This window comes from Amblyomma mixtum, chromosome 10, assembly GCF_055824585.1.
Source record: "Amblyomma mixtum isolate Tamu chromosome 10, ASM5582458v1, whole genome shotgun sequence".
NCBI lineage: Eukaryota > Metazoa > Arthropoda > Arachnida > Ixodida > Ixodidae > Amblyomma > Amblyomma mixtum.
This window is the reverse complement of record NC_143021.1, coordinates 25,723,954-25,796,042: the sequence shown is the minus strand read 5'-3', so window position 1 is coordinate 25,796,042 and position 72,089 is coordinate 25,723,954. Positions and strand designations below refer to the sequence as shown.

General features: G+C 46.2%; 1 protein-coding gene across 1 annotated transcript; it reads right to left on the bottom strand.

Annotated features, from left to right (window-relative positions):
• Window positions 1–40,623: 40,623 nt before the first annotated feature.
• On the bottom strand, window positions 40,624–68,945 carry LOC149325419 (calcium-activated chloride channel regulator 1-like). The gene is made up of 6 exons (XM_089564276.1): window positions 68,932–68,945; window positions 64,900–65,053; window positions 61,223–61,571; window positions 53,828–53,934; window positions 48,123–48,244; window positions 40,624–40,756 (listed from the first exon to the last, which is right to left on the bottom strand). The coding sequence occupies exons 1-6, from the start codon at window positions 68,943–68,945 to the stop codon at window positions 40,624–40,626; spliced, it is 879 nt and encodes a 292-aa protein (XP_089420402.1).
• Between the last annotated feature and the right edge of the window lie 3,144 nt (window positions 68,946–72,089).

Below are 72,089 nucleotides of genomic sequence, written 5' to 3'. Positions count from 1 at the left end.
AGATTTAGTCCAAGTGGAATATATTTGAAGCGTTTTATTCCTGCCTTTGTCCTTTGATACAGGGCCCTCCTGTATAATACGGGCCTAGCCTGTAGAATACAGGACTGTCCTGTAATCCGGTATGAATTTTAAACCGGAACCGCATACCGGGTTATTGTACAGGATTTACGATACCGGAATACCGGAGTATCCTATACAAAACAGGAGAGTCCTGTATTATACAGGACTGTCCTGTTTATACAGAATATTCCGGTAATCCGGTATCGCAAATCCTGTACAATAACCCGGTATTTGGTTCCGGTTTAAAATTCATACCGGATTTTTCAGTAGGGCACCCATAGACATCTGCTGAGAGATAATGCAGGTGTAAAAACAATTTGCATCATTTGATGTCCAGTTCTTCATTGGATAGCCAGTTATAGTATAAAAATCATTATACAATGTTTAAATGCAAAATGTCGATGAATAAGGCTATAATTCCTCGGGTAAGAAAGAACAACGAAAAAAAGGAGTTTTCAAGAAAACCTAGAAAGCTGGTTAAAAACAACTACAAACGTCAAAAGCCAATCTGAGGGACGTGTAAAATCAACCAAATTTTAGCTCAGCACCTCAGTCATATGGTTTATGTTTGCTCATGTGACACTGCACTAATTTTTCTTGCGTTTTTTGCGGCATCAGTAGACCAAAAGGAAGATTTCCCGACATACTGTTGGTCATCTGCCAGGAAAGATTTCTGTGTATCCGTAGGCGGTTTAACCTCCGTGTGTTTGGTCAAATGTTTAGGGGAATCCCCCAAGGTGGAGTAGATTTCTAATAAGGGAGTAATTACTCATTGGCATCCACCCAAGCGCAGCCATACGGCTACAAAGGAAAGCTATACAGCTTTCTCAGAAACTTCGTAGTTAAAGAAAAATTCGTCCTGGTCCGGGGTTCGAACCCGGAACCACCGCCACACCGGAGCAGTCGCTCTACCAATTGAGCTAACCGGGACGGCAAGCTTATGGTAGGGCGAGAGCGAATTGATCAGTAACTCGAAGTGGGAAGAGTGTTGGTCAAATGTTTAGGGGAATCCCCCAAGGTGGAGTAGATTTCTAATAAGGGAGTAATTACTCATTGGCATCCACCCAAGCGCAGCCATACGGCTACAAAGGAAAGCTATACAGCTTTCTCAGAAACTTCGTAGTTAAAGAAAAATTCGTCCTGGTCCGGGGTTCGAACCCGGAACCACCGCCACACCGGAGCAGTCGCTCTACCAATTGAGCTAACCGGGACGGCAAGCTTATGGTAGGGCGAGAGCGAATTGATCAGTAACTCGAAGTGGGAAGAGTGTTGGTCAAATGTTTAGGGGAATCCCCCAAGGTGGAGTAGATTTCTAATAAGGGAGTAATTACTCATTGGCATCCACCCAAGCGCAGCCATACGGCTACAAAGGAAAGCTATACAGCTTTCTCAGAAACTTCGTAGTTAAAGAAAAATTCGTCCTGGTCCGGGGTTCGAACCCGTGTGTTTGAGAACGTCTCCGTACCTCTAAGATTATTGTTGTAGTGACACGTGCAACGATACAAACCTACAAACCAAAATTTTCTTGCTGGTATTCTGACATATCCAATAGCTTGGTTTATAGAGGCTTAACGTCCCAAAGCAACCCAGGTTATGAGGGACGCCGTAGTGGAGGGCTCCGGAAATTGGCTTCCAAATATATGGCAAGGCTTTTGCGAGCGTTTATGTATCAATAAAAAAAAAAAAAGACATGGATGGTAAGAAACAGTTGTTATCAGTCTAAAATGTAAAATGAACGAAGAAAATACTTAATCATAAAAATTTAATATTTAATTCAGTCGAATTGATTGAAGTTTGGTATCGCGAGATGCGCAGGGTGTACAAATTTGGCTTTATCGTTTTAAAGATGCAAACTAGAGACAACTTTCTTGCAACTCATTCAAAAGTGTATCGCCGTGTTGACGAAACAAAATTTGAATATATTTTATGGAAAATATTGTTTTTAGGCCTGTTTTAAAAAGTGGCCCCATACCTTGAACTCAAAATATTGCTAGTGGTGCTTGCTGACAGATTATTTTTGATTGCCACTCCACAACCCGCGAACATTTCGGTAGACACCGATGACATCGTGCATAGAGCGACCATGTTCAAAAATATGCTGTTTCTTCGCACAATATATAGCGAATAAAGTATAATGTCTAAAGAAGCTACCCTTTCTTTCTCCTAATGCCACTTGCTGTTAATAACGGCACCAAAGAAATAAAATTTTCGAAATTAATGCAAATCTGTGCGGCAGGAAACGCTATAAATTACAGGTTGGGAAAGATTTGACCAGATAATCCGTTCGCGAAGAGATAGAATGGATGTATAGAGAAAAGACTTCAGCTACAGCGTCGGGAACATTTTTTCCTGGATTAATTTTAAAAAAACTAGCTAATACCCCTGTTAGACGGGAGTTTCGAATGCCTTCCGGACGAATATAATTCGACTCGACGGCCGAACATACGCTGCTACACAAAATTTTTCAGCGGCATTCGGTGGAGATGACATTCGAATCGACGGAACTCGGAGGAAACATTCAAGATTTTGGAATGTCCGCCAATAGACGTCGCCGGTGTCATCGCTCCGCCGTCGAATTTCGTTGGAGGCGAAATTCTAGAGGCCCGTCTACTCCGAGATGTCAGTGCACGGTAAAGAACCCCAGGTAGTCGAAATTTCCGTAGACCTTCACTAAGGCGTCCCTCATAGTCTGAGTCACTTTGGGAAATGAGTTCCTTATAAACCAAACCAAACGTGTAAATCCTCTGCAAAATAAGGCCCGTTCACTCGTTTCTCAAATTAACCCGGTTCGTCACCATCCGCGGTCAGACTACGCCAGCCAAGTTTCTATTCTCCGCTCCCACTTCAAAGTGCCAGCCCTTGGCTAAGCTTAACTTATGATAAAATCCGATCTGCTGCCCTGAAGGACTATCGGCCCTCTCTTGACCGCCTTGTATCCCCTGCTTATCTTCTTCACCATATCTTGATTCCAGATTAAATAGCATTAACCTACTCTTTGCTCTTCCTTTCTCTGTGCGCTTCCGCTATCAATTTTTCCTCACAGCTCACCCTGTCTTCCGCAGCATAATTTCAAACCTCTTCGTTAGCTTTTAAGGTTGTGCCACCTAAGTGAGTCTTCACGGAACAAAACTACTACACTTCCCTTTTAAGAGATTCTGGCAAGCTGCCGTTCATCACCTGAGAATGCCTGTGAAATGCACTCCACCCCATTCTATACTAGCTCTTAAAGGTGCAGTGAAGAGGAATCTGAACTCGTCTTTTTGCCGCGGGAACTCGATCTACACGCTCCCAGCATTCTTAGAAACTTCGACTTATTGCCCTGTGTGGCCGATTTCCCTAATTAAATCGAATTAACGTCCGGGTCCCGCTTTTTTTTTAATTCTCCCCGTACGGTGTGCGGAGTCGACCAGCGCATAAAGTGCCTTTCAGCCAGCTCCGTGGAGGCTTTATTTTTGCTTTATGTTGTTTTTTAGGTTTCCATGAATAAATAGTTTCATTCGCCGAAAATAGAGCCGCAAAATAAGGCTGCAGGAATAAAGATAAGCGCGGACTATTTGCTACTACGGATTAGTACGTATTACAGCGCCGATGGCAGAGCGGCAAGCCTCCATGGAGCTGGCTGAAAGGCACTCCACGCGTTGACCAGTTCCGAGTACCGTACCGGGACAATTAAAAAAAAAAAGCGGGAGCCGGATGTTAATTCGATTTAAATAGGGAAATCGGCCACACAGGGCAGTAAATTGAAGTTTCTAAGAATGCTTAGAACATGTATTGATTTCCCGCAGCAAAAGACGAGTTCAGATTCCTCTTCACTGCACCTTTAAGGTCTCGTGGTCTGGATCTGCATTACGTTTCTACCCTAAGACACTCTATTCCCGTAGCATCTACACTTTTTCACTGTCTATCGGAAGCTATTGTTCCTTTCAAAAGGGATTAATCAGATAGCATTAGGGCTCCTGCTCAGGAGAAAAGCCGGCGTACATCCGTCACTGTCAAGAAAAAGCATGTGGCATACCTGCACACAGCTGCCTCTGCCCACCATGGCAGGTGGCAATAAATTTATTCAAATAAATTCAGTGCAGTCGCAACCGGCCCGGCATGGCACTGAGCATGAGCTAATAGATAAAGAACTATCTTCGCAGAAATCACCCTTGTGGTTGCTCCGGCGAAACAACCACAAGCCCCACTGGTTGTTGCATTTGAAACAGCCGCCTACTCGTGTAGTGGGGCTTCGTTGATCCTCTGCACTACGCCAGTGGTGGTGTGCGGGTTTTGTGTGATCTATGAATGAAAGAAACGAGTGCTTGCGCGGGAGGGATTTCTCATGCTATTACACTGCACTCATTGTCAAAGTTTTTGAACATTATATTAGTCTTCTGGTACCAATTTTAGCCCTGCTTTGAGAATTGCTATGCCGTTCGCTGTACAACACCTAGGCACCCCAAAATGGCATTGTTAAAATGAGAACAAAGCATAGGACTGAGAAACTGCGCACATGCAAAACTATGACGTCAAATATCAGTTATGAACGGGAAAGGAAAAAGCTTTAGCTTCTGCTTTTTCCACGCGGCCAGAAAATAGAAAGTCCCGGTGGGAGGCTGAGGCCTTTCTCCGCAGCTCCGAAATATTTTACGAAAGAGTTCCAACAGTTGGCTATTTCTGTCCCAAATTATGTCAAACCGTCTGTTTTAGTGCGGAATTTTGATTCAGGAGATCCTAAACCCCAAATAAAGGCAACCAGAACCTAACGTTAGAAATTGCCTCGTACGCGTCATTTTCTTTCAAGCGGAACCCACTGTACGTGATAAATTGTAAAAAAGAAATTAAGATGAGAATCGGACCTTGTCTTCCGTGAGATCGACTATTACGGTGAAAGAGATGTTGTGTATGCGATAAAAGGGTCCAGTGAGATCGTTTCCGAAATTCTGCTCGTTCCAAGTGGCTAGGCCTCGACGGGCTCCTCTTCTATTCGTTCCATGGACTGGCAGTAGTATGGCCATCGACGTGTCCTGTGTCCGTAATTCTGGAGCACCTGCAAGAAGCATAATTTAATAGCGCTTATTGATTATCAAAAACGATGCAGGGTACCCGCATGACATATTAACCGCTTAACGGTACAATTCAAAAGTAACAGAAAATATTACGTCCACATATAGCTCCAAATATTCCCACACTAAAATGCTGATATGAAATATTCGTTACTGCCTTTAAAACTTGGGTAGTTTCTTAATGGAGAATTTAAAAATGAGCATGCCCTAGTTATGTGAAACAATACCTTGAGGACCTCCAACCAGTCCCAAATACCAGGAACAGACAACAATTTTTAATCAAAGAAATGTTTTCGAATCTGTCCTGTAAAAATGTCTAGAAATAAGCGCTCATGAGTTGTGGAATGAGGCTAGAAGTTACGCATTCACGCCTGATTCGGATTGGCACAACTACCTCAAAGCGTCGAAACAGTTTTCTCTTGGACAATGTGCTCTACTGAAAACGTACTGACGTCAGGCTTTATATGCAATTTTCTCGAATTAATTTACACACGTCGTGCGAACGATCGGTCAAAATATTACGGCAGGGGTCCGAAAAGGTTTGAAATATTTACCAAAATGTTAAATAATTCAGCGGCTCGTTACGAGAGCGATATGCAGTCCTTGACAGTTCCAAATACAGTTACTGAGAAAAAGGAAATGGGAAATATTTTCATTTTGGTAACATAATTGGTCGCGTTTATCAATGGGCAATTAGTGGTGCAACCACTGTTTATCTGGAAGATGACTGGCGTTAAAGTAAAAAAAGAAACAACCGCATTTGGCATGCCGTTCTATAGGGTGTGATCTGAACCGACGAGTTCCGCATGACTCGTCGCGCACGACATGAGCAGGACGTGGTTAGGACTGCACCAGCTGCTCGGAGTTGCACCAGCTGCTCGGAGTATCGAGTTGCTTTTTGTCCTGCTTTCTAATGAATGAATTTTTTAGGTAACATAGGTTACACAGAAAATTTCTCATTGGTCAACCATACAAATGACGTGAAAGAAAAGAAAAACAAACACCCTCCTCTTCTAAAAAATGACGTCCTACAGGACGCTGCGTCGCGAACAACTAGCGAAACGTCCTGCGGTCAGCACAGAGCAAGCACGAGCGTTGGACCATTCAGCGCTTCTTTCTTCATCGCCAGTCGCTGAAGGTTCCGGAGACGTAGGCTTGTCTCACATCTTCCCCCGGGCGAAAAGGCGCCATCCTGGCGACCTAGGGTGATCGGATGACGACGGGGTCGTAGTATGATTTGAGGCGCTCCGTGTGTAGAAATTCATGGACTCGGCCACGGTGATGAGTGGACAGCGTAAGGGTTTCGATGAGGAAATTGACCGGGGATGTCTGGTTAAGAATGCGGCAGGGAGAATGGCACTTTCACAGATGTTTGGATGAGAGGCCGGAACATGAGAAAGGTGCCCAAAGCCATGCCAAAGAGTCAGTAAGGGAAATTGGGAGAAGTGGCAGAGTGAACGTGGGTACTTTTCTGCCGGTGATGGGCGTGAGAAGTGAAGGACCGGGCAAGCTGGAAGCATTCGTCGCAATAAGGTGCGGCTTGGGAAAGAGTCGTGAATTCAGAATCATCAGGTTGGCATGGCATGCCCATAGTCCATGAAGGCTCACCGCCGTACAGGAGAAAGTATGGAGACAATTCGGTGGTGGCTTGAGTAACAGAGCTATATGCATAGGTGACGAAATCTAGAACGTGGTCTCAGTTGCAGTGATTGGAAGCAGCACACATAGCCAGCATGTCGCTGAGGGTGCAGCAAAAACGGTCAACTATGTCATTTGTCCGCAGAAGGTCGGCGGATGTGGTGCGGATAGTGATGTTGCATTCCTGAAAGACAGCTTCTACAACTTCAGAGAGGAAGGCGGGACCTCTATAACTCTTCATCTCTTTGGGAGCACCATGGCGAAGAATGATACGACGGAGGATGAAGGAAGCAATGTCGTGGGCTGTAGCAGACGGGAAAGGTGACGCCTCGGCGTAACGCGTAAGATGATCGATGGCAGCGATGATACAGCGATTGCGGATTGATGTGCCTGGAAGAGAGCAGTACAGCTGAACGCCAACACGCTCGAAGGACTGGGCAGGGCAGGGGGCGCAGAGGAGCAGCAAGTCGGCGAGGCGGGTTTTATAAGCGCTGATATTCGGGACAGAAACGGACGAAATGACGAGTATAACGGTATATCCCGCGCCAGTAATACCGATGTCGTATGCGGATGAAGGTCTTCAAATGGCCGGTGTGGGCGCAAGGGAACATCTCGGTAGTAGGAGGAAATTACGGAGAGCGCATGGTATAGAGTCTGAAGCAGCCATTTGTGACCATCCAGGAGGTTGTTCTGACTGTAAAGAAGCTCGGCTTCGATACGAAATGGTTAGACTGGGAACGAAGAGCTCATGAAGGAGGTCGTGACGATCGGCCAGATAAGAAATTTTAAAGGGAAGGGAGCCAAGGGTCTGCGTTGCTCGGAAGTCATATTAATGGGCTCAAACGAGGAAGAATGCAGACCGGATATACAAGGCGCTGCCTCACACGGCAGAAGGATATATGAGATGGCATCAGCATCTGCTTGTTAAAGGCCGGACGATAGACAACAATAATGTACTCTTGGAGTCGCAGAGCTCAATGCGCTAGTTGACCGAAAAGTGAGCGTGGTGACCGGTGACAACTTCAAAAGGGAGGCCGTACGGGCGAAATTTCACGTTTGCCCAAATGATGGCTAAACACTCCTTCTCGGTGACGGTATATTTGGCTTCAGCCTTTCTTACTGTCGGCTTACTCGTGAAAGCCAGACTGCGCTGAGAGAGTAGTGCACCGGGGCGACACCGCTGGCATGGGTGTGGATTCACGTGGGATAACGAGAGCCGAAATGACGACAAATTGGCGGGGTCGTGAGAAGGCGGCGAATGGTCGTGAAGGCTTCACCACAGGCAGCCCACAAGGCCGAAAAGTCGTGGCTGGAGACAAGCTTGGTCAATGAGTCGATGACAGTGCCAAAATTGTGAAAAAAGCTGCGGAAGCAAAGGAACTTTCACTACCGATGTAACGGGCCGACGGAAAGAGTCATGGCCGCGAGTGTGACCGCTTGAAGGCTTTCGCCCTAAAAGATGACAACGTCGTCCAGGTAACAAAGGCATGTGTGCCAACTGAGCTCTCTGAGTAGGTTATTCGTCATGCGCTCGAATGTGACGATTGTATTTCAGAGGCCGAAGGGCATAACAGTAAATTTATAGAGTCCGTCGGGTGTGACGAAAGTGATGTGATCGGCCTCTGCCAACGGCGCCTGCCAGTAACCGGAGTCCATGGAAGAAAACAACTCGACTCCCTGCTGGCAGTCGAGGGCGCCGTCGATAGGAGACAGAGGGTAAATTTCCTTGCGCGAAATCTCGTTCAGACGGCAGCAGTCTACGCAGTACCGTATGGAACCGCCTGGTTTCTTGAACAGGACCAGCGGAGATGCCAACGGGCTGTGTGACGGCTGAGTCACGTGGCGCTGATAAATTTCGGTCACCTGTTTCTCAATGATGCGACGCTCAGCGGCTGACACACGGTACGGACGTTGGCGCAAAGGGGCATGGGTGGCAGTGTCAATACAGTGGGTAACGGTGGTTGCGCTGCCCAAACAAGGTTGCTGGTATTTAAACGAAGCTTCAAAACGCTGTAGGATGACGACAAGTTGGGCTCGTTGTGTAGGCGTTAGAGCAGCGTCTACGGATCGGTGAAATATATCGAGAGAAAACGCATTGGCGACGGGAACAGGCGCAAAAGCGCTTACATTAAGGCCGGCGGTGCTTTCGACGGGGGGAGGGGGGGGGGGTATGATGCGGCTGTATCGAGCAAGGCGCCACTGTCTATCGATTGGTAAAGTGGTAGGGCAGAGAACAAGTTGGACACATCATTAACGTTTAAGCTAAGAAAAATTGCCATTATGGAATGGGGCAGCAAAACGGATTTCTGCTGAGTGCATCGTAAAGAGGGCGTGTAAATTACATCGGCGTCGGAAAAAGCAGCAAAATAAACAGGCACCAGCAGTGATGAGAAAGGCAGAACACATATGTGCTTCTGAGACGACCACAGTAGCGGTAGCAGCACCGAGTATGTAAAAGGGAGCGTCACTGAAGGACGATAACTCAAGCTAGCACGGACGCAGTTAACAAAGGCGTGATGAGAGGAGAAGTCCCAGCCAAGGATGACGTCGTGATAAGAGCGGATGAGGACGATGAACTGTATTAAGGGGAAAGCCTTTAATGGCTCATACTCATGGCCCTGGCTCTGTCTGTCTGTCGCATCTGAAGTGAGAGTCATTACTAGTCACAAGTCCTGGCTAACTTGTCATTACCCAGAAAAAAACCTAAAATCTTGTGCACGGCGAGAATCGAACCACCACCCTTCCATCCCATAGCCGAGCGTGCTAACCACTGTGCTACGCCGACTCCCTGCCAACGTATATGCAGTTCTCCTTGTCTGACGTAAGGACGCTGGAGATCGTTGCGCGAAAGGCTTTGGCCTCATGGCACTTTGATCACCAAAGCGCCTGCTCAAAATTTTTGTGTATGCAACGTTCTCGCTAAGAAGGCGGGCGGTGGAGGCTGGAGTGTTCTCACCGCTGACGGTGCGGAGAGAAACGGCAGGAAGAGGCATTGTCGCCTTTTTCAGTCTGCGACAAAGCGTGTGACTGGGAAAGGAAACGGCTGCGCCAGTGTCAACAAGTGCTTTGACTGCGACTCCCTAACTAACGCGGCAATAATATTGTCGAGCAGGCAAGCAGCCGGGTTTTGAGTAAGTTCCTGGCGGCGCAGTTGTTCTCCGGAACTGCGGCCGTTAGTTTTCCGCGAGGACTGCGGGCTGGCGGCAGAGAATTGGAGAACGTGAACGACGGCCTAGAGACATCGAGCAGTGGGAGCGGATTTCACAACGAGGAGAAGAGGAATCCGGAGGCGGCCCATGTGACGAAGGCGAGGCGGAAGGACAGCGAGGCGAGGAGGACGGCGGAAGGTCACACTTCAGCTCACGCCTATTATCATTAAAATGGCAATCTGCATGTGTTACCTGGATGATGTCATCATTTTCGGCAAGACCTTCCAAGAGCCCAATGAAATACTCAATATTGTTCTCGAATGCATCGGATCGGGACGGGACAGTAGCCACCACTGCGACGCAGAGCCAAGTTGCCCGCGACTCAGGTGGCGTTGCAAATGGATCGGCTGTCTCGCGTGCTCAGGGTGATGACAGGCTGCAGCCGTGATCAGGGGCTGGCAAGCGGACAATTATTTCGGGTCGCAGGTCGCTGGCCTTTCAACAGGTGGTGAAGCGGCTTGTAGACATGGGCAGCAGGTGAGGGCCGCGATCGCGCCACATTATCAGCGCACGTTAGACGAGCTGCGATCAGAGGCTGCGATCGCAGAAGACAGCTTGAAGACCGTGAGAAGACAGCCTTCGTAACCCCAGATGGTTTGCACGAATTTATTGTGATGCCATTTTATTATGCAACGCCTCCGCAACGTTCGAGCGATTTATGGACACGATCCTTCGTGGCTTAAAATGGGAAATCTGCATGTGTTACCTGGATGATGTCATCATTTTCGGCAAGACCTTCCAAGAGCACAATGAAAGAGTCCATATTGTTCTCGAATGCTTCTGATGGGCGGGACTCAATTTGAAATCAAAGTGCCATTTTGGGATCGGCAAACTCTAGTTCTTAGCTTCCTCGTCAACCAGGATGGTATCAGGCCGGATCCGCAGAAGATCCCTGCAGTACGAGATTTCGAACCTCCACGCACCCTGAAAAGCCTTCGGTGCTTCCTCGGACTCTCTTCATATTTTTTTCGCTTCATTGCTGGCTTTGCGCAGATTGCCCACCCCCTCAGTTCCATTCTGCTTAAGGATTCGGAGTTTGTGTGGACCCCCGAGTGCGATTCCTTCTTTCATCAGTTGAAATCTTCTCTCACGTCAGCACCCGTCCTGCGGCACTTCGACCCTTCTGCTCGGACGGAGATGCACAGTGACGCCAGTGGCGTCGGTCTTGGGGCGGTGCTTGTCCAGCTGTCCGGTGGGCCTGAGGACGTTATTGTCTATGCCAGCCGCACGTTAACGAAATGTGAGCTCAACTACACTGTCCCCGAATTGGAGTACCTCGCCGTTGAGTTCACTGTGCACAAGTTCAGACCGCATCTATATGGACGCCACTTCACTATTGTCACGGACCATCATTCTCTATGCTGGCTCATCGGACGTCGCGACCCATCTGGTCGTCTGGCGCGCTGGGCATTGCGCCTACAAGAATATAACTTTGCTCTTTCCTACAAAAGTGGGCGCTGTCACAGTGATGCAGACTGCTTGTCACGGCACCCATTGCCAACCTGGGCCAATGATGACGGTTTCTAAGCATGTTTAGCCTCGTGCGAGCCGACTTTCCCCAGTATGGCGACCTTTAGCCGATATCAACGTAGCGACCACTCACTGCAGCCCTTCATAGGAGCGGCAGAAGGACGGCTATATTCGACTCCATTTATTATCAAAGAAGGTATTTTGTTCAAGAACTACTACTCCGTCGACGGTGCTGCCCTGCTTTTGGTCGTCCCGATAAGTCTCCGCGCGCAAGTTTTGCACGCTATGCACGATGACATAACATCTGGCCATCTACGCTTCTCTCGTACCCTCCATCGAATTGGCCAGCGTTTTTTTTGCCGCAAGTTTATAAGACCACCAAGCAGTACGTTGCGACAAGTGAATAATGCCAATGCCTTAATGCACGAACCACCACGACAGCCGGCCCTTTGCATCTCGTCAAAACACCCACTTCCTCTTTCGAAAAGATTGGAATTTACCTGCTTGGTCCTTTACCATAGTGTTTAGAGGGACGCCGTTGGGTGATTGTATGCGTTGACTATCTCACCCGATACGCCGAAACCGCTGCTCTCGCTACCGCTAAGGCTGATGGTGTTTCATCGTTTCTTCTCCACTCTGCTATTCTTCGCCACGGTGCACCCTGGGTTATAATAAGTGATCATGGACGGCAACTTACTGCTGATGTCGTGGAAGAAATGCTCCGGCTTTGTGGATCAGACTACCGGCACTCTACACCGTACCACCCGCAGACCACCGCTCTTACCGAACGCACCAACCGCAATGTTGTCCCTGTACGTCTCGTCTGACCATCGCAACTGGGACGCCGTGTTGCCATATGTGACGTACGCTTATAGCACGGCCAATCATGAGGTCACCGGGTATTCTCCCTTCTATTTGCTGTATGCCGGAACTTCAGGCGTTTTCCTCAATACCATCTTCCCGTTTTCCCTAATCGACAACGCCTCCGTTGCCCAGATACTCTGCCGTGCCGAAGAAGCCCGTCATATAGCCCGTTTACGTACACTGGCCTCTCAACGCCGCTCAAAAGAGTGCTACGACCTACATCATCGTGCAGTCACTTACTCTCCTGGAGACTTTGTCTGGCTTTGGATGCCAACCCGCAGGCGAGGATTATATCAGAAGTTTCTGTGTAAGTACGATGGTCCTTTCGTCGTGTTGGACCGATTGAATGACGGGAATTATGTCATCGCCAAGGTGACGACAGATAAACGCCGTTCCCGCAAAACAGAAGTCGTTCATGTGGCCCGCTTGAAGGGCTGCCAGCGTCCATCTGCCTCACTTTACCGAGGACGAGTGAGCGAGTGAGTGAAAAATGTTATTAAGCTCAAGATTTGCTTTTCTTCTGCGGCTGTCAGATGGCTTCGTCCATCTGCTTGTACAAAAGTCGGCTGCCCTTAGTCCAGGGCTCCGCTGGAAGCTGCTGCCAGTTGTGCTCGCCGAATCAGACCTTCTTGGTCGACTCGGCGATCGCTGGAGACCACTCCCTCCCATGTCTCCGCACTCCGGTGTGTTATAACGGGTGCCACGCTTATCCTCTGGCATGCCCACGTTATGTGGTACAGCGTGGGTGGTTCTTGGCACTAAGGGCATTTGTCAGTGTATTGTGCGGGATATATTTTGTTGAGTACCTGTAGGTTCGGGTACGAGCCCGTTTGTAGCTGCCTCTACGCGACAGTCTTCTCTGCTAAGGGAGTTGTGTGGTGGTTGATACCGCTTTCCGCAGCCCTTGTAATAGTTTAGTATCGCCGAATAATCTTGGGGTACAGGTTCGCTCCCCTCGAGGTCGCCTACTTTGGGTGCTCGGTAATAAGTGTGCCTTCGAGCCATCCTGTCCGCCTCTTGGTTCCCTGTTACTCCCGCGTGTCCCGGCGTCCATACTATCGTATGCCTGATTGGTTCTTCGTTTGGCTGTCGTTGTGCTGTGTGGCCCCCAGAGCGGAGTATGCGGAGCGCTCTGTGTCCTATTCTACCGCGTAGGTAGTTGCGGCATGCTGTTTGTGAGTCTGTAAGAATTTTTAGAGACCGTTTAGATCAATAGCCCTCCGCTGCCGCTATAGCCACGGCCGCTTCTTCAGCCTCGACTATCGTACTGTCTTCTAGTGATGCGCTGGTGATCTCGCGTAGGGTCGAGTCAATCACTGGTGTTACCGTATTGCTGCTGTGCTGCCCCGCTGTTCCGGTGTATGTGGCTGCGTCCACGTGTACCGTCGTTTCTTGGGGTGCTCCCAGAGAGGCAAGGGCTGAATACCCGAGGACAAGAATCGTCTGCCCCGGGGAAATTGTTACGCCGCGTAGCGGCTTAGTGAGGAGTTGGAAGATTCGTAGGGAGGCGCGCGCAGACTGATCTGGGCTCTGAGCCGTTTGCAGCTAGCTGCGTTCCGTCCAGCCTTCACCTGCATAAAACCCATTTCATCCGCTACAATATTGTTGATCTTGTCAGCCTCGCTTATGTAAGGGTTTGTACGCTTGCAGAGACCGCCGACATCCTTGATGTAGCTGGTGCAGCTTTCGCCGGTGCGTTGCGCCCGACTTTGCACATGTTTCTCGGCGCGAAGCTTACGCAGAGCGGGAGGGCCAAAGATCTCGTTCAGGCTGGTTTTGAGAGCCGCCCAGCTTGAGATGTCAGCCTCAAGAGATGATCAGAGACGACAGATCGGCAACTTCGCTCAAATAAAATATAACATTGGTGTGCCTTAGGCTGTGCTCTACCTCATACGAACTTAACCGTTGATATTCATATGAGGCCAACCAGTCCTCCACATGCGTGTTATCTGTGCCGGTGAAGGTGACAGAGTCGCTCTGTCATGCTGCGACCGTGAAATGACAGCGAGGGAAGCGGTAATGCAGGATGGGCTACGGTCTCAGGCATCGCGGAGGCGGTAGGAAATTCTGGGCTCCGGTGCTCGAGGGGAAGAGGATCGATGGCACCTGTACCACTTCTAATAAAGGATGTCCTAGAGGGCGTTGCGTCGCGAACAACTGGCAGAATGTCCTGTGATCATCCCAGAGCACGCACGAGCGACGGAGCGTTCATCGCTTGTCGTCGTCGTCTTCCTTGAGCGCCCGCCACTGAAGGTTCCGGAGCTGAAGGCTTGTGTTGCACTATGCTTTCCTCGGTTTCTGTGACTGTTGAATGTTGTCATATATCAACCGGGCAGTGAATTATGTATTGCTAAGGGAGAGATTGCCTATTGTGCACCGAGGACGCGAAACGCGCAGGAAAGACGACAAAAAGGAGTCCACACCAGTGAGAGTTCTGTATCACTGCCCACAGCCAAACGAGGCTCAGCTATGCATAATGGCGCTGTCTAAAACAAGATTACTTACGGGACTGGTGCGCAACTGGCGGCCTCTGCAGACTTGCTTTCGGTTTTTCAGCGTGCGTTGACAGGATGGTTTCGAGTTTTGACCGGCCTATTTTTTTTTTTAAACGAGTTTTTTTTTTCATACTTTAGTTGATACCAGTTTGAGAGGGCGGAACGTTATGCCCTGCTACGCTAGGTAACATTCCTGGTACGGGACATCATTGGTCGAAACTGCCACTCGCGCTCGATCGCCAAAGGCTTTTTGGTCCTCAGCCCAGAGCAGTTGATCAGGGTCGCCGCCCAGTCCTCTCGGATGAGATTCGGAGCAGGGGGCAGGTTAGGGCTTATTTGACATGCCCACATCATGTGAAAGCTGACAGCAACTTTCACTGAGTGTTTTCATCGCTCGCTCTAGTTATGATCAAAATATTTTTTAATTCGTCGGCCTAACAACATGCTATTCTGCAGACGCCTCTGAGTTTGCTCACCTGCTTTTCCCAGACCCCGTCCTGGAGGGGGGATGCCAGCAATGGCTGTCGCGGTAGTAATCCTGAATTTCTCGGAACCTCAGAAGAGGCTTACTGCGTTCGCCCAAAGGTTCTTTCCTCAAAGGTGAAGGTTCCAGGAAAGTAGGCGCTCGGGGCTGCTGCCACGGCAGCTTCATTACCTCGGAGTCCCTGATGGCCAGGAGTGAAAACTATGCGTTTTGGGGTGGGATATAATTCATGGACACAGTGTCTCAACAGTCGACTGGCAAGGGTAACCCGCTAGGTAACCATCACGGCCCTGTCCAGATTCTGTAAGGATAAATTTTGAGTTCGAGTCAGCTACGGCAAGAACAATGGCTACCTCCTCTGTCTGTGTAACATTAGGGGCCCGAAAGGAAAGTCTGTCAACCTGCTTCTCCTGGTGTATGACTACTGCTGTGCAGAACCCCCTGGGCGAAGGGCCAGCGACAAAAACGTGGCAGGCTTGTCGTTATAAGCCGTGTTGCTTATCGAACACCCGAGCGCGCGCGCCGATCGTCTTCCTTCGTGTATGTCTTTAAACATGCTTCGGTGGAGCGGAGGAACCTAGAGCTTGCTGCGCTAGATTCGGGATCCTCGCTGTTATCGTGGGGGGTCACTCATGCTGTATGCGCAAGTGGTTCAGCAGGCGGTGCCCAGGGGCAGTCTGTGCGAACCGCGTGTATTGATTAATTAAATGGGCCTCTTCGAGCTCCTCAAAGGAATTCACTACCCCCGTGATAGCGAGCCTTTGGTTAGATGCAGTGATCGGGAGGTCCAAAGGCCGCTTTGGAGCTGATTTTTTTTTTTTTCAGTTGAAACGAAACTCAAGGCCGGGATAAACACGCCTTTCAAACGTGTTGTTGCTCTGGAAAGTCCAATATATATTTCTTTTGTCACAAGAAGACCGAATTGAGAATGTCCCTGAAGCATTAGTTTTCTTTAAATTAATAAAAAAAAACTGAGTGCCACCTTTTGCACTTATTATCTTCTGTTTATTCAGTTTGCCGCGTTATTACTGGTAGGTGCCTGGAGTGAAATCTGAACCCCATGGTTAGCAAGTTAAATGCATAGCGGCTTCAGTCTTAGCGAAGGGTTCCCCAATGTTAAATAGGCTCAAAGACAAGTCGAAGAACAATGATATAAACGTAAATATGCGGTAACGGGATGTTGTAGGCTAAATGAGCGTTGGCAGTATCACATTTCGCTTTTGAATCGCTCGCCTTCCCAATGCACCTTTGAATTTGATTTCGTCACCGATTTTTCGTTCAGGTGCTACTTGAGCTTGTGGTGGGGAGCGGCTTCTGTAGGATGGGAGCTGGTGGTTACGCTGGGTGAGGTGTGTAGGAGGCATATAACTTGGGAGTATGTTTTTGCAGGCTAGTTGGTTCCTAAGCATTCTGGGTTTTTTTGCGCAAAAGACACGACACAAAATTCACTCGTGCGATGATGGGATCTGTGCTGATCTGATATATATGTATGCGAAGTCTCTTCTTTCCCTCTTCGTGTTTGATAAGAGCAGCTGCTGTATTTAAGCAAATGTTCCGTCAATAAACACCTGAGTTGTTAGTAAGCGCTTGTCCTGTCTACCTCGTTTCTTTTGTGTCGTGTCTTTTGGGCAAAAAAACCCAGAATGTAGGAGGGAACCGCATTTTTACTGGCGTCTGCCCTTAGCTGCTTCCACCGCAGGGTGTTTCCAATGGAGGCTGACGGCTTCATACACACATAGAGAAAACGGAATTTTGTCCTAAGAGCACTATACTGCGAACGCAGTAAAACGCAGCCTACGAAAGTGAATTAGAAGTTATGATACTGGTATAGCTCTCGTTATTGTCAGCTTGCCGCACAGCACCCTGCTTATAGGATTGAAATGATCAGCAAACCTCAGGAGAGGATACACGGATATGTCTTGTACCACTTGCGTCTTCTGTACATCAAATTGTTAAAATTTTATTAAATGCATAAACCAGTATGAACTACTTGTAAACGAGAAATCTTTTCACCCGTTTCATCACACATGTTTCCAGACGTAATGTTCAAATCAGTTAGAAGCATGAGGGGGAGGAATTGTGGGTGATTCATATCAGCTTCCATAGCGCGCAAATTTGAACTCGAGGTCCAATAGCGTGAATGGACAAATTGTACAGCATGATACGGCAGGCCTATAAGGCTGCGTTAGGACTCCCACTAAATGCCTCAACCGAAAGGCTTATGAGGTTAGCAATACATAACACCTACAATGAACTGAAAGAAGCCCATTTAATGGCTCAAACAGCGAGATTAGCCAATTCCAGATCTGGTAGGAGTATTGTTGCCACGCTCGGAATTAACTTTCAACCCACGAATAAAGATGCTAAAGTAGACTTACCCCGAGACTATAGGATGGCCCTACTAATCAAACCACTCCCCAAAAACATGCACCCCTTACACCATGAGGGTAGAAGACGAGCACGAGCCAAAGCCTTACATAAGAAATACAGACAGTGCGCTGGAACACTTTATGTAGATGCGGCAGAATACAAACATACCAATGACTTTGCAATTGTGGCTGTTAACGAGAATGGTGACCACATCGCCTCGGCAACAATCAAAACGAAATCCTCTGAAACGGCAGAAGAGGCGGCTATAGCCCTCGCCCTAGCGCATACCCAAGCGAGCATCATCCTGAGCGGTTCCAAAATGGGTATCAATAAATTCGCAAAAGGGCGAATTACAAACACCTCCCTTAGAATCCTTAAAGTAACCAAATTCTCACCAAATTATTCCGAATTGATATGGGTCCCAGCCCATTCGGGGAATCCGGGGAACCAGGCAGCCCACAATAAAGCCCGAGGTTTCGTCGACCGGGCAGTGGATGAGTCTGGCTCCCTGAATGTCACGAATGAGTCCATGATCACATATCATGATCTCACCAATCATTTTAAGCTAGAGAGGAGAATTTTCCCCCCTCCGGACAAAAGCCTCACTAAAGAACAAGAGGTAAGGTTGCGCCATCTACAGACGAGATCGATACGCACCCCATCACTCTCGCGCACATTTATCCAGATCTTTACATACCAAATTGTAAACACTGTGCCCAAGGAGCTACCTATGATGACATCCTGTGGGACTGCAAAATAGAGCCACCTCCGGGTGATCTAGTTACTACTCCTTCTCTCGAGCGGTGGGAGACCGGGCTGGCTAGCTCTAACCCCAGAACGCAAGTTTTGGCGGTGGAGTGGGATGACAAAGTCGTCGAGGGCTGCGTACTCTCGACCACTTAACGCGACCTCTTACCAAGCTCTTTCCGGCGAATAATATGTTTTACAATCAATGAACACCTGCTATGTTGCGCGTGGAACGCCATGTTCAATCGACTTTCGCTGAGAGCTTTCCGCGGGAACAAAAATGATAGAACGAAGATTGAAATACCGAGGACAGTTAAGACCGTGCGAATACGAAGAGAACATCAGGCAAAAAACGAATAGAGCACCAGAGGCACAGTATAAAAATCGCTTTCTTCGGGCTAATGCCTTCATCCTCTTCACGCAGTGTTACATTTTCTTCAAATGAACCACCTAACTCGCAAAATTGTTCAACTAGACGTACCGATTGGATCGGCGACAACTTGCTTCAGCTCGGTTGACCGAATGTAGAAGACGCTCTTGTCGGTATTATTGGCAGTAACGACCACATCGTATTGCCCTATTCCTATCAGTTTTGAGAAGGTAACTGAGTAGGAACCGTCATTTGCAGACTGGTCACCACCTGGTTCACAAAAAAAAACAGATTTCACGAGTTAGCGTGGAGGGGAGGACATGAAATTCTTTTCTGACTCTCTCCAATACAAATATTTTAATCGCTGATTCGAGATCGCCTTGTAAAACTGCTGTAATAACTGTACACAAAAGGCGAACAATCCCTGGTCTGCTGAACAACGTTAAACGCGACACCAAAGTTCATCGCGCGGGCACCTGTGGTGAGGGGAAATTTTAAAGGACCTCCCTTCGCACCATCGAATTTTTTTTTCCTAGGTGTTACTGTGGCTACCTGCTAAACGAATCAAAATGTTGCTCATGAACGAATTAAATAAACTCGGCACATATTCCTAGTAACAGAAAAAAGCAGAACATTACGAAACCCTCAATCCCCAACTCTTAAAGCATCTGGATTGAAACTTCGCATGCAGTGAAAACAAAAGAACATTTCCTCGTTTCTGTACTAGGCTCCTTTGTTTTCATGTGCAGCCCAATGCATTCAAGCTTCATTGCATATTTGCAGCATTAAAGGGAGACTTAAATACTCTATTTACGAATGCACACTTCTAAAGGAATCATTAGTTCGGATATCAGTAAGTATGTTTTTTTTTATTTCCGCTAGTGTGGCGTAGTTTGAACCAATCGCTAGGATGTGTATTGTGTTCGCATTTCACTTTTTTATATACATTCCTCCAAGTTCAACAGTTATATATGTAAGCAGAGTTAAGTGGACTTGGGTAGGTCGTAAAGTCTCACCGACACCATTGTCGTAGAGCTGGACGTCGACCGTCGTCCCAGTCCCAGGCTGTTTCACTGTGGCTTTTACAGACGCGCCCACAACTATGCACGGAGCCTTCTGCACAAGGCCCACTATCTGCACTCCACCAATCGCGCTGACGTGCGACGGAGCGCTGGCCACAACCTCTAACGTTCCGTGACACGGGAACGTCCCTTGCTGGAGATTGGCAACGTCGACTACGTTGCGGTCGGCCGCGCGACTTTGCTGCAGAACGCCTTCGTCGGCCCCGGACGCGTTCGAGCCACTGGCAGCCGCTGAGTCCTGCATGATTAGATATCCAGACTTTCTTCCAGAGATCTGTATATATATCGCCTATCATGCGCATCAGGCAGGCCGATTAGGCCCAGACGCCTACCATGTCATGGCGGAGCGGAACAAAACCTCGAAAGATTTCACGATCAAACTGGTCATATTCCAGAAAAATTCAGGGGGGCACTTTGTTTAGCTAAAGTGCGGTGAGGCTAAAGCATTAAGCGCGTGGTTGGTGCTTGTGTCACTGAAGCGTTGTAAAGATGTTAGGCTTCGCCTCTAGGAGTGAAACGCGACAGCATCTTGAAACGCTGCCAGGGAGTCCATAGAACGCCATCGCCCATTCGGTTCTACGCCTTGCTTGTCGGTAAATTCGTTTTTGAGTGAAGGAAATGTATCTGTCTCGCATATCTGGATGGACACCTAAACCTCGCCGAAACGGGAAGGGAGGAAGATGGGAGTGAACTAAGACCGCGTATTCACAAGACGCACCTTTGTTCATTCCAAACCATCGAGCTGGCATGGTGGAGTGGTTAGCATGCTCGTCTCGCACTCCGGATACCGAGGTTCGATTCCCGTACTCGACCAATTTTGTACTCAGTTTTATTTATTTATCTGGCCTGACTAGAAGGGTTACTCAGGCTGATTGGGTAATTCAGCTATTAACTAAACTTAGTCCCACTTACTTGGAGCATCACTATACCATCCCTTTAAATGGTTGCATAGTTGCTAGCCAAAGTAACATTGGCCCCGTTTGAAATTCGCGCACTGTGGCGTCACGACTGTTTCGACCAATTGAAAAGCGTTGCAGTTCTGTCAACTCCTGCTTACAACGATGATGCATTGAAGGTTTCCGCCTTAAAACATTGTTATGTTATCGGTTTCATCGGTTGGTATATTCCCAGTTATCGTAACAACCAATCGCAGATCAGGACCTATGTGCCCGCTCCGTAGCCGGCCCTATAAATTCGGTAGAGAGCTCTGGCACTGAATGTGCGCTTGGAACCCTGGTGCGTAGGAAGCCGTGCGCGCTACACACTGCTGATAAAATAAGTGCTGGGCGATCTAAAAAAGGTGGTGCTGCGGTTAGCAGCGATGCGAGGTGTAGGCAAGAACTCGTAATGCCTACAATGCTTTCCCACCTATTAGCCAGACGGAATTACCAGGCGTAGCGCTGCGTAGGATCCCGGTTGTCAACTGGTCACAGCACGCGGCTACGGCAGGCGCTTACGTTTATTGATGAATAAAGCCGAACATGCGCAATGTACATAAATAAAGTAATCGTGCATAGCTCTCAACCTCCGAGCCAGTACAGCATGCGGGATTGCTAGTGGATGCAAACAAGACAATGTCATGGACGACGTGAAGCAGTTTCTGGACATGACGAACTTTTGGATGTGCTTCCTGTTTTATCCGAGCCATTTGACAAAGCGACAACCCCGCAGATTACGCAGCTGAAAAAAGACTTACTAGGAAAGGTAAATTTGGCTAGAGAGGAGTTCTACAGCTTGAATCTTGAAGAATTTATTTCTAGCGATCCTAAAACGTTTTGGCTGCACCTATGCCAGAGAAAACAACAGATACAAAGCATTAACGTCAACGGAATTGAAATAAAGGATGCGCACTGCATTGCTGAATACTTCAATGTATATTTTCAAAGTGTGTTTACAGAACGTGATCAGTGTGAACTTTCCAGTACAAGTAGCCCATCGGTAGATCATATTTTAATCAGTCGCGAAGGTGTCCTGGCATTGCTTCTAAATATAAATATTAAGTAGTTAGCTAGGCCCGATAACATTCCTAATGCTTTCTTGAGGCGATATTCGGAACAATTATCTGAATTCATTTCTAATCTTTTTCAGTTATCCTTAAAATTAGGCGCAATACCATCAGTCTGGAGTAAAGCACGTGTTGTGCCGGTACACAACAACGGAGACCGCCAAACTGTTTCAAATTACAGTCCTATATCTATTGCTAGCACGTGTTGTAAGCTATTGGAACATATTGTCGTTGGTTTCATACAAGAGTTTTTGAAAGATCATAGCATACTATCACCTTTTCAGCATGGTTTCAGGAAAGGACTCTCCACTGTAACTCAACTTGTAACAATCGTACATGAGCTATCCCGCATACTTGATTTATCTGGACAAATAGATGTGCTCTTTCTGGACTTCAGCAAAGCTTTTGATAAAGTTCCGCATGCAAAGCTATTACATAAATTAGATAAAATTGTACTCCAATTTGGTATCATACAGTGGATATGTGCTTATCTCAAAAACACAGAACAGTTTGTTGATATTAGAAATTGTACTTCCAGTGCTCGTCAGGTCACCTCAGGAGTCCGTCAGGGCAGTGTGCTAGGACCATTGTTATTTTTAATTTATGTTAACTACTTGATTGATGTTATTGCTGATAATGTGTCCATTCGGTTATACGCGGATGATTGTGTTATCTTCAAGGAAATTGTGTCCCATGATGATCATTATGTGTTGCAAAGATGCCTTGAAGAAATTACTAACTGGTGTTCCAATGGGGGATGGAGCTCAATGCGGAAAAAACTACTTTTACGCGTAACAAGAAAAAAATATGCTAGCATTTTTCCGTACGAACTTGGAAATGAAACTGTCCTCGAAGTCGACAAATACAAATACCTTGGCGTTACCCTTAACAATAAGCTTACATGGTGTACTCATATCTCGGATGTTTGCTCAGCTGCGCTAAAAAAATTGTGGTTCATAAAGAGAAAGTTTAAAAACGCGCCTGTAAGGACTAAAATGTTAGCCTACAATGCAATAGTGAGACCGAAGTTAGAATATGCTTCCGAACTCTGGGACCCGCATACCATGAAACACACAAAAGAACTTGAGGGAGTACAGAGAAAAGCAGTGAGATTTATATACGGGAAATATGCCAGGAAGATTCGCCGTCCTCAATAATGTTACAGTATAGAATACAGACATTCGAAATACGCAGTAAAATTAATCGTCTTGTACTACTACATAACACTCTTTCCGGAAAAAATAATATGACGCTACCAGCTTCCGTATGTCGGCCTTCTACGAGGAGAACACGACACAGTCATAAGTATTTCCTTGCACCGATCTTCGCGAAAACAAACGCTTATAAGTAGTTTTTTCCCTCGAACGGTGAACTATTGGAATTTTTGAGTCTAACGATTTCATGGCTGCATTGCAAAATCATTTTTGTGTAAGTTAGCGATGTTGACGTTCTCATTTGTGCCTCTTTTTGTGCATTATGTTCATTTCATGTTGCATTGTATACGATTTTCTGTGCTTTCTTGTTTGTGATATGCCCCTCCTGCTTGGGTCAAAGTATTGGCCTGCAGTATTACTAAATAAATAATTTAACTCCGGAGAGCGTATAAAATTTCTGGACACTAGCTACAAACAGTTACTTTGAAGAAGGCAAATCCGACCCGTCGGTGTTTGCAAACTTTATCGAGGTCGCTGCCAACTTTGTTTACTTCGTTTGATGCAACACATATTTCGGAAAGGAGTCCAGGTCTCGCTTTCTGCTCCCTCGGTTTTTGGTTAGCTGCTGAAGCACACACCTATATCTTTTTCTCGATCTTCAGGGAATAAATGACGTTCGCACTGAAGTACTCCTCCTTTCTTCAAAATGTGTGTTCAAGTGCGCGTCGTATTCAGCTTGACCAGAGTGGCCTTTGGTGTGGTATTTTATTCGCTCAGAAGCCTCTGAACGACCTCCAATGAGAAAGTTCACATAATCTGGTAGATAACACTGCACGAAATTGCAGAGATCCTAAGGACGTTTAATAGCTCTCTAGGACCCGTGATGGAAGAGGCACTTGATGCAGCTCGCGAAGGGGAAAAAGAAAAAAAAAAGGTGGAGGGGACACTTAGGCTCCGGTTTAAGGCAATGACGGAATAGCGTAATGGATTAATTTCCCTATATGCAGAACGTCGTTCTCTACTTTAGGTTCATAGATCCATGGCAGTTCTCATAAGACCTTCTATGACCAAAGTTGCTTTTCCCGAGCGACCACTCATTAATTTAACTGCCACCTGCCACGGTGGGCCGTTTGCTCACTATCCGGTGGAGAGGTCGTGATGATGCCATAAGATCACGTCACCTACGTGGTTCGTTCGCCTCCTGGGTTGCTCTCCGGGGACCACCTGCCTTTTGTGCCGCTCACTTTTGCGCGATGAGATGCTCGGCTTGTAGGGAGGGTGAATGGGATATGAAAAAGGCCTCAGTGCGTTCAAGATAACACACAAATGGAATATCGCGTCTGAACTTCTCATATTCAGAACGCGGCAACACGTGAACGAGCTGCTGGCCTTCATTCTAGAACTATTCATTACGCTGCTGAAGAGCAACGAGTGTATAAAAACTTGGAAATGAAGTGATCAGGCTTTCATGCAGAAATTGAATGCGAGCCGCGATGCGCAAAAATGACGCCGCTTTCTTTCAAGCGGCTTGACGAGCAACCTACCGCATCACAACTTGTCGGCATGTCGCACATTATATTCAGAATCACGCATGCCCGGCAACCCTATGCGAGCGCTCCTCACTTTTGCGTGCACAACGAAAGTAACTGCTGAAGCAGGCGCCGCTATGTCTGGGTGACAATGTTTCTTTATGACGCCTGCGTTTCTGCTGCGGAACAGGAACAATATGAGGGTTGGGAAGAACAGCGCTGATATCGGCGCAGTAGGCCGGACTATTCCATGGAGCGAACATAGCCCGGCGACTGCTCTCTATCTGCCACTGGAACATCCAACACGTGATACCGACAGGCGTTTCCAGTAGCCTTGCTCCGAAAAAAATCTTAAAAATTCGGGGCCGCACTTTGCTGACCTAAAGTGCGGTGAGGTGAAAGCCTTTAGCGCAGTGTTGCTGCTTGTGTCACTGATGTGTTGTTAAAATGTTAAGCTTCACCTCTAAGAGTGAAACGCGACAGCGTCTTGCAACGTTGCCAGGGAGTCCACAGAACGCCATCGCCCGTTCGGTTCTACGCCTTGCTCGTCGGTAAATTGTTTTTTGAGGAAAGGAAATGTATCCGTCTCGCATATCTCGGTGGACACCTCAACCTCGCCGTAAGGAAGGGAGGAAGCTAGGAGTGAACGAGAACACCGTATTCACTAGACGCGCCTTTGTTCATTCCAAACTATTGTGCTGGCATGGCGGAGTGGTTAGCATGCTCGACTCGCACTCCGGAGGTCGGGGTGCGATTCCCGAACTCGACCAATATCCTACTCGTTTTTATTTATTTATCTGGTCTGATTAGAAAGGTTAATTTGGCTAATCGGGTGATTAAGCAATTAACTAAACTCCCCACTTACATGAAGCATCACTTTACGTTCCTTTTAACAGGTTGCATGGTTACAGCCAAAGTACAATTGGCCGCGTTTGAAATTCGCGCACTGCCACGTCACGACCGTTTCGACCAACTGAAAAGCGTGACATTTCTGTCGACAACTTCTGCGTACAACGATGAGCCATTAAAGGCTTCCGCCTTAATATTAGACTCCGAAATGCTTCCAGTCTACGCGTCTTTGGTTATCCGAGAAATTACGGTCCCCTGGAGACTGGTAGTAGCAGGGGCAGTAGCATCAGTAATGTATAATTTAGTGTGAATCGTTATGATCATTGTTTCTGCGACACGTGATCAAATTAAGACAAGTGAATGATTTGAAATATTTCTGTTTGCTACACACCGGAGTGTCTCTTTTGGACAGGAATACTTTACAATAGCTGGTGCAGCTATTGTAAACTATGGGCTTTCAGCCAAGGAAAGCAAGACTGTTTGCTTTTATACGGTTAAATTTCTTCAACTTCTAATTGACATCATAAACAACACTTTTGTGTTGCACAGAGAGGTGGCCTGGTGTGATTAGCTGCAGTGCATTTGATCCTCATCCTCTTTCAGGGTTTATTGATAAGGCTTTAGCTCTAATAGATTTCTTCTGAGTATGCGCAAGAATTGCATCTGCAAGAGCATCGGCGGTTTAGACACAGCGAATATGATCATTGCTTGCATCACTTCTTATGCTCTATTTCAGCTCTCTGTTAAGAAACTTGAATCTTGCGTCCTAGCCAAGACAGGAACAGAAGAGTTGACTGTTCGTCCAGTTGGTACATCATTGTAGGAACGGAAAGCGGACGACGAAGGTCGACAGGATTTTACCTGACAAACACTATCAAACGTGTAGCAATGAAACCTGGTGCCAAATATCAAGTTCAAAAATATTAACAGCTCGCATCCAGTGGCCTGTTCAGTGCGAAAGAACTCCAACGTATAGGAAGCCATTTCTAATCATCATCATCATCAGCCTGACTACGCCCACTGCAGGGCAAAGGCCTCTCCCATGTCTCTCCAGTTAACCCTACCATTTTCCAGTTGCGGTCAGCCTGTCCTCCATAAAATTCTTAATCTCATCCGCCCACCTAACTTTCTGCCACCACCTGCTACGCTTGCCTTCTCTTGGGATACACTCCTTTACCCTTAAGGACCAGCGGTTATCTTGAATTCGCATTACATGCCCTCCTCAAGCCCATTCCTTCCTCTTGTCAATTAGGATGCCATTAACCCGGATTTGTTCCCTCACCCACGCCGCCCGCTTCTGATCTCTTAACGTTACACCATTAATTTTTCTTTCCCTATATCACTCCACCACATTCTGATTCTTCTAATTATTTCCCTCTCATGACTGGGATCAGCGGTCACTATCTACCCGAAGTAGACACTTTCTTACTACTTCCAGCACCTCGCTACCAATTGCGAACTGCTGTTCCCTTGCTAGACCGTTGAACATATTTTGGTTTTCTGCATGTTAATCTTTAGCCCTACCGTTCTGCTGTGCCTGTCTTACTCATTGATCATGTTTTGCAATTCATGTCCTGAGTGACTTAGCAAGTTAATGCAATCAGCGAATCAGGGATCACTTAGGTATTCTCCCTTAACTGTTATCCGTAACTCTTCCCGTTTCAGGCCCCGGAATACCTCCTGTAAGCAGGCGGTGAACAGCGTTGGCGAGATTGTGTCTCCCTGCGTGACTCCATTCCGTATTGGAATATTATTGCTGTCTTTATGGAGAACTATAGTAGCTGTGCAAACGTTATAAATATCTTCCAATAGTTTCACATAACACTAGCTTAGGTTCCCACTCAGTCAAATGCTTTCTCGTAATCAATGAAGGATATATGTAGTGCTTGATTAAATTCTTCGCATTTCTTTATCACCTGATTGATAGCGTGAATATTTTTATTTATTTATTTATTTATTTAAGGCATACTGCAGGCCGTGAGGCCCAAGCAGGAGTGGATACAGAACAGAGCACAAATTAAGCAATAATACCAAAGTGCAAACAGAAAACGAGCAGCGCTAAATGACATTGAAAAGAAAAAGAAACTAACAAAACAAACTAACAATGGTCACTTATCAGGTCAAGAGACCGTACACACGAAGCTGTTAAGCTGTTCCAGTCACTGATGGTTTGTGGAAAGAAAGAGTGCTGAGATAAGTTAGTCTTTGCAAAGTACGGGGTCAGAGAAAGGGGGTGGGAGTGTCGGGTTTGTCTGGTGTTCTGTAGATTAATATACGGCGAAGAATTAATTCCAAGTTTATGGTTAAATAACAAAAATAAGAATTTCAACCGAAGAAACTTGCGCCGGGACTGAAGGGTTGATATGGAATTCGGCTGCATTAATTGAATTGAGCAGCGATGGCGTAGAGGTAGAGCATCCGCCTCACGTGCAAGAGGACCGGGGTTCGAATCCCGGTGCCACGCAATTCTCCACCGGATATAAAAAAAAAACTCCGCGTGTCGATGGAATTGCATAACCAGGCTTGGAGTGCGGCCTGATTTCGGTGACCAGAGCCGACAACACACTTCCTCATCAGAACAGGATTTGGCCACCCTGGTGTAGTACTTGGCCACAACCTTCTATGAACAAACCAATTAACCCTCGGCCCTCAGTCCCCAGCGGCTGCGGAGCAACTGACCAAGGCGGCGGTCAGATCTGTGACGCAGCGGAGGGTGCTAAGAATCTCTGGCTCCGGACAGGCCGCCATTGGAAACTGAACCTGGCAACATTTAACGCAAGAACCTTATCAAGTGAGGCTAGCTTAGCAGTGCTGCTGGAGGAATTAGCCAGTATTAACTGGGATGTCATAGGGCTTAGTGAGGTTAGGAGGACAGATGAGGCGTATACAGTACTAAAGGGCGGGCATGTACTGTGCTATCGTGGATTAGCAGATAGGCGAGAACTAGGTGTGGGATTTCTCATAAATCAGGATATAGCTGGCAACATCGAGGAGCTTTACAGTATTAACGAGAGAGTGGCAGCTATCGTAATTAGGCTTAATAAGAGGTACAAGCTGAAGGTGGTGCAGGCCTACGCGCCTACATCAAGCCATGATGACCAGATAGTTGAAAGCTTCTATGAGGATGTGGAATCGGCAATGTCCAAAGTAAAATCACAGTACACTGTACTGATGGGCGACTTTAATGCAAAGGTAGGTGAAAAGCAGGCTGGAGACAAGGCGGTAGGTGACTATGGCATAGGTTCTAGGAACAGTAGGGGAGAGTTATTAGTAGAGTTCGCAGATAGAAATAATCTACGGATTATGAATACCTTCTTCCGCAAACGAGCAAACAGGAAGTGGACGTGGAAGAGCCCCAATGGTGAGACTAAAAATGAAATAGACTTCATACTGTGTGCACACACTGGCATCGTAGAGGATGTGGATGTCCTCGGTAAGGTCCGTTGCAGCGACCACAGAATGGTAAGGTCTCGTATTAGCTTAGATTTGAAGAGGGAACGGAGGAAACTGGTGAATCGAAAGGCTATTAATGAGTTAGCATTAAGAGGGAAGGTAGAGGAATTCTGAATGTCGCTGCAAAACAGATTTTCCGCTTTAACTGAAGAAGACGACCGTAGTATTGAAACAATGAATGATAATCTTACAGCTATCATTACAGAGTGCGCCGCAGAAGTAGGTGGTAGGATGGTTCGACAAGATACCAACAACCTATCTCAGGAGACTAAAGATCTGATTAAGAAACGTCAAAGCATGAGGACGTCTAACTCCACAGACAGGATAGAACTAGCAGAGCTATCTAAGTTAATAAATAAGCGCAAGGTAGCCGACATAAGAAAGTTTAACATCGAGAAAATCGAGCATGCTCTAAGGAATGGAGGTAGCCTAAAATCAGTGAGGAGAAAACTGGGCATAGGTAAAAACCAGATGTATGCGCTTAAAGACAAACAGGGCAATGTCATCAGCAATATGGATAAGATAGTTGAATTAGCCGAAGAGTTCTACACAAATCTATACAGCAGCGAATGTAATCATCAAGTTACTGAGGAAGGCAGTCGAGCACAGCAATGGGACATCCCGCCAGTAACGAAAGAGGAAGTAAAGAAAGCCTTAGGAGCAATGCAAAGAGGGAAAGCAGCTGGTGGGGATCAGGTAACAGCAGATTTGCTGAAGGACGGAGGAGAGATTGTGCTACAAAAACTAGCCACCCTGTATACGCAATGCCTTGTGACCTCGAGAGTACCAGAAGCTTGGAAGAACGCTTACATTATCTTAATTCATAAGAAAGGAGACGTCAAGGACTTGAAGAATTACAGACCGATCAGCTTATTGTCCGTTGCCTACAAGGTATTTACTAAGGTAATCGCTAATAGAATCAGGACAACCTTGGACTTTAGTCAACCAAATGATCAGGCAGGCTTTCGTAAAGGATACTCGACAATAGACCACATTCACACTATCAATCAGGTGATAGAGAAATGCGCAGAATATAGCAAACCCCTATATATAGCCTTCGTTGATTACGAGAAAGCATTCGACTCAGTGGAAACCTCAGCATTCATGCAGGCATTGCGGAATCAGGGTGTGGAAGAGTGCTATGTGAAAATATTGGAAGATATTTATAACGATTGCACAGCTACTATAGTTCTCCATAAAGTCAGCAATAAAATTCCAATACGGAAAGGTATCAGGCAGGGAGACACGATCTCGCCATTGCTCTTCACTGCCTGCTTACAGGAGGTATTCCGGGGACTGGAATGGGAAGAGTTGGGGATAACAGTTAATGGAGAATACCTGAGTAATTTGCAATTCGCTGATGACATTGCCTTGCTAAGCCACTCAGGACAAGAACTCCAAAGCATGATCAATCAGCTAGACAGGCAGAGTAGAACGGTGGGGCTAAGAATTAACATGCAGAAAACCAAAGTAATGTTCAATAGCCTTGCAAGGGAGCAGCAGTTCGCAATTGGTAGCGAGGTGCTAGAAGTAGTAAGAGAATATGTCTACTTAGGGCAGGTAGTGACCGCAGATCCGGATCATGAGAGGGAAATAACTAGAAGAATAAGAATGGGGTGGAGCGCGTATGGCAGGTTCTCTCAGATCATGAATGGTAGCTTACCAATATCCATGAAGAGAAAAGTATATAACAGTTGTATCCTACCGGTACTCACCTATGGGGCAGAAACGTGGAGGCTAACAAAGAGGGTTCAGCTTAAGTTAAGAACAACGCAGCGAGCTATGGAAAGGAAAATGATAGGTGTAACGTTAATAGATCGGAAGAGGGCGGAGTGGGTGAGGGAACAAACGCGGGTTAATGACATCCTAGTTGAAATCAAGAGGAAGAAGTGGGCTTGGGCAGGGCATGTAATGCGAAGGCAAGATAACCGCTGGTCCTTAAGGGTAACGGAGTGGATTCCAAGAGAAAGCAAACGTAGCAGGGGACGGCAGAAAGTTAGGTGGGCGGATGAGATTAACAAGTTTGCGGGGATACAGTGGCGGCAACTAGCAAAGACAGGGCTAATTGGAGAGACATGGGAGAGGCCTTTGCCCTGCAGTGGGTGTAGTCAGGCTGATGATCAATGCAGAGACGGAAGCAGTTCTATTGTAATTGCGAAAACATGAATCGCACAGCTTTCCTTTGGATCCGCTCAAGTGCTTTTATGTTAGTGAGAGTATACGGGTTCCATACAATCCACGCATATTCCAATTTAGTCCTTATAAAGGTTTCATATGCTAGTCTCTTAACCTGAAGTGGTAAATCTTTTAGTTTATGGCGCAACAAGCAAAGTTTTCGTAATGCAGACGAGCAAGTGTTAGAAATGTGAGTGTGCGAGCTTAAGTTGTTTGTTAATGTAACACCAAGATATTTATATTCAGTTACTTCGGTAATTTCTCCTGAACCCAGAAAAAAGGAGCGTTTAAATGGATTAAGTTTTCCTGTAACACGTAGTAGGACAGTCTTTTCAAAGTTAAGTTTCATACCCCATCGATTACACCATGCGTGGATACTATTAAGGGACGTGTATAGTATTGCCTGATCGTCAGCTGATCGGATCTCATTGAAAATAATACAGTCATCAGCGTACATGCGAATCTGTACAGGTTCATCAACCACATCTACAATATCGTTACAATATATCAAAAACAACAGCGGCCCAAGCACACTGCCCTGAGGGACACCAGATGTGACCGGAAGAGCGCAAGAATCATCTCCATTAATAGTTACGTACTGTTTGCGTTGTATTAAGTGCCTCGATACCCAAGCAATAATAAAATCTGGCGGTCCTATCAGTTGAAGTTTCTTAATTAATTTATTATGGGGTACTAGGTCGAAAGCCTTGCTGAAATCCAAGAAAATTAAGTCTACCTGGCCAGCCCTATCCACGACGGAAGCAAGGAAGTGAAATATGGGGACTAACTGAGTAGTTGTAGAAAACCCTTTCCTGAAGCCGTGTTGATGTTGCGACAGTTATTTTCTTGAAGAAATTTTGCAATGAGGTTAGACACAATGTGCTCCATGAACTTACAAGAAGAACATAATATAGATATGGGGCGGTAGTTAGATAAAGAAAGTGGGTTACCCTTCTTTAGGATGGGCACCACACGTGCAGTCTTCCAATCGTCAGGTATGGACGCAGTACTAATGGATGCTTGAAATATAACTACGAGGAACTTGCTCAGTGTTTCAGCGTAACGGCGAAGGAACGCGCCAGGTATACCATCAGGTCCCGGTGAAGATTTAACTTTCAGTCGGAGCAGCATGTTCAGTACTCCGTCATGCGAAATTAAATCTGAGACTGGAATGTTGAAAATGAAGGTTCAGCGGGCATGGAGAAAACGCTGCGAAAATATTGGTTAAAATGTTGTGCAATAATCTTGGGGATAGTGACTACTGCATCGTTATGAGACATTTGTTGCACATGCCTTTTGCTTTCCTTCATAAAGTTCCAGAAGCCTTAAGGATCCTCAGAAATGAAGTTCGGGAGAGTAGTGTTAAAATAAAAAGACTTTGCACGCATAATGGCGTCGGAAAGAGCTGCGCGAGCTTCGCTGAAAGCATGAGATGCAGTTCTTTTCTTACGTAAGCGTTTGGCCTTCCGTTTTAAATGTATTATATGCCTGTTCATCCAAGGCGTATGTTTCGCCGTTTTCTTTATTTTGTCAGGAACAAAATTACTCAAACAAAAGTGGCATAAATTCTTAAATTTGTTCCAAAGAACAGCAGCAGCATCATCAGAGAAGTCAGGAAACTGAGAATCTAAGTAATCTAAAATGGCATCATCGTCAGCTAGTTCAATATCTTTCAGTGTTTTAACAACTGCATCATTTTTTACAGATTTGGGAGCAAGTGCTAGGCAAACAGATACCATTTTGTGATCAGATAAGCCGGAATCCACAGACACTTCATAATCATCAAAAGCGCGATGAAGAAAAACTAAATCAAGAATGGAACTAGACGAATTGCCTACACGTGTAGGCTTACTGACAATTTGAACAAGATTATTCTCAAACATTATGTCAAACATTGTATTGGAATCAATTGCAGAGTCGGCACTGGAAAGCAAACGGTCCCAGTCAATGCATGGAAAGTTGAAGTCCCCAACAACTATCATCTTATATTTGCTGTAATGTGCCATATGAACCCTTAGTTTTATTAGAAGATCAGGTATTGACTCTGGTGGTCTATATATTGCATACAATAAGAGGATATGCCCAAATAGCTTAATCTTTAAGCATAAAAATTCCACGTCATCTAGGTCAGGAAGACGAACGGTTTCTATATCCGATTTTACTACTACAGCAACTCCACCACCTCTGGTAGGCCTGTCTTTACGATAAATTTTGAATGCTGGAGGAACAAGATCGTCGTTGTTGATTGCACTGTGCAACCAAGTTTCAGTAATGGTCTATGGTATACTCACGCTATATATTCATATAATAGATAACCTCAAATAATTAAAGCAGCAAAGAAGAAACGAGAGTAACACGGATGTAAAGAAAGGATTGAACAGACCAAGAGAGAGAGACATAGATAAGGAAAGGTAGAAGTAAAGAACAAAAACAAAAATAAAGATGGATAGAGCAAAGGTAATACAGGATCAAGGGATAGAGTAAAGAAAAAAAGACAATAGTTAGAAGAGAAGGAAAGAAAAAATTAGGAAAGAAAGTATGAAATAAATGACGAAACAAATCGATAAGAATGGTAGACCGAGCGAAGGAAACAAAGAAAGAATAAGGAAACAACGAACAAGCAAGCGAATACTGTGAAACAGACTCAAACGTAAAAAGAAGGAAAAGAAGAAACAAAATAGGAAGACACAAGGAAAGTAAGAGAGAAAAGAAGTAAGACCTTGAGAAAGAAGGAAAAATAAAAATCCACTAACAAACAAAGATACAAAGAGAAGAGAAACTCAACGATGGCAAACCGACAGAATGCAACGGAACAAAAACACAGAGAAGGCAGAAAGATAGAAAAAGAACGAAGAAAGAAAGAAAGAGAGAAAGAAAGAAAGGAAGGAAGAAAGGAGGAGAGAGGGATAAAAAGAAAGGAAGGAATAAAAGAAAAATGAAGGCAAGAAAGAAAGAAAGAGAGAAAGAAAGAAAGAAAGGAAGAAAGGAAAAAGAAAGGAAGAAAGAAAGAAAGAAAGAAAGAAAGAAGGAAAGAAAGGAAGGAAGAAAGAAAGAAACGAAGAAAGGAAAAAGAAAGAAGGAAAGAAAGAAAGAAAGAAAGAAAGGAAGAAAGAAAGGAAGGAAGGAAGGAAGGAAGGAAGGAAGGAAGGAAGGAAGGAAGGAAGGAAGGAAGGAAGGAAGGAAGGAAGGAAGGAAGGAAGGGAGGGTGGACAAAACAACGGGAGGTAAAAGAAATGGCCGTTAAATCCCATAAACGAAACCAAACTAGAATGTAAGAAAGGTACAAGGAAAACAAAGGTAAAATGAAAGGAAAAAGGATGACCCTAACTACGGGTTCCAAGCACATCACTACATTTTTGTTTTGCCGGGTTAGGATTTATATTCGTTTTTGAAAGTGCGACAGATAAACAATTTTCATTTAGATTGACCTAAGATGTGGACTCGTTCCTGGCGGCGATCACACCAGCGCCTGTTCTGCCCGAAAATATCAATAAGCGCCGTGACCAATACCGAAAGATACCTCACCTTACCGACGGAAAATGAGTCGCCCTTGCCCGGGTGGGCGACAGCATCGAAAAGGACCTGGGTGATCTTTGAGCTGCCCTCGCCGGTGCTCCCCAGAGGCTGCAGTTCCGTGTGGAAGGCTCGGCCACCCGTACCTGCGGCGAGCTGCTCCAGGTATGGCGACGCCTTGCGCCCTAACGTGACGGTGTTCACGGTGACGAGCTCACTGCGAAGAAGCGGGAGGAGGTCCGGAGCCTGCCACGAGCGGCGGCCATCGCTGTCGTCGCTGATGAGGATGATCACCTTGCGCCTGGCTGGGTCCGGCTGGTACGCCAGAACCTGCGAGCAGTCGGGTTATATGATCGCCACACAACTTGTAGTCCGGTGATCGGTGCACAAAGCGGGAAAATAAGATACACGCGGATTGTGTTTTCTGCCCGCACTTTCTGCTTCCCGAGCACGCAAGTACAAATATCGAAGCGACAGCGTTAAGCACCCCTTTGCATGGCAACCCACGCTTCGACGGCGTGGGCGTGTCGACAAAACCAGGTGGCCCACCTGACACCTTGGTCACTTACCTTATGACGTCACCACAACCTGCTCACTGGTGTTATAGAAAACTGCCCCACCATGCCAGGTGGAAGCGAAATTAATGATTGACCGTTAGAGGTTGCTCGGGAAGAGCAGACTCGGTCTCACAAGCCTCACTGGTGGTTGTGTTTGAAACATCCACCTGTCGGGGCCGTGGCGGGTCGGTTAAGCGATGCGCCACTGCATCAGAAGTGGCATGTGGACTGCCCACGATGTATGAAGGCAAAGTAGAAAATTACCAATTCAGGATATGTGCACGTGAAAGCAAAACACCGACAAGAGAGAAAGAGTTCTTACGTCGGAGCAATCTCTGACGCCATCGTAGTGTATTTTTAAAGTTAGTTTGAGCGTTATGTGATGCTGAACGAAAATCAGTGTCCGTGTAAGTGAACTGATACGCAAAGAGGACTATAGCCTGCGGAAATCGCCTATTAACGCTTAACTAGGCCGGGCTTAACTATCTGCTCAAGCTTCCTTTTTTTTTCGCTCCGCATATTTTCCAAGAAAGCAGGGTTGTCCTGTGCGCGCTTAAGGTGCTTGCGTTTGCTCTTGGCTAGTTTTATGCAAGAGAAACAGCGTAGCGAACAGGTCGCCATGATTCATTATTTTCATTTTCGGTTCCAAATGGAAACGTCATTTTTGTTTGGAGGACATTAAAATTAAATTGAAATTGATTTATTGATTCCTCGGGCAAGCGAGAGGAGGCAGAGACTGTATGCTATATGAAAGCCTGAAAAAGACCCCTGCTCGCCTGCACGGATTCAGCATCGTATAATCTCAAAATATAAACATGTATCAGTTAGTGCTGGCAATTGCAAACACTATCACGATAAAAGAACACATAAAATACAGACAGTGATGTACGGTTGCAGTCACTTATACTATATACTAACGGCACAAGAAAATGTCAACTGAAATGCTCAGATATTTGGACACCAAACATTCCCATCATCTCGTAACCATTTGAAGAAAATTGATAAAATGCACATAAGGTTTGGTTTGGTTTTATGGGGTTTAACGTCCCAAAGCGACTGAGGCTATGAGAGACGCCGTAGTGAAGGGCTCCGGAAATTTCGACCTAAGTAATCGCTGTGAATTATTAAAAGTACGTACACAAAAAGGTGCACACAACACAGAAAACAAATAATGAAAACAGCAGGACATGCTGATAATCTAATGATAGCACTGAAAGATAGGTTCCGGATTGCCTGATAGTGTACATAGGATGCATGACGCAAGAAATAAAACACTGAGTAGTTATTCGGTTTGAAAATTCAAGTTTTGCCGATTTAACATCTGCTTTCTGAATATATGCCTAGAGCAGCTAAACTCTACTAATTCCTTAGCATTATCAAGCATTTCAATTAGTTGTAAATGAATGTTTTCCGTGATTTGTTCGCATCTTGGCCGTACGTATTGCTTTTGGCCTGGGGCACTGGTTTGGGTGCGGTGTTTTTTTTTTAGCCGCCATCCCGTTTCCTTGTAAGAAACGCAGCATTTTTTAATAATACACGTGGTCTACTCTTAGCAAACATCTACATGACCACTACAGCCTAGCCCCGTCAAACTAACGGGCTGACCAAGCACTTTAATCGCACTCTAGTACTTTAATCGAACTCAGGATATACAGCCCCCGTCAAAGTATATACCCCAAGGTGTTTGCTTCTAAGCTTTTTAGCGGGGCCCCCTAATGCATCTAGCAATCGAAATCTTGGAAAGATGGAGCACTGGTAGCTCTTCCTCTTTCGAAAGATTACGGTTGGTTAAGGTTGGTTAGAGTGGAAGGAGGAAGGTATGGAAAGAGCATGATATGGCGAAGGCGGTGCGTAGTTGTTGTGGGAAGCAACCGGAAGGTAGTTACAAGGAGAAAGGAGGGGGGAGGACGAGAGTGGAGGAGTATAGTATGGTTCATCTGTGGCAGCTGCTGTGAAACGCGCCGCCCGAGGAGAGGATCATTGCAGGCGCTGTGCGCCTACAGCGGCGGACTGGAAAGAGAACTACACAAAAAATGACTGTGTGAGGAAAATTAAAAAAGTGCCCTAGGATTGCACAGGTGTAAGGTCACTTGCATATTCTCTACCACAACACAGTAAAGTATAAATCAATTTACAGCCCTCCCTTAATATTGCATTAACCAGATGCAACCGTCCTGTAAGTATCTCTGTTACTGCCTATTTTACTCCAGCGTATCATATGGAAGCAGAGCTCCTGACTAGAAAGCAGTACGACATATTTTAAGAAAGTGTACACAAGGATTTGCCTCTCAATGTAGCCAAACAAGTGAAATAAATAAGGTCGCTACAGGTATTGTGGATAACATATAATGAGTTTGGAAAAATGCAGCTCAGGCAGGATCTTTATGACTCCAGGGGGGTACAGATGCTCTTCTAACTTTTTTGTTGAGCACGACATGCGTTTTCGAAATGGAAAGTGGCAGCATGAGCGACACCTTAAAAAATTAAATGTTTCAGGGGCGTCTTTCACGAAGACGTGCTGTGAGAGTGCAGCGCTTTTCTAGCATCTTTTCTAATCAATCCAGTGTTTCTTTCCTTTCCCAAAGCTAGCAGCTCTAGATGGAGCCTCGCCAATGTGAATCACTTTGTGTGAGAGCACACCCAGAGGCGTTCGCAGTCAGTGAAGCCAAAGTTCACGTATAATATAAATATGCAGGACAGCGCAGTCTTTTGCAAAAGTAAACGCAGCTGTAGCACTCACCTCGAGAGCGGCTATGAGGGAGCATCCCGTGCACGTGCTCGAGAACAGCGCCGTCTTGCTCAGCTGCTTGGAAAGGCTGAACCGCGTGGCGTTGTCCAGCGTGGCGAGTGGAGAGCGAATGGACCGGTCGCCCGTGAACATGATCAGAGCCACCTTTGCGTCACTCGGTATTCCACGCCAGAGCAGCGTTTCGAAGGCCCTACTCAGGGACTGCAACCGGCGGTCTCGCTGCATAAGTTGGTGATTGCTACCTCTATAGGAGCGGGTACACGTATAAGCACTTCTAAGCCGGCAAGTGAAAGTCTTGTAGGTCGAGCGCTGAATAGGCGGAGCCCTCTAAAGGCTCTGACGCGCAGTCACTTGTGCTTTACATCAAAGAGTACAGGAACTCCTCTCTCTCATCGAATTCCTCGCTCTCATCATCTAATTCCTCTCTATCATCTAATCTAATGGTCTCTCTCATCTAATTCCAAGCTTTTTGGAGAAGCTTTATAAATAAAGAAATGTAAGTATGTCTGGTGGCAGCACTATACCGCTAACTTTCTCTTTGCAGTTCGTATAAAGTACACAAGGTGAGAGTGCCTTACAAATGCGCTTAAACCCATTTTTATTCTGGTGAAAATTTCTTTATCAAGTCATTTATCAGCAGCCACTTCCTTCCATTGACAGACGTAATTCCTTTACATGTTACAATGATATACTACCTTTCGTAAGCTGCACCTTCCTTCCGAGTACTTGAATATTACATTGCAATTCGTTTGATTCATTCTCACGAATGTCTTTCTTTGCACTGTTGAGTATATTTTTTGTCTCTAAGCCTGTATTAAAGGGATATTGCTGAGGGCTACTCAGTCGCGCATTCACGTCCGCCTTAATTATATTGTTACGCGGCAGCCAGCCGAAGAATGAGACGTGGTGAACCATGGCTATGAGATGATTTAATGGCCGCTGGCCTAGCGCGGGCGCTCCGTCCCGCGCCACTGCCAGCTTCGTCTTCGTCACACTACCCGGGGCCTCCGAGCGATCGTCCCGATCGGTGACGAACAGACGGCGAAGTGGCGATGGTCTTGAGTGAAGGATCGAACAATATGTTAAAGATGGTGCAGTGTTGGCCGCCACGATGAGAAAGATGAGATAATGAGTCCTGGTCCACGAAGCATCCGGGCCGCGTATTCGCCAACTGCAGCCTGTACAGCCACAAGGCTTGAAACCACGGTGAATTTATCACGGTGACTGAAGATTGTCACTACGCCTTACCTAAAAGGGATAATAAATCCTCTTAAACGGCGTTATATGCCACTAAGCATCACGATTTGCGACCTAAAAGGGAAATAATTGAAAAAAATGAAATTAAAAAAAACAATAAAACTACAGTACAAAGAGCGGAGTCGAACGGCCGACCTTCCATACGCAAAACGAGCCTCTAATCCACTGCGCCATAGCAGCGACGTCAAGCTGTCGTTCTGAATGAATATTTATAACCAGCCTTAATGTGGCTGCTACCTGCCGGTGGGCGGCGCTGTCAACGCTGGCTGTACCGGCTGCATTTGGCGAACACGCATCCGGGCCGTAGGGTGCCAGGAGCTGACGGCCGAGGTCTCTGGACGCACCGAACGGCAGAGGCAGGGGGACGGTGTCTTCACGTTTGGGTCAGTGGGGTCTTGGGTCGGTGGGGTCTTGGGTCCGTCGGGTCTTGGGTCTGTCGGGTCTTGGGTCGTCGTGTAGTGTGGTCCGGGCGGGGGACGGGGCTGGGGTGAGCGTCGAGGTCGGTTCAGGTCGGGCGGGCTGGGGCACGGCCGTGCGGCGCTGGCCAGGTACTCACGGCCGACGTCCACGGCAGGCCCAGGACGCCGAAGCTCCGTGACCAGGATGGCGATGAAGGGACCCCAGCACCTCACACCAAATGTTACGCGGCGGCCAGCCGAAGAATGAGACGTGGTGAACCATGGCTATGAGATGATTTAATGGCCGCTGGCCTAGCGCGGGCGCTCCGTCCCGCGCCACTGCCAGCTTCGTCTTCGTCACAATATAAAAAGGTTACCTTGACCCACAAATCCGATGTTATAAGCATACCAGTCATTACCTTAAGAAAGGTTATTGATCTAATTGCCTCACTAATGACTGCAAACGAGCCGCAGTGGTGGCTCAGTGGTTATGGCGCTCGGCTGCTGACCCGAAGGAAGCAGGTTCGATCACGGCCGCGATGGTCGCATCTCTATGGAGGTGCAATACTAGAGGCTCGTGTACTATGCGATGTCAGTGCGCGTTAAAAGTCCAAGGTAGAAAAATTATCCAGAGTCTTCCACTACGGCATCCACCATCAAGTGAGTCGCTTTGGGGCGTAAACCCCGAAAAACAAAATCAAACTATTTACTGTAACTTGTGTAGTTGGTGGTCCAAAGTGAAACCATGCTAATATTTTTAATTATGCATTCATTAATAGCAAAAAAAACGTGTCTGCAAGGCGGCACTCTTGAAGTTCTCGCTCTCCTGCTGTGAAGGGCTAAGGTTTATGTGCAGTTAATATAACAAGTCGCACCCGTCCCTCCCCCCGCCCACTTCTTAAAACATTATGACCTCACTTTAATGGATAATAAATTGCTAGCTAATTTCCGCAATGCCGGATTCGACCATGCTAGAGAAAGAAGTACTTTGCCTCAATTAGGTAAACAACACCCGATGAAGAAATGCTTGACATCGCTGAAGGCCCTGCATATAAATGCCGATATAAACGCGCAGCACGCGTCCACTAGAGATACATCAGTTTTCCAGTTTATTACTCTGAAAGGCAGCTGGTAAAAAAATTAGAAATTACTGCGTATGAACGTTATAAACCTTTGTCATGTCGCCAATATCGAAGATGAAAACCATGCTAGTGGCTGTGGGGCGCTGCGTCAGTATGAAGGTGGTAGTCAGTGACTTCGTTAAGAGCGAGGACGTCAGCCTGAAAGAGAAAAATATCGCCGTATAAGAATAATCAATACTTCACTAAAGGGAAAAATATCGCTGTACACAAAGACTGAATACCGAAACAGTGAAAGTTCTTAAGTTCGTTGCTGAGTGTATTTTGGTTTCATTTCGACAACAACAATTATAATTGGGGATGGAAAAAATTTTATTAGCGTCATTGTGAGCAAGACTACTCCTGAAGTGGATTGGGCGGAGCCACAATGAGGAGAAGTATCGAATAAGTAACACTTTTCTTTCGCCCCTTCTCGCCCTGAAACTTTTAGTAAGATGCCTAGTGAAATCCCCAAGGCTAGAGTGGATTGGTCTTCATCAGGCTCATTACACCAATTGTAGGAAAAAGGCTTCTTTCATATCTCTCCAAAGAACCCTCTCCTGTGCAAGCTGCGGCCACTATATCGCTTCAAACTTCCTGGTCTCATCTAACATCTGACTTGCAGCCGCATCCTGCTACGCTTGCCGTCTCTTGTTATACTGTTCGTTATAATTAACGATTATCGATTACCTTGCCTCCGCATTACATGCCCTGTCCAAGCCCAATTTTCGACTAGGATATTGTTAATTCCAGCTTGTACCATCACCTAGTCTGCTCTCTTGCGCCCTCTTAACATTAAATCTATGATTTTCTTTTCCATAGCTCGCTGCGATGTCCTTTAGTTAAACTCATTTCGTTAGCCTCCACGTTTCTGCCCCGTAGGTGAGCACTGGTGAGATACAGCTGTTTTATACTTTTCTCCTCATGGATACTGGTAAATTGTCATGCATGATTGTAGAGTGTTTGCCTAATGCGCGCCGCCTAATTTATATTTTCTTGCAGACTTCAGAGTCGTGGTGTGGATTTGCGATCACTACGATTCCGTAGTAGGTGGTATACCTTAGCACTTCGAGCGTGTCACACCGATAAGCTTTTTGCTGTTTCCTTTTGAGCGTGATGAATATTACGGTACTTCTTTGCATGCCCAAATTTAGATCCACCGTACCGCTTTGCGTGACTATAGGTTCTCATATTGCTTTCCAATTCGACACCTGAGTTATATAGCAATGCAATCTTATCGTCAAATCTATATTTCAAACGTATTTCATGTTAATGTTTATCCCCTACTCTTCTCAATCCATGTCTCCGAATGCGTTATATGAATACGTGGTGAACACTATCAGAGATAATTCATGTTGCGGCTGCTTGCGTGACGCCGTTCCTGATTTCTGTTTTTGTCTTTATTTTCCCTGTGAACGACTCGATGGCTCTGCCGCTTTCGGAACCGATGCTTCGACCATTATAGAGAAAAATGTATCGGCTACTTCAGAGTTCTGTGTGCAATTTCTCCGCTACCTCAACCATTTTATAAAATGACACTGCTGAGTACACTGATCTCTCTGGTTCGTAGCGCGTACAACTGATTTCTGCTTATGACTTTCTTCCTCTTTACAACCTATAGGGGACCTTTTTTTTAGAGAACGCTCCCTTCTCTTCGTATAACACTTTCTCATGCCGACTAAATTAAGCTTATTTGTCAGCTTTCACAATACGACCAATTCTGTTTTATCCAGGCGGTTCGAGGTATTTACGCTTCCGCTTTTCTTCATCAGGTCTTCTGCCGCCTTAAAGAATTTAGTGCTATCCCGCATTACTACTCTACAGCGCGAAATGACGGATGTCACTTAAGGTTAATTGCGTGCTGTGAAAGCGAAAGCATGCACGCGGAGTGTTCGCCTGCGGCGATGGCGTACTACTCTAATGAAGCGGCCAGTGAAGCTGATCTGTCCGCGCAGCCCGAATGGAAGTTGATGAAGACGACCATATCTAAATTCTAAGCGGCAGACTGGCAGTTTAGCGCGAAGGGTGTTGTTTGGTTTGGTTTGGTTTATGGGGTTTAACGTCCCAAAGCGACTAAGGCTATGAGAGACGCCGTAGTGGAGGGCTCCGGAAATTTCGACCACCTGGGGTTCTTTTACGTGCACTGACATCGCACAGTACACGGGCCTCTAGAATTTCTCCTCCAAAGAAATTCTAGCCGCCGCGGCCGGGATCGAACCCGCGTCTTTTGGGTCAGCAGCCGAGCACCATAGCCGCTGAGCCACCGCGGCGGCCGAAGCGTGTTGTGTTGCGCCGATGATGTAGTGCTCAAATGAAGTGGGCAGCAAGGTGATCTGTTTGCGCCGCCCGAATGGTAGTTGTTGAAGATGACGATACTCAATCCCAGCGTGAGAAACTGGCAATTCAGCGTTGGGGGTTTTCTCCTGCGGTAAAGGCTTAGTGCTCTAATGAAGCGACATGTCAAGCGGATGTCTTCGAGCCGGCCTAGCATCGACACCCGCTTCTGAGGAAATTTAATTTAAGAAACTTCATTATCGTTTCTCTGCTGATGGCGTCAGGAGTGCCACCAGTTTCTAGAAGGCGGAACACCGAGCATCCGACAAGTGAGCCATAATGAGAGCTTTCTCATTAATAAGAGAGTAGTTGCTCATTAGCAACTGCACAAGCGAAGAGATACGGCAACAAAGGAAAGCGTTACAGCTTTGAAAGTTCGTAGCTGTAGAGAAATTCCTCCTTGTTCAAGGACTGTGCCCGCGACCGCCACCTATAGCTATGGGTGCACAGGGATTGATGCTAAAGAGCAATATTATCCCCTTATTACAAATATTCTCTAGCTTGGGGTATCCCTGTGAACAGTGCGCTAATAACGTTTCCACTTGATCAATTCGATCTTATATTACCGTCTGCTAGTCGCTCTCGCTAGCTTCGATGCTAGAACGACTGCCCTGGATAAGCGGTTGTACTGGGTTCGATTCCCTGACCAGGTCGAATCTTTCTTCATCTATAAAGATTCCTTGAAAGCTGTGCAGTTTTCTTTTCTAGCTGTTCGGCTGCACTAGGGTGGATGCAAGTAAGTCAATACTTGCTCTTTATTGAAACATGTCAATATTCTTCATAGCTTCCTGGAACAGATCCGCACATTCTGATGGCAAGGTCTATCAGAATGCACTGGTCAGGAGACCAAATTCAAGAGGACGGAGCACCTGCGACATGCCGAGAAGGTGGCTGAAAAATTTGGGAAAGCTTTGCAAGGAGACTATGTTCTGGGGCTACCAGCCTTAATCTGTTATTGGAAGTGGTAATGTCGGTTTTGATAAGTGCAGGCTAATCCATGCTTTACGATAACATGGTATAGAAGTGTAGTGACCCAAGTAGGAAGCTTGTCATATAGCATACTGTTGTGCGCAGCTTTTACAGGCATGTGAACATTAGTTCTGCCGATACCGAATTTGAATTACAAGCTAGTCTGGAAACCAACTGAGGCACCTTCATGCATTATATTCTGGTCTTGTGAACGCCGTCGTGAGGTTACTATGTGGTATCGTACTCTCGAAGTTGCGTCGCTAGTCAATAATTTTATCCTCACTCGACTTTTTGGAATCGGCACAGGGCTTTGTTTTCTTGTCCGGCGGTATGAGCATACCAATGAAACGCTTTTTGATGTCAATATATGCACTGAAGTCGCATCTGGACAATGTGTATGAAGGTTCACTTAAGGCAAAGAAATTAAATTTGTTTCTTACACTGACACAAGCGCTACGAAAAATCGTACTTTTTCACGCATTTCTCTGTAAGGTCAGACTCAGATTCTTGGTTTGTGACAGAACAGCGCAAAACACCGGGACAAGAGACAAGCGCTGGCAAGCAGCGCTTGTCTCTTGTCCCGGTGTTTTGCGCTGTTCTCTCACAAATGAATAACCAACATGCCCAAGCTGCTGTCCTGTCAGATTCTTGGGTGCCACAAACGTGTATGCTAGCCGACCGAGCTGGAATTGTTGGCAAGAAGCCGTCCTAGAAGAAATAAACTGCATGAGTATATTCGCTAACTTCAGAAAAACAGCTCTTAGTCTTCCCAACAATGTGTTACGTATGGTGATTTGAGCTAGTTAGAAAACCGAGGGCCAGTAACCGCCTTGGCCGCCGCGGCTGCCTCCGGGGTCCACGATCTCGACACTGAAAATGTTTCCTGTGGTGCCCGTAATCCGAAGGCAAGATAACTGATGGTCCTTCGGAGTAACGAACTGGTTTCCAAGAGAAGGCCAGCATAGCAGGGGTAGGCAGAGAGTTAGGTGGATGGATGAAATTAAGAAGTTTGCAGGAATAGGGTGGCTGCAGCTGGAACAGGAGAGGGTTAATTCGAAAGATATGGAAGAGATCTTTTTCCCACAGTGGGCGCAGTAAGCTGATGATGATGATGCCCGGGGCGGCATCTATTAACGCGAATACAAGCCCCAGCTGCCACGTGCGTGTCAGCTAGGAGCGTGGGGTTTCCCCAGCGCATTTCATACTTGAGAGAAAAAATTCGCTGTGGCTTAGCTTGGTTAAGCCCAGTAATTGCGAAAGCGATATCCGTACCTACGCCATGGTTCAGCTGGTAGTGTAGCTGGTGGTGGTGCTTGTGGTTAGACTTGTAGTGATGCATCGCTTATACAATCCAATCCACTCCAATCCACTCTACTCCACTCCACTCCAATCCAATCCACTCGATTCAAATCCACCCCAATCCAATGTAATGGAATCTAATGTAATCTAATCTAATATAATCTAATGTAATCTAATCTAACGTAATGTAATGTAATCTAATCTAATCTAATCCAAGGCCGCCGGTGGTGGCACCGCCACTACTCGCAGACTGCGCGAGATGGTCGCCCAGCTCTTCGGCGTGACGTCACACAGAGGTCATGCGAAAGGTCAATGGTGGCACCACCGCGTCACGACAAAGGATTGAAAGTGGAAGTAGTAAAGCTATCGCTTTAAAAAATGAATGAAAACTGCCACGTTTTTGGCACCTGTGATGTAAAGTGTCAATAGCGCACACAATGTTAATTCAAAAAGCAACAAGAAGGTATCCTGTGGAAGAACTGCGGCAAGGCCGGTCTGATAAAGTCGTGAGCTTTGTGGATGGCGTAACGTCACACGCAAAGCTCCAAACACTGAAGAAGACACATGCAAAATACAGTAGGCCACAGCAAAGCCGTTGGAAAAGTTCTGTTTTAGCTCGGTTCGTTTTGCCTCCTCAGCCCTTCTTACCCTTCAATGTGCTCTCGCTGCCACTGGTGTTGGCTACTAAGCGCGGTAAATGAAATGTGATTGATCTTAAGCACAATAACAATTAACACTTTTCTTATAAACATTTAAGGGGAATATCGTTTCGCAGTGTGTTCTTGACTATGACATTGCACAAGACTGTGTTTACGTGACTATAGCTTTACCTATATATGGTTTCTTTTGTAAAACCTCACGCCGGTCTTTCTAGGTATCTCAACGAAGTAAACCGATTCTGTCAATCTTTACGATATACCGCGAACCCATAAACTGGATGGCAGAACGACCGAAAGTTTACGCAGCCATAGCATCGGTAGAAACGATTTATATTCAACGATTTATATTCTATATATGTATATTATTTATATGCCCACAGCCATTTTATGTATCCCATCGTACTGACCATATTCATAAAGTCGGTTTAGTTTCTTTTAACACCAAATATTTTTCCCAGTCATTTTTGCTGCGTACCTCGCATTACTGGAATCCCCTTCCTATAGATATTGCCGACATCAATAATTATGAGATATTGCGCGAAGCTACCACTAGCATTGTATACTCTGGTGTTATTTAAATTTGTCTCTTCGTTGTATTTTCTAATCTTATTTTTGTGTTTTGTCGCTCCCCCTCTGTAGCGCTTCTGGCCCTGAGGGATGCAATAAATGAAATGAATTATATATCTCAAAGGAAGGTGATCGAATTTTATAGCAGTCAAGGAGACTCATATACTGGATGTTTGAAGCTTCTAAGTGCGCGCAATGGTCGATTTTTTTTTGGCGCCAACATTTAAATCAGTAACAAATTACCGATTAAATCCATGAAGATATGAAGGCTTCTCTTATGAGCGCTGTGACACTGCGGAGAAGCTTGACCATTCCGTCATGGGCGGTGTGACTTCTAGTTGTGCACTGCCTTCACCCTACCATGCTGGACGTCATGGGATCCGGACAAAGGGCGCTCTGAGAGATTTGCTTTGGAGGGTATACTTTCCGTTCAGGTAATCGCCTTTCTGTTGTAAATCCACCGCTGCCGCAGGTGATATCTACATGATACACCCTGCCTGGCACTGCGTATACGGCAGAATGCCCTCGCAGATTTATTCGACCATTAAGCCATGATCTGAAATGCTAGCACAAATATGTGTCACATGGTAAAACTTAAAATCTCACACAGCCGGTTGTTTTATGCTCGTGACATTCCAAGACTAAAGTTCCCATCATTTGCCGCCTAATCTACGCTAACGTAGAGATCATGGTACTGCAACAATGTGCGCGCTCTTTATTGTTTCGATCTTACGCAGAAACAAGGAACAACACAATAAGTTTGTCGCCAAAGAATTGCGTTAAGACGTTTTGGCAGGCTAGTTGGTTAAGCACTATCATGGTCTCACTCTTCGAGGTGCTGTGTGTGTCTAAGATTGCGTTGTTCGCTTCGTGATAACGGTGGCTCACTGGTTATGGCGCTCGGCTGCTGACCAGAAAGACGCGAGTTCGATCCCGGCCGCGGGGATCTAATTTCGATGGAGGCGAAATTCTAGAGGCCAGTGTACTGTGCGATGTCAGTGGACGTTAAAGAACCGCAAGTATCGAATTTCCGGAGCCCTTCACTATGGCGTCCCTCACAGCCTGAGTTTCCTGGGAAGTTATACCCCAATAAACTAAGCCAAACTTCATGATATCGCTAAATCAACCTTTATGAACTCTTCGTTACGGGACTTCTAGCAGCCATGCCATTCATTGAGGGTAATGTGGATTCATAAACATATAAAATGTAACTCCTGTTCTGTGTCTTTTTTAAATCTTTTTGCTTTCTTCCTTGTGCTTCAATGCTTACCAAACTAACCCTGTTTTTTATGACGCCCTAAGTGCAACTATTACGTGATAAAGTTCCTTTTGCGTAAGCTTCTACGAACTACACGACAGGGAAATCTACTAGTAGTGCCGTATATTAGCCTGGCCACCAGTTCTTACAGTGGCATCTCATAGGCGTGGGTTGGAGTCCTCGAGAGATTCGAGAGATAACCTAAACCTTTTCGCGTGCTTCATTTTCACGAGCCTTCGCGTGGTGTGGACTGATGGGCAAAATATCTACTGGCAAAGAAGCGAAAATGTTGCCGTTAGATGTATTTCTGCATTGAAAGGTTTCCCCATCTTGAAAGAAAGTAAACACCAAGCCATTGCCTGTAATACGCCATATCCCGCGCAGCGAATACCGAACCTTTGGCTCGTGAATAAAAATTCATTTTGAGTGACATGCAATGTACCCTTTCAAATCCTCGCTTTGTGTGATAACTTCCCACGTAGATTTCCCGCCGCAGGTCGAGTTGTGTTTGCCTGGCGCCCCTGCGTTGTCCTTATGATTGGTGTTGTCACAGAACGGCGCCACCTGTGCATATAATAGCCAGGTGTGACTTCTAAAAAACTGAGTATGTTAATGATCCACTCAGTGTTATCCGCGACATAAGACATCCATGAATCACCCTCTAAGATATGGCAGTGCAACAGGAGAAGAAGACTACGATTTAACGATCAGTGCAATTCGTTCTTATGCATGAGACAACCAGAAATAAGGCATTCAGTTTGGATTCGAGCTATACCCACCCGCTCCGTAGCCAAACTGTGCTAAAGAACAGTGCTGTTGGGCCTAGTTGGCACATGACAATACTACAGATGGTCGATGAGCGCAAAACATTAGACAATCCACGTACTCGAGAGAAACACAACAGGCAAAAAACACATGGACAGTTGCGCCTGTCGTTGTTTTTCTCTCGTATCCGTGGATTGTCAAATTTTTTGCGCACATCGATCAACCGTACTATTATCGTGCGCTCAAGAAGCTGACAAAATTAAAAATGCTTTACTTTTGCCAAAAATGCAGACTACACGTTCAACAGAGAAAATAAATGCAGGAAGCACTGCCGAAGCACCCGAAATAACAGCGAAACGGCTGAAGTGCATTCCAGCGCCACCTAGCCAGGGCGGAGAAAAACCCAATGCGGGGCTCGCATTGAAGCAGGGATTGAACGGACGCCAGGGGTGCGGTAGACAGTGGTGCATTATGGCGCACTGACAGCGCTGTACGTCGTTGCTCCCTGAGCCTCTTCAAGTACGACAGCTACTTGTGCCTGTGAAGTGGCGGTCAACATCAACTGACGTGTGTCATCCGCATGAAGCTCGAACGCGGTCTAGAAGCAAATACCAGCGCCATGTACTAGCGCCAGTGGAACTGGAGTGCAGAAATCAAGTCAGCGCACAAACATTATAACGAAACATATCAGTTGAGCACATACTTGCGATTAAAAACCAAAAACACAATACAAGTTATGCCTATTTAAAGACCTTTGAGTCAAGTACTATCTAAGGCGAAGTAAGCATGCACTCCCTCTGTAAGTCCCGAATCTTGCCACACTGCATACAGGCGTCACCTGACGACGCACTTCTGGTGTAGAGATCGGTCCAGTGCTTCGCGGGTCGCTTCTATGAATAGAATCAGTTACTTTTGTCCACGATAGTACACTTCGTTGGAAAGAACAACACTTTTCTTGTCACAAAAATGCTTTGTTTCGTTAGCGCAATCTTACAGCCTGAAGCGGCGTCTACGCTGCGAGCTGCCGGCCCTGACCTTCCGTGTCGGTCCCATAGAGATATGTCGGCTCGCCACCTTGTCACTTTGTTACGTTCGGGTCCTCATCTTTTATCACCGCAAATGACTAAGGTTTGGTTATTTTTGTCCTTGTGTTACGTTCTCGTGGGCTCGGCGCTTATTTTTTGCTCTCTTGGTTACAATTCCACTCCTAGGTTTGACAATGCTGTCCTCGTAAAGGTTTCACGCTGCTCAAAAACAGTGCAGAGCACGCGAGGGAGAGCTCGGTGGGAAAGCGTAAAGGCGACAACTACTTCCCTGGCACCACACTACGGTAGCATGTGCGGTATTAAAGTCACTTTGGTACTTGTACGCCGTTGTAACTTGGCGCTGATAGCTGTCATGAAGATGTTTACAACAACTGTGTGGAGAAGTTGGTTGTGAGTTTATCATGATTGCTTTCTAGTTTGCACATCAAAACACGTCCCATGGTGAATTTTCCTCGATTCCTGGCACCTGCAATATGACTGAATAATAATGCGTTGTGTTGACGGGATGAAATATTGCAGAGGAAATATTTGTGTTCATTGTGAAGAAATCACCTAATCAATGTATACTTGGTAGGGCTCTAATGTTTAAAGTAAGGTTACGTCTCAAAGTTTTTCTGAAAAACGTGGTTGCGTAAGGCGACCGACGAAAGCTGCCGGCAGACTGAGGGCTCAGAGCGAGAGAGCCCCGTGGCATTCTTAGTCTTCAGTCCGCGAATCCTACATCGTCTTCGCGGCCGTTACAATTTTCTCCCGCACATCTAAATCTGCTGGACGAACATTGCTGGCCAGCAGGAGTCGCAGTCAATAAAGCGAGGCAGGTTCGATAGTTCAGCGTTTCTGCAACGGTGAACAGTTGCGGTGAGGCGTGTAATCTGACAAATTGCGTAACTGATTCCGGCGAGAAACCCATAAGGTACATTGTAATGAGCCAGTATATAGCTTAAGGTGCAAGCAGCGGTGCCTGAAGGGTCTAAAAGCCGGGGCCCATTGCCTGGAGCTCAAGTGACATACTGCCGGCGATCATTAAGCTGTACACGGACTACCAGGACACGGACTATCTGGTAACGAGTGTACCAGGAGCTTGGAGGAACGCTAACATTTTATTATTTCATAAGAAAGAAGACGTAAAAGACTTGAAGAATTACAGACTGATTAGTTTACTGTCAGTTGCCTACAAGGTATTTTCTAAGCTAATCGCTAATAGAGTCAGGACAACCCTAGACTTTAATTAACCAAATGATCAGGCAGGCTTTCTTAAAGAATACTCGACAGTAGTCCACATTCACGCTATCAGTCAGGTGATAGAGAAATGCGCAGAATATAACCAACCCCTATATTTAGCTTTCATTGATTACGAGAAAGCATTTGACTCAGTGGAAACCAAAGCTGTCATGCAGGCATTGCAGAATAAGGGTGTAGAAGATGTTTTGCGAAAATATTGGAGGATATTTATAACGATTGCACAGTTACCATAGTCCGCCATAAGATCAGCAATAAAATTCCTATAAGGAAAGGTGTCAGGCAGTGAGACACTATCTCGCCATTGCTATTCACTGCCTGTTTACAGGAGGTATTCCGAGGCCTGAAATGGGTACAGTTGGGGATAAGAGTTAATGTGGAATTCCTAAGTAATTTGCAATTCGCTGATGACATTACCTTGCTAAGTCACTCAGGACATGAACTGCAGAGCATGATCAATGAATTATGCAGGCAGAGCAGAACGGTGGGGTTAAAAATTAACATGCAGAAAACCAAAGTAATGTTCAACAGACCAGCAAGCGAATAGCAGTTCGCCATTGGCAGTGAGATGCTGGAAGTGGTAAGAGAATATGTCTACTTAGAGCAGGTAGAGACCGCTTATCCGGATCATGAGAGAGAAATAACTAGAAGAATTAGAATGGGGTCAAGCGCATATGGCAGGTTCTCTCATATCATGAATGGCAGTTTGCCAATATCCCTCGCGATAAAAGTCGACAATAGCTGTGTCTTAACGGTACTCACCTATGCGGCAGAAACGTGGAAGATAACAAAGAGGAATCAGCTTAAGTTAAGGAGAACACAGTGAGCTATGGAAAGAAAAATCATAAGTGTAACGTTAAGAGATCGGAAGCGGGCGGACTGGCTGAGGGAATAAACGCGAGTTAATGATATCCTAGTCAAAATCAAGAGGAAGAAATGTGCTTGGGCTTGGCATGTAATGGGAGAGGCCTGGGATACGCCTTTGCCCTGCAGTGGGAGTAGTCAGGCTGATTATGATGATTATGATGATGATGATGAACTACGCGAACTCGCGTCTTAGAATTGGAGTTATAGCAGGATCAATGAAACCACACAACTCCGTACCTTTATTCCATACCTGTAAGAAACCCGGAATAATCTTTATTGACTTTTAAATACGAGCGGACACCGCGGTAATTGGGATTACTTTTCGTACTCTAGAGCACTTCAGACGAATATTTCTGGCCAAAAGTATAAATCAACGAGGGACGCCAATTGAGAAACTGCATAGAGTTTGAAGGACGCAACGCACCGGCACGTGAAGAGGCTAGCAGCCCATTTAAACTGCAATTGTAGCATTAGCATTCCTTTACATCCAAGTGGAATCGTGCTTCAGAGCAGATTACCAGCCTAAGCATCTTATGAACGCTGGCCATAGTGTCAACCGAGTACTCGACTCACCAGTGAGAAAGATGGAGTGTGGTTAGATGATACAAAATTATTAGTCGAGAACTGTGTGGTGCACAGACTTCTGAACTAAACAAAATCAATTCTTCACAGCATTCTGTAAATCCATCGCAACTAAATACAATATCCCTAAGGTGGTCTGAAGGAGAGCTTCAAAATAAACGTCGTGGAAATAGACTTTAAATTTGCAGTGAAGACGAATATAAGATATTGAACAAAATCATTTTGTCCGTGGTATACGCGAGCATCAATTCAACACTTCGGCATAAGATTCCTCACACATAAGAAAGTTCAAGCTAGGCAACGTCACGCTAGCTACAGCAGCAAGCTCAGGAGGACGCTAGAACGAGGCATTATCTAGAATCGCAGAACAATACTGATGATGCGAAGCTGGGTGTCACTAGTTTCCTGAGGGCGAAAACAAAGAGACTATAGACTGCTCGGACAGTATCGCGTTGGACGTGGGCTAGTACACCGCAACTACCGCTAGGCACTAACGGGAAATATTCTCCATTAATCTGCAAGAAACCTCTGGAAACTGGACAGCAAATTCATGCCTCAAGCTGAAAGACACCGTCGTATACTACGTGCGCGTAGGAAGGAAGCCTTGCGTGTTTTGCTTTAAAGCGAACTACGTGGGATACTTCAACCTAATGTTTGTTTTCTTTCGAGCACATTCACGCAGTGTTTGCTGCTTCGTGAAAAGCATCCATTTGATATCTCAGAACTAGATCGACAGTTTTCAATTTAGATAAAACGCTGCGTCTTTAGGTATCGTTTGCTTTCAAACACTGGTGCTATCTGCTCAGACTCGCCTTTTTCTTTCTGTGTAACAAATGCACCTTTTCCTACCTGTGTGACCCGGAAGCGAATAGAGACATGCGTAAGACAGTTTACATAAGCTAGAAGTCAGTTCTTCGAAATACAAAACGAGCTGACAGAGGACCCAATTCCGGTTGTACTTGCAGTGAATTTTAAGAGGCTGAACGCTCCCGAGTTTCCATGTCAAAACACAAAGCGCACAAGCTGAAACTCTTTTTATTGGTTGCTGACTATGGCTGTGCCGGTGGCCTGATAAGTGCGCGTTTGCGTAATTTATTTTGTCAAGCGTGTCTGGCTGAAACGGCCCACCCCGTGCAAGAATGTTGAGTAAACACGATGTATTAATCGTTGTCTATACCCAGCCGGCGCATATCCTCCCGACAAAACATCCAGAGTCACTCTGATTCGAACCATGCGAAGACCACTAACAGTCGCCAGGAGAGTGATTCTACGCTATTAAGCTGCCTACTCTTCTCTGATATTTAAGATTTATTTCGAATATGAACAAAGGTCCTCTCAAAATTTTTTAAGTGTGCTTAAGTTAAGTACAGTTGGGAGCTTCGCTGTGGTGGCTTCTGTAGCTCCGTCGCGATGCTTGTCGTCAACGCTATCACCATCGTAATCTCTCCAGCGGCACAAGTCTGGCCCAAAATTATTTTGCTTTGGGAGCCTTTGTGGTCCTATATTCCCGATTGCTTCAAGTCTTAGAGCTTGGTGGCGACATCTGGCGGCCATTTATAGCGCATGTATGGAGGCAGCAGATAAGCAGCGCATGGTTACATGGCTGCTACAGGCTGTAAAAAAAAGGAATTGACGTTCGCATGCTTACCAAGCCATCGTCACAGTATAGGGACGAATGGCGACCGTCGCCAGATATGCCGAACTGATCGAAGACGCCATAACGATAGCGGGCCCACTCGTAGAGAAATTGGTGCGCTGCAATGGACAGTACCAAGAAAAGTTACCCATTTAGTTCGCTTAACCAAAACGATGGCGTTAAAAATGATGCCTGGTGTTTTCATCATACTTAAAGAGATTTCAGAGTTCCTTTTGATTATCTTTTAAGAGAAAGGAGATCACTTAACGCCCAACTTCCAATCACTTCGTTAGAACGGGGGGTGGTAGCCGCACAGGGCATTAGGCCTTTACCCTGGGGCCAGTGGGCGCCGGACGCGCCGAATCTCCCCGCACGACGACCTCGGAGGGGAATATATGCCCTTCCTGGGAAAGGGTCGGGACAGTTGCAGGGGGGACCGGGTTGTCAGAGTGTGTGTTGTGTTGTTGACTTGCCATGTGTTGTCAGTGTGTAGTGTTCAGCCCTTTCTCCCCCATGGAATAAATGGTGGTTGTTGTGTTGCAGAAAAAGAATGTTTGTGGTGGTGAGTGATTAATAACGCCGATTGGATCACTCCGTTACTACAGACTTTACTTTTATAATCCTGAAAAGATCTAACATGATAAAGCGTTCATTTCAGTGTGTACACCTCGTTCCTTCTATGTTCCAATATTTTTATGAGCATGTCAGCAGAATGCGTAGTAGAGAGTTATTCTTCGCGAAAATAATGCTTGTTAAATTTGAGCTAGTTGATATAATCGGCATGAAATTCAAGAGTTATCGCGGTTCACAATTTGATATTCGTGCTTTACGGCGAAGTAATATATCCACAAAGCAAGAACAATTATGAGGTAAGAAACCAGGACTTTCTTTTCCCATCTTTAGATTTTTCTGGAGAGAAGGAGCATTGTTTCACGAAAAAAAAAACACATGGAGCACATTCGTAATAGGTTATCTTTGCTTCAGGTCCGAGCGACTACGGCCGAGAAGCACACTACCATTAGGACGTTTCTGCAGGCATACGAAACCATCGCCCATAAATAGAGAACGAGAGTTGAGAACATCAGCTGCAACGTTTATTCGATACGTCTTGGATTGCCATTTGATGTTTTCATCCACAGTCTAGGGAGAAGGTCCTGCTGAGACGAAAAAAATTCTTGAGCACTTTCATTTCATTTGATTTTCATTTTTATTTGTACTTATTTTTCACTGTACAGAAAGCTAAATGATATGGGACGAAAGGTACTGTGTACCTCACACTAGGTTCCTGAACCACTGCTTTGTTCGGAAACAGTGCAATTTTCAGAACAAAAGGGCACCATATTGATGTAGTGGGCGCTCAATTTCCGTCTAGTTTTCATATTCTTTGCATATTTCTATTGTACTGTTGTATAAGAGATTATACTAGACGTGCTAAAAGACGGAAATGGCGTGGAGCAGCCGTCTTTGAGAAACCAATCTTAAAGAGGCCCAGTAAGGGGCTTTTAAACGGGCTCTCAGTAATGTTGTGGCATGCTTGAGATGACAAAAGACGGCGCTACACAAATATCCTGCAGTAAGAATTTTTTAATGTGCTTGTTGAAGCTGATTTACCTCTACTCAAAATTTGAATTTCTGATTGTGTGCCTTTCGCAGTTCACTCGTCACTTCTGGCACGCTGAAAGGTCGACGCTGCCATCGGGCCCATCACCGACGCACGCGGGAATTCCTCAGGGGGCGGAGCTTCCTGACCGGCCAGAGCGAAGACGCTGACTGGCCGCGGCTATGGTAGCTGCCTAATGCTCGAAAGAATCTTACCAACAGCCACATCTTGTCCTATATACGCAGCAGCGTGCGATAGAGAAGGGTGCAAATTCGATGTAGAGGGCTCGCCAACTTTCGCGCGCAAATGTGGGTTCTCTGCATCGTTTAGAAGTGTATTATTTCGCTCGGCTGCTCGTGACAACAAACAGTAGCGATTAGCGAGTTGATGTGCGCTTCTGAAAATGAATTTCAGAGCTCCTGCAAATACAGGACTATTCTGCTCGTTCTACTTCTACCTCGTAAAGAAGAGTGTGGACATGCGAATTTCGGTAATATGCGCTGTTGGTTTTATTTAAACTAATGAAAAGGGACAAGCTTTTGTATTTCAAATTCTATACTTGCTTACAGAAATATAAAAAATGCCCCGCCGCAGTGGCTCAGTGGTTACGGTGCTCGGCTGCTGACCCGAAAGACGCGCGTTCGATCCCGGCCGCGGCGCCCGAATTTCGATGGAGGCGAAATACTAGAGGCCCGTGTGCTGTGCGATGTCAGTTCACGTTAAAGAACTCCAAGTGGTTGAAATTAACGCAATACGGCGTCCCTCATAGCCGGAGTTGCTTTGGGACGTTAAACCCCAATAACCAACCAACTAGAAACATAAAAATGCTATGAAAGAGTACCCAAACGAAATGTCATCCGATTCAGAAATTCAGAAGTAATACCGGTTATTTGAAATTGAAGAGGATATACCCGCAACATGCAATAAAATTGCCGGGAACAGTTAATCTCTGGCTTAAGGGTATGACGTGATAGCGTATTGATTTAATTTCCGTATATGCAGAAGGTCGTTCTCTATTTTGCACTCATATATTCCCGGGAGTCATAATACCCCTCATGCGCAGCGGTGCGGCGATTTAGGGATGCGCCACTGCCCTGCCATGGGAGGTGCTGTTTCCGATGGGCGTTGTGCGATCCCAGTTGCTCTTCCCCACTGGAGAATCATTAATGTAGCTATGTAGCTGCCACCTGCCACGGAGGGCAGCATTGCTCATCATCCGAGAGGCAGATTGTGATGACGCCGCAAGGAGCGTCACCTAGGTGGACCACGTGCCTCCTAGGTTGCTCTGTGGGGACTACCTGCCAGAGACATACTCGGGATTTTTTTAATATACATCCTCCGTTTCTTTTCTTTGCGCCCTGCGCCCCGCCGCGGTGGCTAGTGGTTACGCCGCTAGGCAGCTGACCCGAAAGACGCGGGTTCGATCCCGGCCGCGGCGGCTGAATTTCGATGAAGGCGAAATTCTAGAGGCCCGTGTGCTGTGCGATGTCAGTGCACGTTAAAGAACCCCAGGTGGTTCAAATTTCCGGAGCCCTTCACTACGGCGTCCCTCAGAGCCTCAGTGGCTTTCGGACGTTAAACCCCAAAAAACCAAACCAAACCATCTTTGCGCACTGTTCCGCCTTAGCTCGAATTGCAGGGCATAATGTTTGCAGTTTTTGGGAGCCGGAAACATGACACGAATGCCATACCTGCCAGCAACTTTATTAATCCCATGTGAAAGACGGTACTATCACGCGTTTGTTGTCTTCTTTCTTGAAGAAGTGAAGAAGCAGGCCGTGACACTTATTCATAGCCACAACCTTCTACGTCTAGCGTCTTCAATGAAGGCAGCCTCGGCAACTCATCTGTAAGCCTTCTTCGGAGTGAAGACGCATAAGGAAGGTATGCCCTTCCATTCCATCATTTCGGAGAACAACTCGTGGCAGGATGCCGCAGGATACTATACATGCCGCACAACTTGTTAATCGGGTGCGTCCATTGATGCATCACTGGTGACAATGATGAAAAAGGGTTTATTGAAATGTGTGGTGTGTTCCTTGAATCCTTCTTAAAATTTCTGTCGTTCTATTTGAAATCTACAGTAATTGGTTACAGTGACAGTTTCTTTGTGCAGCGAGCTGGGTGGTGCATTGGGTCAAGGGTAACTCCTGCTCTTAGTAACATGTTCTTAGGCTTTGTTAACAAGAAGGTAGATCTGTATTCAGTTGAACTGTTTCGGAAGGCCTTTCGTTACGTTGATCATACTTAATTATCGCCAACAACTGTGACAGCTTTGTACGTAGGGTAATAGACATAGTGAAATTGTTTAAGGACAGCGGTATGGGCCTAACGTTCACGTACGAGGTTCCAAATCGGGGAGGGTTCCAGTTTCTGGACCTTCGATTGATTAAGAACACGGACCATCTTCGTTGTAGTTACCGTTCGCGTTCCGCGATAGGCTGTTCAAGTTTGCATCTGCCGCGGTGGTGGCTCAGTTATTATGACGCTCGACTGCTGACCCGAAAGACGCGGGCTCGATCCCGGCCGCGGCGGTGGAATTTCTGTGGAGGCGAAATTCTAGAGGCCCGTTTACTGTGCTATGTCAAAGCACGTTAAAGAGCCCGAGGTGGTCTAAATTTCCGGAGCACATGACTACGGCGTCTCTCATAGCCTGAGCCGCTTTGCGACGTTAAACCCCCATTAACCAAATTAAATTTTGCGTCAGCTCACTCGAAGCTCATCAAGGATGGAATCACGGCCTCCCGTTTAAATTCAGCTGCATAAAAGTCTTGTCACCGTCGCATTAAAGAAAATGTTGGTTATCAGGTGGAAATCCTGGTTAACAGCGGATATCCAGGTCTCGTGATCGGCAAAACCAGCGAGAAGGTTATTCGCTTGGTAAAGGGCCAGTGAAAAAACGACAAGAAAGAACAATACAGCGAACCCGTGATAGTACCGTCTGTGCATAGACTTTCACAGTGGATTTATAAAGTTGCTGGCAGGTATGGCATTCGTGTCATGTTTTCGGCTCCCAAAAAACTGTAAGCATTATGCCATGCGATTCAAGCTAAGGCGGAGCAGGGCGCAAAGAAAAGAAAAGGAGGATGTGCTGTCAGACATATGTCACGGTACTTCGCGTGCAAACTGGGCAGAGTGTACAAAACCTCTTGTCGTGACGAGAAATGTACTTAGGAGAGTGGCCGATGTTTGAATGCGCGGTTGATGGAGCATGCCGGAGATATGGAAAAAAGGCTACACTTCAAACAATATTGTTCTTCATTGTCGTAACTCCAGCAAGCGCAAGAAGAAATGTTCTCACCTGTTTTCCAAAACGTCTGCTCTTTTTCGTCACCGAGATCGTGTAACGCGGGAGATAGTTGAAGCCTATCATATCGCAGAAACGGGGCATACGTATGTTAGTGTCCCTTCAGTTGGATTGTATAGTAGGGAGATAAGTTTTTTGAAAGATCGAGTGAAAACCGTGTGTTATACTTTGCCTGCACATCGGTGACATGTGGCGTGCGACTACTCTGGGTTTGTTTTAGTTGTATATATAGAAGCTTCTGACTAAAAATTCTTGTATACTTGTGAGTAAGCGCTGTGTCTCCTCAGGGTCGTTGTTTGTTAGCGCCTGTATTTTTCATAATGAACGTATACTAACTAGCTCAGTTTTCTGCCCTTTTACAAGTCATTCTTCATGTCTGCAGTTAGCGGGGCAATGTATTGTTGACCGCACCTCAACGCCATCAAGGAGCGCCGCCACACCCCACGCTTTAAGCACAGCACCGGCGCCACAGACATGGCACAAAAGCCACGCGACGCGACGCGGATTATGATGGCTCGTCACCGCCCGCGTGCGCCCACCTCTCGGCAAGAACGGCGCAAGTGGATGCGACCTGACATATACGCTCCCGGAGGGGTTTGACCTTTCCCGTATTCTCGAAAGCCACCGCTGTCCTGCTCCCCTATCCAGAGCGGTAGAGTCCGTGACTCACGCCCTCCTACGCTGCTCTGCGGAGGCCAGAAAAAAAATATCTCATGGGGAATTCGATGTCACGAACCCAGACGCGGCACACACAGAGAGATTATGTAGTTCTTTATCTGCGGTAGTTTCCATATCCCTTTCGGCCCTGGCGGTGTCAATTGACACCACAACTCAAATATTCCGTTCACGCCTCTGCAACAGAAGAAAATACTACTAAATTTTAATACAGTAGTTCCTTAGGGATCCCTGTTGCTATCGGCATCGCTGTTCACGCCCTTCAATTGAGCTGTGCGGTTTAAGGAAGAAGCAGCAGCAGCATGGGAGGCATGGAGTGAAGAAGCCGAGGTGTAGCAAATTTGTGGATTTGTATCTCACTAACCATTCGTTCTTCTGCGCTCAGGTTTTTATATGTTGTGTGAAACGCCTATCCAAGCTCACATCCCCGTCTTAAATATTATTGAATGCGTAGACGCTGCGTTTGAACACATTTTTGACATGTACGATTTTGACACCATCAGGGCTCAACGGTTGCCAGCGGTGGCCATTGAGTGAAGATGGGTGATCTTAATCTGCTAGCATTTTTGCCGATGCACTTATACCAACGGCCTTTTTGGACTGCTGACATTATTGTTCATCGCAGAAAATGGACGAAGGAATAAAATTATCTTTTTGATAAATTGGAAGAAAGATATGATCGCTATCATACAAAATTAATATTCGGATCGAGCCTGGAAATGACCATGCGGATGTCAGCGAACAGCAACCGGACCAAAGGAATAGCGAAAATAAATGCACGCCTGACCTAGCGCTTTTATTCCTTTTTTTACCGCTCTCCTCCTCCTGTGAGCATCGACTCTGAGCTGCAAGAAGCGACCGGAGTTTTCACACTGCAACTCGCGCACCACCGCTCGTGCAGCACTTGTGGCGCACCCTCGACGTTAGGATCAATGCAGATTGTTTGGCTATGTTTTCTTGAGAAAGCGTATTTGGTGTGCTGATAAGCAGCTTCTGCTTTCTCCCCGGCCGAGAGGTATCCCGAACTCATGAGGTTATGGATGAGAAGGAATTGATTCTCACCTATAGAGAACAGCATCCGCTGAAGAGACAGACAGGACGAGATTATCTCCCACTTTATGAATTCTTCTATAGCAAATAGCTGGTTTGAAAACAGGTGCAAACCAGATGCATTATGTTTCGGCAAGCTTAGAACTTAGATGTGGAGAGCTCCGCGCTGGGCCTGATGAAAGAGCTTTATAAAGCTCGATAGAGGAGGGCGTTACAGATTCGAGGAAAGCCTTGATCGTGTCCCCAATCGCCTCCCAGGAGGGTTACGCAAGTTTTTAACATCTGTATTGTTGCTGTGACGTACACAAGCTTGAACATAAGCCTGTCAGCAAAAAAAACAAAAATAAACGAGGAGCTGATACAAAACGCAGGGGAAAAAGGAGCGAGCGGCGTCTTTTGTGGCAACTGCAAGATCCATCTGTCCCTTACAAACTAAAAAAAGCTTCTTTAGAGGTCTCCACATAGCAAAATAAGAAATTTTTGCGTTCATTTCTTTCTTGTCGGTTGCGATTACTAAAACGGTCCCTTTCGCATTTTACACCCATTGAGCCCTGATGTACGATTTTGACACCATACCTCTAAATCAGTTAATACTCGCACCACGAGCTTTACATTTTTACTGCGGGGTTATTGGGCCTTAAGCGTTGTAAAAACGCGGAGCAAAAAATCTACAACCAAAATGAAAAATCCAGGGTCGAAAGGGATATAGAGGGCGCTTTGCGGTTACCGATCTCGCTATATGTTCTAATCGCTCGTCCTTCAACCAGGTGCTCACCCGCGAGTCGCATCTCATCTTCGCCAGCGGTGGCCTTGAGAAGCCACCTGGCGGACACAAGGACGCCGCGGCCAGGACTTCCGCAGTGACCGGAATGCAGAGCCCGGGGTCCGGGTGGAGCTCCGTCCGGCAAGGGTCTCAGCCCGCTTCGTTCCTCTGCTGCTGCTCCCAACACGCGAACGTCGACGGAAGAGTGGCCATATTCGTGGTAAGCGGTGTGTGCCTCCTCAGCCGGCTGTGACACGTTGTCGCGTGACCAGCTCCCGGGCAGCGCCAGGACGACGCTCTTGAAGTGTACGCGTCCCCGCGACGCTTTGTTGAGTAGCACAGAGGCTTTCCGAAACAATTCCTGCGAGAGAAGTCGTTGCCCGTGGTCAACGTAGTGCCGCCGCCTCAAGAGACCACAGAGACGCCCGCAATATGCTGTACATAATGAAAGTACGGTTTCCGAAACGTGTTCGTTCGAAACAGAGAGCATCAAGTGTTTAGAAAAATATAATTACCGAGGATAAGTAAAGCAGACTCGCCAGTCGGCGGTGTCGTTTGCGTACGTTTCACCGCTGTCATTGCGAGCGCATCGATGGAGCCGGATTTCAAGGCATGTGTTTCGTATTTTTTCAGGCACGTATTTCGTATTTGTGAAGTCGTATATAGACGGAGGCAAAATGCGAAAGCACCCGCGTGTCATGGGATGTCGGAGCGCATTTAATAACCCTGGGTGGTATAAACCGATACACATCTCTCCACTACGGCGTTTCTCACAACCCACGCATCGCTTCACGACGTTAAACCACATACTAAATTATTTTTATCTGGTTTAGATATGAACCGCTTCAAAGAACAGAGGTGATATAGAAAAAAAGATATATCTGACCTTTCCTAATTATTAGATAGTTTTGGGATTTGCTCGAATTGCCGAGAACGAGAAGTGCCACACAACAGTTCCAACGATAGTAGCTGTTAACGCTGACTGATCTGTGGCAGCTTCGGTGGCGAGAAATGAACGTTGCTCAAACGAAGTGCGCAGCGGTGCGCCCTGCCATTCCTTCATGCGAACTTGCACTAGGTTATTCAATAGATATTCTGGAACAGCTTATTTACAGCAGATTTAGTAGTTATTTAGGTGCGCCATATTTACGTTATTTAATGTTCCGTACAATTTATTTCGCTCTGCATAACTTAGGAAGCTTATATTTATCTAATATAATTTAGATACTGTGAATTGCCTGCAGCTATTTGTCGCACTACATGCAGATTTCTGAATCATTATTTAAGTTAGCCTTGTGGCACCAGGGCATTTGGATGCACCTCAACAGTTTCAATGGCGGTTATTCAATGCGCATTGAGATTGTCTCTTTGACAGTGTCCTTAGACGGCAGGTGCATTGGGGAAAGCAAAGGCGGCACAGGAAACCATCACTAATTTTCTGACTTCTCCTCGCACATGGGACGCACTAACTGCTGTAGACGCGAAGGGAACCAGGTTCAACGACCAGTTTCGCGGCGCAATCAACCAAGGCGCCGGCAACTCTTTCGTTTGTTTCCAATCTCCTTTTGTAGTTTTGTACCATAACAGCGAGTGCTCGCGTATGCGTGTGCGTGAGATGCCATCTGAACAAAGCAACTTTAGATGGAACTCTGTACATTTTTTTAAACAGCCCTAAAACTCGGGTCGCTATAGTACAACGGGAAGCTTTATTGAAATGTGTGCGCAAACATCAATCTGCTGAATTCGCCATTTTTAGCTCTGTTTTCCGACAGTTATGAATTGTATTGTATGGTGTGGTGTGCTATGGTATGGTATGGTATGGTATGGTATGGTATGGTATGGTATGGTATGGTATGGTATGGTATGGTATGGTATGGTATGGTATGGTATGGTATGGTATGGTATGGTATGGTGTGGTGTGGTGTGTGGTGTGGTGTGGTGTGGTCTGGTGTGGTGTGGTGTGGTGTGGTGTGGTGTGGTGTGGTGTGGTGTGGTGTGGTGTGGTGTGGTGTGGTAAAATATGGTATGGTTTGGTTTGGCAATGGTTTGGCGTGCCATACGATACGGTGTCGTGTGGTACGTATTAAAGCGGGAATTAACATAAAAAAGCTGTATGTTTGCAGCTAGAGATGGCATAGTTGAGTATTCGATATTAAATTTCGGCTCCGTGTGCTCTTTAATCTACACTAATGTCGCAAACGACATAGGCAGTTTGGAATTTAACGTAGATCGACATGCCACATCTGCACCCCAGATTTCGCGTCCTTGAACTCGGCAGCCGAACGTCATTGCTACTGAGCCTGCGCACTAGGCAGTTCTCAGGAATGAAGCCAGTGTGCGACCTTGCACCGGAAACTGTAGATCAAAACGCACAGCACATTTTATCCGACGCCGGTGGTGGCGAAAACAACAGAGGGTGAGCCCAATAATTACTCATGCCAGCCGATCACGGCTTGTGCGAATATTCCAGCCGGGAGTAGGGCTGCATATGCACACCACAGCATCATTCATTATGCAACGTTGCGAGCAGCGCGAGATACAAAGAGACTAAAAAACGGTTGTGCCCGTTGTTCTAGAAAAATTTCACCGAAGACACTTTGGAAATTCTAAAGTGTGCTTGGCGAAAGCCTTGGGGTCAACCCACTGCATATAGCATGTCGTACATGGCGCCCCAGTGGAATGGCCACAGTCTTCGCCGATATCACTTTGAATTACCCAAAGGTGCTTGTAGTAAACGAAGGACTCTGTGGGCCGCTTCGGAGCCATGAGTATTACTCACTCGACTGCAACGAGACGGCTGGCGAAGGAGCGGCAGTGCAGCTGCCACCGCCGACGCGCGCGCCCTCGTTCTACCGCTACTGTGTGACGTCACGGTTGCTATGCACAGGTGAGCCCCCAACCAGCGCGCAGGTTACTAAAGGGGGCGGGGGGGGGGGGGGGGGTGTTTGCGCCACTGCGCAGAGGAGAGGCCATAGTTGGCACGAATCCAGCGCACGGACGGACACCGCGAGTATGAGCCATTAAAAACTTTCGCCTTAAGACGTCGTGCATCGTTATCGGCCTTTCAAGTATATCATAATGTAAGCCGACTTCGACTGACGTCGGTAAAAACACAGCATCGTTTTGAGAGAAACAAAAACACACCACACACACTGGCGTCAAAAAACAATTTAAAAAAAACACTCACTTTGTTAGAAAATTCAAGTACTTCACCAAGAGAAAAAGTAGGATAAGAAGCGAACTCCAACGCGGCTGCCAAGCTGCGTTTATGGTACACGTATTCGTTTCGTCTTCATCTTTTCTGTTTTCTCGGTGCTGTATTGCAGCGCGAAGCAGAGAAGCTCAAAGATTTAGCGTCCGAGATGGTAGAAATTACCTGGATCCCTAAACTATGGCTTCTCTTACAACCTGAGTCGCTTTGGAACACTAAACACCCTAAACCAAACCAAAGATTTACCAATTACTCACTAGGCAAGCAATAATGTTGCGCTTAAAAAGGAAGAAATCTAAATTTGCTGAGCACTGGCAAGAAGGGCATAGTTCCTGCAGTTGAAGAATGTCAGTATAGTTGCCGAACTTCAGCTTTTCTTTCCGCCGCGCTGGACTGACTTCTCTATCAGAAAACAAAAACAAAATGCACTAAAGCGATCGCCTTCCCGAAGGCTTCGCACCCGCGTAAAACCATTTACCTTGATGGCCTCGACGACAGCATGGTCAGGATCGACAGAGTCGTCTATGTCGACTACCACTTCCCTGTACCCGCCATCTGGTTTGTCGATTGCCAGTGAGAGAACGGCTGCAGGTGTCACAGCTGTCTGCAGAGCATACAGCGGCAATAAAAACCTGGAAGACGCAGACAGCCAAGTCGTGTCAGCGCAGATATGGAGCAATGCTTGCAGCATGCCAGCTTAAGACAAACAAGGTACATAATATATACACATCGATATTTCTTCTTCCGGCTTAAATCCATATACAGCAGCTGTTCAGTGTTTATGCTTGTGAACATGAGCACAGCTAACAGGGATACTGAAATTCATACATAATAAAGTCCAGCACAGCTTGTGAGGTCAAGTGGTTATCATGTTTAAAACAGAGTGAACAGAAAGATTGGATGTCGTTACTTACGGGCGCTTCCTTAGTGATGGATACAGTCACGAGCGCAACATAGAAAACTTGAGCTTACTGCGTTGTGCTAAGCCAATGATCTTGCTTCGCGGCTCGACAAGTGCGGATGCGCCGGTTTACCACGGAGCGGACAACTATACGGTGTTGCCTGAAAGCTCAAACGACAAATGGAAGCTCATGCCTGCCGACCAAGCGCACTTCGCTCACTACGGAGATGGAGCTTGGCAAGCTTGTATTGTTTCTCCAATTGGTGACAAGAAGCCTAAGTGCTCAGCTTTCACTGCTACAGGGCAAATGCGTTTTCAGAGTTTGATAAAATTCCTAGTGTGCTTGACCAATTCATTCATTTCTCTAGATAGATTTGTTCAGCTTAGAACACTATCTTCTCTTTTGTTTCTTGTCTTTATCTTACATTGGCATTCTCCCAGATAACCCAAAGGAACTTAGGATTAACGGGTCCAACCGGTGAACATTGGGAACCTTTACTGGTCAACATTGGGAACGTTCCATCAGCACTGAGAGACTGCTGACAAAAAAAAGGGTTGATAGCTGCCTTCTTTTCTCTCCGATTGCAACTGTCACCAGCATGCAATCTCCGCATGCACACTCGAGCATAACGGCCGCAACTAAAACGAGCACTAATTGTTACGAGCGACATTGGTCATCATCATCAGCCCTACTACGCCCATTGCAGAGCAAAGCATTCGCACACAGCTCCAATTAACCCTGTCCTGCGCTCATTGCGGCCACTCTGGCCCCGCAGACTTCTTAATCTCGTCCTCCCCAGGAGCTTGATCCCGCCCGAAGCTACGCTTTCCTTCTCTTGGAATCCACTCTGTTTCCGTTAAGGACCAGCGGTTATCTTGCCTTTGCATTACATGCCCTGCCCAAGCACATTTATTTCTCCTGATTTCGACTAGGATGCCATTAACCAGCGTTCATTCCCTCATCCACCCTCCTGCTTTTCTGTCTCGTAATGTTACACTTATAATTTTCTTTTCTATAGCATGCTGCGTCGTCGTTGACTTAAGTTCAACCCTTTCATTATCCTCCACGTTTCTGCTTCTATAGAATATATATAGGATATATTGGATATTGGTGAGTTGGTATTCATGATCTGAATTAACCTACTAAATTGTTTCATTCCATTTTTTTTCTTGTTATTTCACGCTCGTGATCTGGATCTGCGATCACTACCTACCTAAAGTAGATGCATTCCTTCATCACTTCCAGCAATTCGCTACCAATCGTAAACCGCTGTTCCCTTCGAGGCTTGTTGAACCTTGCTTTGGTTTTCCCAATGCTAATTCTTAGATTCACCGTTCTGCTGTGCCTGTCAAACTCATTGACAGGCTTTGCAGTTCACCTCCTGAGTGACGTAGCAGGGCAATACCATAAGTTAGTCGCAGATTACTAAGGCATTCCTCATTAACTCTCTTCAAAACTGCTCCAAATACAGGCCTCTGAATAGCTCCTGTAAATAGGCGGCGAATTGCAATGGCGAGATCCGGTCACCTTGCCTCATATCCTTCTTTATTATGATTTTATTGGTGACTTTATGGAGGGCTACGGTAGCTGTGCAGTCGTTATAGATACCTTCTAGCATTTCTACATAAAGCTCTTCTACACACCTATTCCTCAATACCTGCATCAGTGCCGAATTTTCGACTATGTAAAGTGCTTTCTTGTAATCAATGAAGGGTATATGTAGGGGTTGGTTACATTCTCCACATTTCTCTGTCGCCTGATTGATGTGAATATGGCCTATTGTTAGGTGCTCTTCCTTTACGAAAGCCTGCTTGTTCATTTGGTTGATTGGACTGTAAGGTTGTCTTGACTCTGTCAGTGATTATCTTAGTAAATACAGTATATGTAATGAACTGTAAACTGATCGGTCTATAGGGTGATACTACCGTCATAATATATATTAGAGCATTGACACTGCGCCTCAGATACAGGCCTATACTAAACACCTGTGGCTGCACAACTCGGTTACAGCGAACAAGGAGGCGCTGCACACTCGGCCCCGCCGTCGATAACCACTGCTTCTTGCAGGAGCGGACAGCGACGGCCGTCTCCCGGCCTCCGTGTCCACTTCTCCTTCCCCTTCCTACGAAAATAGCTAGGCGCATAGAATAGCAAAAACAATAAAAATAAAATACAAATACGAAGTACGGTGGAAACTGCGTAAGCTTTGCGTTAGCTGTTCTCTCTGCGCGAATATGACCGGCAGCGACAGGTGGACACCGTGTGTTTTCGCGAAGACTAGAAAGGCGCAATGCTTCGAAAGCAACGTTCTCGTACGCGACATGCCGGGCACAAAGGCTTAAATGTTGGGCGTAGTTTTTTTTTATTATTTGAAGAATGCGCTACTACGCATAAGTCAAGTATGGGCACAGGAATGGCAGCCGATATGTTCGGTGAAAAAAAAAATCTCTGGTCCTCGTTCGCTAAAACGATGCGGTGCACCACATGCTTGCTTCCATCACTGCGATGACCACTCTGCTCTGGAACCGGAAGCAAGACCAGCCCCTTGGCATAAGCGCAATTGACATAATCAAGGTAAACTGTCACCGGTGGGCAACTAACACATAATGACAGAGTTTGACAGACCAGGGGCCGTGCCGCCCCAATTGAACTTCTCTACATCGCCGCAGTGAAATGATAAGGTCCCGTAGATGGAAGACTGCGGAGACGAACAGGAAGTGCTTCAGTAAGGGAGCGCTCACGGACACGGGAACGGTGGAGGACGCTGTCGAATACCGCCTAATTGGACGCATGTGGCATGAGGATTGTCGTTGTGAGAAACTACTTCGTAGCAGTGATTACGAATAAGACCTTCTCCAAACTGCACCCGGGGCGAAGTTTTTGGCAATAGCGCAGTATTCATCTCAGGAAAGCATTTTCGAGCTTGATCACTCTGTTGAGAGGAGGCGGCCTCTTGGCGCCAAATAAAGTCTAATGTGCATTTTAAAAATGGGTAAACTGGTAAATTGGTTTATGAGGAAAGGAAATGGCGGAGTATCTGTCTCACTTATCTCGGCGGACACCTCAACAGCGCCGTTAGAGAAGGGAGGAAGGTGGGAGTGAAAGAAGAAAGAGAGAATGAGGTGCCCCAGTGAAGGTCTCCGGAATAATTTCGAACACCTGGGGATCTTTAACGTGCGCTGTACCCCATCTTGACTTAGGCGCGCATATTTTAGCCCACACACTATCCTGCAAATTCCACTTTCTGCGGCGGACATGAAACCCCCTACCATTCAACATAGGCATGTAAAAATTATCTATCGCTACCTCCCATAGTAAACCCCTTCCCGTCCCAGTATGAATCCAACCTGCCTAGCGCAGCCCGGGACGACCACCGTGACCCGATCGCTCGGTCCACCCAAATAGCTACTGCATATGGGGCCTGGACTCAGGGTACGCCCTCGGGGGGCCTCCCACCTTACGTTTGCTCACATGTGTTTTTTCTCTCACCGGTCAAAAAATTGAATCAAAATCTTGAATCTTGAAAGCTTGAATCAAAAGACGAACAAAAACCTTCTCTGCGACAGGCGGAAGAATGAGATTGTAGAGAGCAATTTCAGCGCACATACCTTAGCGCCGTCATTCCAGCCGTGGGTCTTCGTGTGAGGCAAACACCGTTCGATCTTCTTTCTCGCCAAAGAAAGGAACTTCGTCGTCGTTTTCTGCTCCGCAATTGCAGGTGGAAACCACAAGACGGGGACCAGTGGCGTAGAAAGAAATATTTTTCATGTGCTGTTATACGCTGTCGGTTTAATATCAAAAAGAAAGAGAGCCTGCGCCCATTTAATATCTTAGCCATTTTTCTGCTTTAATAAAGCCGAAGGGTGAATTGTTTTGTTCACTCAATATCTACATGGAAATACGAGTGCATCAAGGCCCTGATTCGTAAAGAACATTTCTTTTTCAAACAAAAAGGCTCGTACAAAATTTCGTGCCTATCTACAATATTTTGCCTGGGCATGCAAACGGAAACGCAGCGACACCTTCAGCTTACTGGCGCGATCTTGTTTTTACAACAGGAACCATATTTCAACAAACCGAGACTCTTCTTTTTTTCGTATTTACATTTTAATATATTCATGCGGTGTTTAAATGGCTTTCGCGAAAAAAAGGCGGAAAGGAGAGGGGATGCAACGCTCAAAAAATTTCAGGGAGTATTCTGAACCACACCTCCCCCCCCCCCTCCCCGCCCTGGCTACGCCCCTGATGGGGACGTTGAAACAAAGGTGATTGACGTAACACAAGGAGCGAAAGTGAAAATTATTGTTTACTGCAACCTGCATCCGAACTTCATCTGTTGTTTAGTTTGATGAACTGGGGCCTACTTACTACTAAAATAAATATTTAGAAAACTACTCCTAACTATGTGAATAGGTTATTGTCCTGTAACATGTCACCATAGAAACGTTACATATCATTTAGATTTTGTTACTGCCATCCTTTGTAATTCTTGCTTTCGCTTTTAAGGGCCTGTTACGAGTAGGTCTGCCGTTAGCAAGTTCCGTCATCATCATGCCCCGAACTGCGCAAATGCGGCGGCGTGGTCACGCGTTTAACTTCATGGTGGCGCTCCACACGTTACATGATTTTGTGACGCAAAGCACTTGCACTCTCCAGTAACCGGCGTCCGGATCTGTGTGCGTTTCTATCTGCGATTCTTCTCTTCGAACAACCTCGCTTTCCGCATATAGAGTCAGTATACTTTCTCTAGAGGGAATGGGACTGCCGAAATACAGCGCAGTAAAATATTCGCAGTGGACGAAAGCAGCACAGTGCAAGCGGAGCAGAGCATTGAGTTTTTAGATATTAACCAGTGGGAAAGCTGGTGGTCCCGCACTTAATCCACCAGGAACACTCTCGGCATGTCGCGTAAACTTCACTTCGGATTGGAATGTTGACGTTCTACACATCGGATTTCACAGTAATTCAATTTCATTTTCTGTGATGTTTTTTTTATGCTTTTTGGTTGTGTAGTTATTCAGCTATGCCGACAGTTTATTCGACTCGCGACTGACGACAATGTTTTCTACAGAATTTCCTGGTGCAGGCATTTCACTCGAAGTGAGCTCAAGGCAGTGTCGGTGGCCTGCTGGGAGAGATGTCCGTTTGTCCCGTAGCTTGCAGCCATTTACGCAGCAAACTGGGTCTGTCTAGAAGGAACATGTGCATTATTTTTATTATTTATTTATTTACAATACCCCTAAGAGCCCTCGTGCGAGGGTAGAAGGTGAAAGAATAAGACCAAGTTTATTTGTGTGCTTAAAAAGGAAGAGCCTGCTACTGTGACCACTCTGCACATTTCTCGAACGAGTTTTGTAGACTCTTGCCTTTTAGAAGCACAAAGCGCTTCATTAAGTGCCATTCATGTTAAGCTTACTCGTCGAATATTGCATTAACTTCATTTCGAAGTCAGGCGGTGGCCAAGCATTGCATGCAGGAGCTGCTTTCAGTTCATGAATTGATTCAGGGAAATACTGACACGTGGCACCTGCTAGCATGAACACGGCCCTCACTTACTTGCAGCAGGGCAGGTTAAGGCGTCCTGATTCATGCTTCTCTTCGCGAAATCCGTAAGTGCAGTGCAAGTACTTGGTGAGAGGTGGCACACTGCACGCAAAAAACAAGTTCCTGATGCAAGGATGAGGCTTTCGGATACTTTTCCATGGCGCGACCATAAAGCGCGAAACGGCAGTACCAGAGGGCACCAATGAAACCTTTCTATTTTTTTGAATGGCAAAACTAAATCTCTTAAAATGGTCTATTTTAAGCGTTAACATTTTTGTGCAAGACCATTTGCTCTAAAAAATGTCTGTTGAACCCAATAAATTCGTTTCGACGGAAGCTATGTTTGGCGGCATGATGAGAAAGCCCTTGCTAACCACGCGCTAATTCGCTACTCGTTTGCGCATACCTGCTCTTGCACTGTACACTGCACTGTACACTGTAAACTGTACTGTACACTGTACAGTACAGTTTGCACTGTACAGGCAACAGGTATTAAAGGACATTTTCATTAAAAGTACGTTTCCTTTCAAAATATTTTTAGATTTACATTTCTAAAGTAGTAATAACGTTCTAGAGCTAACGCTAGCCAAGGCAAGTAAGAAAATCGGTCTTCCTGAGATTACTGCAGATGATACAGTACTCTTAAAAAAACTCGCATAGACGGTGGTGCCAGATTTCTTACGAGGTAATATTTCATCACATTCATCATCATCAGCCTTTCTACGCCCAGTGCAGGGCAAAGGCCTCTCCCATGTCTCTCCAATTAACCATGTCCTTTGCCAGAAACTCCATAATATATGTACACCGTGCGAACCTAGAGAGGGACACCAAATGAACAGACCGGCAGCGCATTATGTCAGCGTCGCCGCGAACGAGCGCCGCCTTCTGCATAAGACCTCCACATTTCTTACCACTTATGCGGGAGAACATCCCGTTCCTCTGGCTCGTAACGGCTCCCACAGCAACCTCACGAAATACTTGCGCAGACCTAGTCTTTAAGAACCAGGCATTGTTGCAGCAAGTCGAGCATATATCCATCTATTTCTCCGACCACAAAGCTTCCTTCATGACAGTCAAGAACTACTAGTGCAGTGTTTCTTGAAGGAATATGCGCGAAAAATAACTGGTCTGTAATTGTGCGTACATTAATTGCTCGAATTCTTTGACTCAATTTATCGAACAGCTTTAACAGATGACGAGCTGGGCTCAAATTTCGCATTAG

Bases quoted from the DNA above. Each gene is read 5' to 3' on its own strand.
- LOC149325419 (XM_089564276.1), bottom strand. The intron at 53,935-61,222 runs GTGAGCACCTGG...TGTCCATTGCAG, and splicing joins AGATGAGATGCGACTCGCGG to CGCACCAATTTCTCTACGAG. The intron at 40,757-48,122 runs GTACATTGCATG...TTTCTCTTTCAG, and splicing joins CAAAGCGAGGATTTGAAAGG to GCTGACGTCCTCGCTCTTAA.